The sequence below is a fragment of the Cygnus atratus genome, chromosome 3, assembly GCF_013377495.2.
Source record: "Cygnus atratus isolate AKBS03 ecotype Queensland, Australia chromosome 3, CAtr_DNAZoo_HiC_assembly, whole genome shotgun sequence".
Taxonomy (NCBI): domain Eukaryota; kingdom Metazoa; phylum Chordata; class Aves; order Anseriformes; family Anatidae; genus Cygnus; species Cygnus atratus.
The window spans coordinates 51,699,438-51,771,526 of record NC_066364.1 but is presented as its reverse complement, the minus strand read 5'-3'; positions in this window follow the sequence as shown (position 1 = coordinate 51,771,526).

Sequence of the window (72,089 nt, the reverse complement as noted above, 5' to 3'; positions counted from 1 at the left end):
TGATAATCTTATGCTTTTAATATCAAGTTTTTAATGCTATATGGCTGGCTTGTACTTCTTCATCACAGGAGCTTATTTGATTTTCTTATTTTTAAAATTCCATCTATCATGAGAAAAGTATAGCTCATTTTCTTGTTGTTGTTGCTGAAAACACATTCAAATAAAATATTTTAAGTTCTGCTGGAGAAAAAAAAAAGGAAGAAATATTTCATTTTTGGACATACTTGGACAATATTTAATAGGAAATGTAGCTCAGTGACTTGTGTTGTCTTCCCTCTTTGCGGGCCAGACTTCCCAGGCTTCATAATCACTGCTTCTTTTGGAGCAAGAGGAAAGTCAAAACCAGAAAAACTTAAGAAACAGAGTAAGATCAATATTAATCTCAGTCCCCAGAAGTATCTGAGATTTAGGTTGGAATACTGTGGTTATTGACATTACATTTTCTGTAGAATTGTGCCTATGTATTGGAAATAATTCCTTGTTTTGAAAATGTACCATTTCTGAAGCAGATGTCATGTGAGTACGTTTAAACTTTGCTGCCAGTACTTACCTGCCTCTTGTGACCTTGTAGTTCATTTTCCATAGATGTTCTTGCAAGCTGTTTAATCATTCAAATGTTTGTGAAAAACAGTATAACTGGATTATATGCCTTTTCCGATTTATTTATTTATTTTTTTAAGTATTCTATGAATTCTCATAAAATACTCAAGGATACTTTTTCCAGTAGACAGATTACAGTATTAACTTTTTAGGTTTCATATAGGTTTTAGGTTTCATATAATGTATAAATTTATGAATCTTAAAATTAAACCAATGAGTTTAAACAGTTTAAAAATAGATCTTAATTATAAGGAGGATTGTTATAGATGAACAATTATACTTCTCTGCACTGCCTCCTTACTTGTCGTTAAATTCAAGCATCTCTGACTGAGTAGACATCCTAAGCATATGTCTGAACATTTCCTAATTTACTTAGCAGCCTTCCCTTAGGATACTTTTCTAGGTCATAAGACTCAGAAAATAGCCTTTTTTTTGCCAGTCTTTGCCCATCTCTTATTTTATGTGAGTGTGTTCTGGCAGCAGATGTATTAATGGAATTCAAATACAGCCGACACATAGATTGAGCTAACAGACTCATAAAAGGCACACTTACACTGACCCAGTGTTACATAAAGGTCAGGCAAACTGGATAGCTTTTATGGAGCTCATTATTTAATCTTAATATTAAAAAGAACCTAGCATAGAAGACCCTAATCAGGATTTGTAATTAAGTGAGAACATCATTCATAACCTGATTATAATTGCAGGGTTTTATAGCCCTTTTCAAGAAATCAGCTTCTTGCACTGTCGATGTCATGCAAGGGGTTTTATACAAAGCATGTCTTAGACTGTTTGTAAATCAGTTATTAAATGCATTACATGAATTTTTCATCTACAGTGATGTTTATAAAAATAAATGTCTCACGGACAAAATGTTAAATTCTTCCCAGACCATGATTTAAAGTACCAAGAAAAAAATAAAATAAAAGTTAAAATAGTAACTGAATGAGATTATAAATGGTTCATGCTCAGATTTCGTCCTGACACATATGATTTTAACTAAAAAATTACAAAGTGTGTAGAATCCTTGCCATGCTTATATGCCTAAAGACTCCTTTAATAAGCCTCCACAATATTTCAAATTAAATTTATATGAAAGGAGTTAGAGTATCATATTAGATCAAGTATAAATCACTCTTTAGACTAGAATGGCCCTGAATCTGATTAATCTGAATGATCTTTTTAGCAAACTGGATCATAATAGCTCCCTTGGTGCCATTAATATCTAACTTTTCCAAGATCATGATATCTCAAAGATATTTTGTTCATGGATTATACGTCCATTAGACTGAAATGTTTCTATTGATGTATTGTGGTCATGCATTTATCATGATTCCACCAAGCAGAACATGGTGCTGAGTTGATACTGAGTCAGACTTATCACAAAAGAAAAAAAATTTCCTTACAAATCAGTTGAAATTAGTTAGTGATATGATGAAAGTTGTAATGCTTCCAGAGTTTTTATCAGTATTTTGCATGAACTACTTCACTATCAGTGGCATCTTCAGCCTAACTTGTTTACTTCGTATTGCAATGTACTCAGCAGTGTATGCTGTCTTTACTAAGTGTAATGCCGCTTCTTGTATTTCATTGAAGGATGTAATAATACCCAAGTGACAGAAAAATAGCTTTTAAGATTGTTCTATCTTGATAGCTTGCAATTGTTCTAAAGTAATTTAAAAACAAAGCTGGTAGGATTTTCAGTTTACTGAAAGCCAGACTTGGACTGAAATTGTCTTCCCATGGAGGGAAGCCAGAAGAGGAAAATGGTTCCCCCACATAACTCAGCTCTGGTAGCAGGGTGAGGGATTCCTCAAAAAAAAAGTGGGTGAATAATAGGTGAGATTGAAAGAACACAGTGCAAATTCCTTTTTGAAGAAGATGAGTTGATGCATTGAAGGAGAATATTAAGATATTACTCATGCAGGACACATGAAATTATTACCTTCATGAGGTAAAGAAGAAGCAGAGGGTTCTCAAGAGTGATGACTTCCCCTCACCTTTGCACAGGTGAAGGATCACCTCCCTAAACCTGCAGGCAGCACTCTTCCTCATGCAGCCCAGGATGATTTTGGACTTTGCCATGAGAGTGAATTACTAGCTTGCTATCTTGGTGTCCATCACAATCCCAAGGTCCTTCTCCGCAGAGCTGCTTTCCAGCCAGTCAGTCCAGAGTACATATTGGTGCTTGGGATTATTACCTCCCAGGTGAGGACTTCGCATTTCCCTTTGCTGGACTTCATGAGGTTCCTGTCTGCTCATTTTCCAGTCTGCTGAGGTCCCTCTGAATACTAGCACAGCCCTCTGGTTTATCAGTCACTCCTCCTATTTTTGTGTCATCTGCAAACTTCCTATGAGTGTTCTCTGTCCCATCATCCAGGTCATTAATGAAGAATTTGTATGTACTAGCTCCAGCACTTTCCCCTGAGGTACACCATCAGCCTGTGGGAGTTTTTGCCACTAAATGACAATATGCCATTAAATCAATTTTCAAGGCACTACAATATCCACTTATCTAAACATATTTCATTAGTTTGTTTATGAGGATTTTATGGGATATAGTGTTGAAACCTTAAAATTCAGGTAAACAGCATTCACCAAGCTATTGACCTCATTGTAGAAAGCTATCAAGTTGGTTAAGCATGCATTCTCTTTAGTAAAGAGCCCACGCAGGAGCAGGGGGGTTGGACCAGATGACCTCTAGAGGTCCATTCCAACCTTAACTGTTCTGTGATTCTAAGAGACAAAGATCAGGGTCCACTTCCATACTGTGGAGGTGTTTGGGCCAATGTGGGATTATTGATGAATGTTAAACCACACTAGCTGGGGACCAAGGTAAGAAGTTTGGGAGCCAAATATTCGAGCAGCCATAAGTCTGTTCCAGATACTTTGGAGATCAGAGGGTCTGTGGAAATGCTAGTAGAGAGATGAAGAGGCTGAAGCTGGCTACTGGAGAGAATGTGGAGTTTGGTGGTCAGCTACTGGTAAGGTTATGAGTCCAAGACAGCTACTTGAAACAGCCATCTGCATGTATATGTCTGTGCATGCGGCAACGGGGAGACCAGGGGACACTGGTTAGGTAGGCTGGATGTCTTACGTGTGCATGTGTGAGGGTTTCTAAGTACCACCAACCAGAGTGGAGCTATGGCCTTTGGGGCTTATATGCCAAGATGGCAGCATGCAAAAGACCAGAGGAACCAGGGGCAGATTCTGGTTGGACAGACTGCCTAAGGTCAGCTATGGCAGGGATTCATACTGCATATATGCAATATATACTTATATACTTTCCATTAATGGGATTTCATCCTTATTCACCAGATGGGATAATGGGATGAAGCTACTGGTGGTTTGTGTTCGTGTGAGTGCTAAGTGTTTTTGTTTTGTATGCTTGTTTTGCATGAGGCTGGGTTGCTCAAAGAAACAATAAAACAACTTGAAGAGAGTTTAGAAGGATATTTAAAACATAATCGTACTGTGTCTTTGAAAGGTTATGTAGAAAGATTACAAACATTTTGCAAGAACAGACAAAATTTACAGTTCTGAATATCCACAGTAACTTTGAAGCCTGTATTTAAATGACCTTAGAACTGAAGGCAATCTGCAAGCTTTGTAACATTTCTCAACTGTTATTTAATTAGAGAAAAAAAAATATTAAAAAACAAAAAACAAATCAAACAACACACATACACAAAACAAACAGCAACAACAACAAAAAAACACAAACCCCCACACAAAATAAGCAACTAACCCTACCAACCAAACAGTATAATATACAATGTATGTTTTAATTTTAAAACTTTGCTCAACAGCAGTTTTAAACGTTTTTGGCTTTAGTGTTAACAAAGAGGAATATGGCTTGCACTTCTTTCTTTTGGGGCAACAGCTGGAAGCATGTATTTGGTTTCAGTAAAAAGCAAACAAACACAGCATTTCAGCAAAAGAAGACAGAAGGAAAGATGATGGCTAAGCTAGATTTTTTTGAAGTGCTTAAAAAGTCAGTGTTGAAATGGAGTAAGTGACAGAGGAATAAAACTTTTTTTTTTTTGAAAAAAGCACAACAAAACAGAATCTACATCCTTCTACTGCTATGTGTCATAAAATATTAATAGAAACATCTGTGAAGAAAGAGGAATGAAGACTGTTGTTTTAAATTGAAGCAGAGAGTAAAAATTAAGCCTTTGTCAAATTCCTTTAACATTACAATGGAGTTCCTCTAACCTTGAAAAATGGTAGTTGGGAGTAATCCTACAAGTCTGTAGTGTCACCTAAAGATTTTATTAAAAGCCATCTCAGAGGGTGGCCCAATACAACATTAATGACTATGATAAAGGTGAGCTTTGTCTTCAGAATTTCTGACAAGTTCTGAATCTGAAATACTAGCTGTTATTAATGAAATTGTACTATACACAAAAACTGAATGCTACCATTTGCAATGAATTAAAATTTATCATTGCTGAGGAACTGAAACAAAATGACATTTGTGTGTCTCTCTAGATAAATATGCTAACCTTCCTTCATTCTGTTGTGTGACAGTTTTTAAATCTAGTATCATAATTAACAAAATGTAAATTAAAATTAAAAAAATGATGATAGTTTTATTTTACCTATGTAATACAACAATAATGTTGTTCTTAATTAATGATATGAATGGCTTCATCATTGATGACTTCAAAATGGCCTCCCTTGACAGGCCCCACTCTGAGAGCTCCTTGCTGGACTTCAGCAGCATATGCCACATGCTTGATGTTCAAACATCCAGGTTTCTAATTGCATGAAGAGCAATTGCAGAGGAAGAGGGAGTAGGAAATTCCATGAGCACACCTAAGGGAACACACCCTGTGTCTCTTGGTGTGGTTCTAAGGGTCAAATACCAAAGCTGTCATACAAGACTGTATCATGACCAGAGCTGCGTCTAACCTAAGGAAAAGAGAAGACCTGGGGCTGGTGATTCTACCAGGCTATGTTGGGCTCTCTCTTTTCCCAGAACTCACAAACTGTCCCAGGGATGAGGAGTTGATACTGTAGGGGTGTATGGAAGGTGAGAGCATCTGCCTCATTAAGGTTATCTGGTCAAGGATAACATGTTAAATGTAAAGGAGATAGTAAGTAAAGGAAGAAACCAAACTGTGTGTGTGTGTGTGGGGGGGTGTTCAGTCCAGAAAATATGTCTACTTCATATGCTTGCATAAATGTTCTTGGTCAACTTTTTAAATGCTGTCTAAAAATAAGTAAATACAATTTCATATAAAATAATATGTATGCAAAATAGAAGACAAATACTTTTTAATTTTATATAATACAAATTATATAATTTCACTAATTACCTTTGGCCAGTTTCTAGGGTCAGGATATTTAGATTAACTGTCACAGTAATATTCTTTATAGCTTGAAGGGAATCCTGCCAAGATGTAAGAGTGCCTTGGTATCTTACCCATGAGAAAGACAAAAGGTGTTCATAGTGCTTAAAACTGAATCCATAGGTTAGTTGCCAGAATGACCAAAAGTAACTAGAGATTGTACCAGGTATGCACAGAACTGAGCTCAATACAAGGCAGTGATAATGGCAAGCCTTTCCTTTGCACATCCTTCTTGTATGACATCAACTTTGTGATTTATATATGAATTCTTAAGCCTTAAGAAATTCCACCTCTACTTTTAAGTAGCTAGGAGTCCTCATTCTTTACTGCTTTATTTACTCATGGAAATCTTTCAGCATTAAAATTGTTTATTGTATTGTTTGTCAGTCCTTGGAGAGTAAAAGTGAACAAAAGCATAAAGATTTAGAAATAAATCTCTGTTATAATATTCATGTTGTTGACTATTTCTTTTTACCAGGCCAGTAGGGAAACCACAATGACTTATCGTTTTAGTGATTTGGATACAGCATTTATTAAAAGCTGTATTTAAAGGCCTCTGTGGGACAGTCACTCCTACTGTCTGACTTTATGATTAGGATTTGCAATTATAAGAATTTTACCACGTGAAAAGACTTTCACTTGATTGAACAGTTATTTGTTGCAGAGGCTTAGACTCACTTTTCAGCTGATAAAGGACCGCCAACCAACTTTCTGCACCATCTGCATTCTCAATTTTCTGTTCCTGGGTTTTTCTCAAGCGTAAATGAGCAACACTGATCTAGAAGGGCTTATGACATTTTAAAAGAAAGGTTACTGCAAGGTTTTAATTTTGGACTGTATAATTCATGAAAGCTATGTACTGCTTGCTCTATGTATTGTTTTCTCCATCCTTACAACATGTTTTTGTACCGTGTTCAGAAGTTCCTTTTTCTCCTGTGGTCTCCTTTCTTCACAGAGCTTGATTGGAGACTCCTTTCCCGTTTATACAGAATATTGCATACATTGGATTTAATTTTATTTGATACATAAAGTTTGAGTTTTGAGAACTGAGTTCTGTGCAGGGGTAAACAACTGTCTAGCCCATAGAAGTGGAACTCAGCTGCAAGTATTTACTTTCTTTCCCCATTTAATTTGCTTTCCTCATTTCCTTACCAAATACTGATGTATAAATGTGAAAATATTACAGAAATTGTACAGTAAGTTTTGTTCAAGTAGTGTCTATCATTTTAAATGTAACAGTTCATATTAACTGTATTGTGTCTCCCAGGAGTCATCTTCCAGGCTAGCTTCACCCAAAAGTAAACCAGTTTACAAACAGACAATAACTAAATTTCCCTCAAAAGTTAAGTCCCTGATCTAAACTCTAATGGCAATATAGATAAACGCTTAAGTAGTCTACTAGCGTCACAACAATATCAACTTGCTGTAAATTAAAGGCATTTATCAGAACTATACTATTGTGAAGTCTGAAACCTGTTTGGTACAAAACTGTCTAATATGTATGAGACCAGATCTTTGGTCCAGGTTTTTCCTCTCGTTGTTTCACTACAATGTCTTTAAGGTCAGCTCAGAAAATACTGTTCTTACCAATGCATGACCCCTTTTCCCCATTCCAAGGATAGTTTAAAAAAAAAAAAAAAAAAGGAACACTGAAGGATGCATGACTTGTGAGGAAGAGGATTTCTCTTAATATTAATGGATGGACTAATAAATCTGAACTATACCACAGAAAGCTATGTCTTAGTTACATTGATGAGGACCCACTAATCCAGAGGATACCTGCAAGGCTGGAGTCAGCTATCCATTTTAGTATATCCCACAACAAGATAATGTAATTGGATTCCCTTCAGAGAATCGATATGGAAAGAAAGAGCAATTAAGTAGAATCATTTAGAAAAAAAATAAATGAGTCTGTTCTTGACCTTCATTTAATAAGAAAGCGACTGTGTCACAGCAGCAATGTAGTACAGTAATTTCTTGCAGAAACTACCACAGATTATGGCAGAACATGATTCCAAAGGAGAAAACATGTAACAGGACAAAATTATTCAGTATAAGATGGCAACTGATGCACAAATTGCAGGAAGGGAGAGAGAGGCAACTTAATGAAGTGCCTTGGAATAATTTCAAAAAGTAATAGCTCAGGAAACAGTATTCTCTTAAAGGGCTGCTCCAGGGTGGACTGTTTAAGATTCAGTAGGATTTCCTTACTTTCTAAGAGGAGAGAGTCTTTTTTTTTTCTTTTCTTTTTTTTTTTTTTGTGTATGTGTGTGTGTGCGTGTGTGTGTGTGTAGACTGTAAGTTGACCAAGATTTTATATCTCTGTCTCTATTGGTTCAAAAATAAGTTATCTGTAGAGCTTGCAGGATACCCTTTTTCCTCATGGCCTCCAGGGGAAAGAGGAAAGAAGAAAAAGTTTAAATGATTCTTTTTTTTCTCCTTTTGTTCTGGGCAATAAGCAGCTGTGTTATAACTTCCAGCCCTTCAGCTGGTAGAAACAACTGCCATGAAAGTGGAGAAAGGGAATAAAACGGTGCCAGACTAACTGACTGACTGTCTTCCTTCAAAGAAGCCATCAGATCCCAGCTGGAGGATGAATATCAGTCAGTCATATACTTGCCAAGCAGTATTTAGTTCACATTATCATGCCCTTTTTTGTGCTGTTCTACAAGATTTATAACTTTTAGTCATCACACTCTAAGCTGCAGAGCTAAAATGTATAATTAAGGTTAAGATGGATGAGCACCCAGAGTATGAAGGCTGCCAGAGACATTGATTTCGGGGCAGTCCCCTGAGACACAACAGTGATATGAAATTATTTTCTTTTTCTGTCATAAACTGTCTGAAAAAGAAACATTTTTCATGTTTCTTTTCCATGTTTGGAAAAGAAGCAGTTCTCAGCTATTCAGGAATGGTTCGTTAGGTTACTTGCAGACTCTCAATTCACCTTTTTCTGTATCTGTCAGTCATTCTGGGCCATTGGCATGAAAAGAAGTTTCTTAATTCCAGCAGTTTTGTCATTTTCCCAAGGAAGATGAGATATGGTTCACTTTATGCCCACTCCCTTGATACAAAGCAGAGGTTGTGGAAACTCCGTCTTGCCCTGTGGATGAGCTGTGTAAGAGGATGTTTAGGAGGATGATTGCAGCATGCTTCTGCTCTTCAAGAGTTTGGGCTATGGCAAGGTAAATGGATGAGCTGAGGGGCAGCTGCAGGCAAAGATGAAGTTTGGCAGCCCTGCAGCATCCAGGCATGTGGCTGTGGCTGCTGGGGAACTCAGAGCCCAAGGGCTTCCAGACAATGAAGCCATTGAGCCGAGAAAGCCAGCCACTACATCCTTTTTAACTGTGCAACAAAACACTGTCTAGGGCCTCGCTCAGTTCACTCACCTGAACTCACCTGTTCATTCATCCCAGAATAATCACACATTTTTTTGGAACATTTAGCATTGCCAGTAGCCTCTAGCATTGAAATTGCATCTACTTCAGTTCTGGATAATTAGGAAAATATCTTAGCTAGGCTAGATCTTTCAGCTTGTCCAGCTGACTGTTTCAGAAAACATCCTGTAGAGTTTTTTTATTATTATTTATTTTATTTATTTTTTTATTTAAGAAACTGGTGTCTGAAAAGGACTGGTAATAAAAGAACAGTGGATACAAGAAGGCACTACAAGTCATAGATGTACAGATAATAAACTGCTATTCTGAGCAATCAGCTCCCTAAGATCTTAATAATTCCCAGTTTACATTTAGAGGGTAAAATCAATGAAATATTAAGTCCTTGATATATGAGCTTATGTTTTCTTCTTCCCTACAATATATTTGAGACAAATCTAATAGCAGGTGACATAGGTAAACATGACTATATGACTATTTCTTACAGTGGAAGATAAACCAACACTAAAAGAGAAAAAAAAAAAAAGAGAGAGAGAGAGACTAAAACAAAGCCCATAAAAAGATCTGATTGATAGGGAAATAGCCAAATGGTTATGGTGAATGAAATGTGTGGTGGAAGAGAGAAAATACTTAAAAATAAATAAATAAATACGGAAGTCACACGCTTCATCAAATCTGTCATTGTTTAAGTTTTGTCCTGTTTGTTCTATGCTCCCTGTCTTACAAACACAGCTGTGATGACTGCATTAGGCTTCCTTTGGAATCTGTCTCTGCCACCATTGCTAGTATTCTTCATGTGAAGTTACACTGGGATCCAGAACTCAGCCACGGCTCACAGGCGTAACAGTACTTCTAGTTGAAACAATTCTGGTAGAAAGTAATATTCCAAAATGTTATACTGTGTTTCCACAGTATAACCCCTAAGTATGACAAATATATTTCCGTGTTATCCATTTTAATACAGAAAATTACCAAAAGCTAGAAGGCACTGTAATTTATCTGTATAAGAGTGAGGGAAATGTACAAGAGAGTATGCAAAACTATTTTAAAAAGTATTTCAATAATTATTTCAGAAATAATGTTGAAGTTCACAGAAAGATTATTCTTGATTTTCACAGAGCTGCATGTATAAATAACTCAGTTAATCTAACAGAAATTACACCTATCATAAAAATTACCCAATGCATCCTTTATATCTTTTTGCTGTTTTTCTATTTGGCTACTGCTGTTCTTTCTATTTCTGATGAGTTACCTTTACAATTTTCACACTTGCTTGACCTTTTAGGTATTGCTGAAAGAATTGTGAAATCATATCATATTATCCCAAAAGAGGATTGAATTTCATATTCTTTTATGTGAATGGTTTACATTTAATGCACCCAGAAATGCCTTTATCATCTAAAAATGTAAGAAAAGTGAAACTGAACAATTCAGTGTCCCTGCAGTACAGGCTATTTCCCTTTAAAATGATATCTCACGTCAGCATGGCTACTACAGCAATAGCTTTACTTCCAGTGAGAAGGCAGTACAAGCAAATTGCTTAGAAGCAAAGATGCTCAGGTGATGGGTGTGATAGATTCAGATGTACATTAATTAAATAGAAATAATGTTTAACATAGTGTTTGTGGATATTTTAAGGCCAGCATACTGAATGCCATAACAATCGCCTGCCCATTTTCACTGTCTATTACTCTTGTATGAGGAAGAAATTAAAGTAATGACATTAATAATTGTAGGATGTACATTACTTTAAAGTCCAAATGTGTCTTGTCATATTCAGGGCCTTATATTCCAGAGTATTAAAATACTGAGATCCCTAATTCCCCTTGTTTTCTGCATCTGTTTCCTTACCTTGATAGTATGTTATTGACTGAAGAAACACAGATTCAGTATCTTTAGGCTACCTGATTCTTTTTGGTGTAAAGTGCCATGCTTAGTTTACTTTAACTCTGCTAAACTTGGAATGAAATCTGGGTTGAAATCCTCCTATTGACTAGTGTTAATTCAGAGAAGGACTTTTTGGAAGCACTCCCATAAAACCTCACTTTTTTATTTTTTATTATAAGCATGATTAGAAATGAGTGTGTTGTTTTACTTGTAAAATCTTTCTTACTTCTATTTCATTGAAAATCTTTAGTGCCTCCAATGTACTTGAATCTGGCAAAGGAAATTGGATGCCTTGGGCTTTTCGATGGGTTTTCTGCCGACTTGGTGAAAATTTGCTGGTATTTTAGTCTTAAACTGCTTGGGTGAGATTTCTCAGCATTGGTAAACCAAGCTCTTTAGAGACGACATCTGCATGAAGCCCACATCATCTCTCTACTGCTTTCACCTGAGATACAAACTCTATGTGCATGCGTGTGAGTGCCGTCCTCTTCTCAGTGGTGCCTCAGGACCTCTTTGTGGGGTCTGAGAGTTTGAGCTGGGAGTTTGCCTTGCCCTTGGTATCCTCACCCCTCCTGCAGATTCAGTAAGGCTAAAATCAGGCAAATTTCTGTGACTTTCTTCAGTCTGTGAAGTTAAAAACTGTTTCCATAAAGCTGGAATTAGAACAGGGCAAATGGCAGCCTTACTTCTTTGATTTATTAATTTTTTAGAACAGGGCAAATGGCAGCCTTACTTCTTTGATTTATTAATTTTCCAGGGCTTGCTTATAATCCTTTTACCTGTATTAATTTTAACACAATATATACATTATCAAAATGACCACAATGTAAGCTAGATTTCTGCTAAGACAGAATTGCTCTGGTATCAGGGAGGAAGTCTATATCCAATAGATTATTATGGGGTTTGGGTTCAGATTTTAAAAATGCAATACTGGTGCTTTGAGAGATGAGAAATATTAAAAGCAGAGCAGCATATGCATGATGAAATGAGAAGGTGTATGCTAAATGTATGTCTTTTTCTTATTTCTTTTTCTTCTTTTTCTTTTTCTTCTTTTTTTTTTTTTTGATTTTATACGCTTTTTTTTGCTTGACAACTCTTCTAGATATGAAAGCCAATAATTAGTTTGAGAGTAGATTTCTTCAGTCTCTCCCAAGTTTGTATAACATTTCATATCAAAGAGTTAATATTTTCACATACAGTATACCCCTTGATTTCAAATAATTTTGACACAATTATCTGTTTAAGGTCCAGACTGTAAATTAATGAGAATATTGAAAAAATGAAGAAGAAGCTTCATTGTTGTTCTGTAGCTCAACCTGTAACTGTTTCTCCTCTCTGCATGAGGTAGAAGAAAACAGGATCAGTTCTTCTCAACAAAAAACTTTTAAAAACATTATGACTGCTACAAAACACAACATCCACCTTGGCTGTTTACTGCTTTTTATAAATGAGCTTCACATGAGGCCACACTTTCTAGAAGAAATGTTAAATGCATGAATGGATATAGATGAAGACATAGATACAGGTAAATAAACTTTAACTCTGGGATAATTCCAATAAAAAGAAACATTGGTGCAAATTTGATTCAAGCAGAGACCTCAAAAGATTTATTTTCATTTCTTGAAAAGGACAGAATAAAAGCCAAGTTATGATGGTAAATGGAAGGAAATATTTTTACACTAGGCCCCTGTAGCTTGGTGAAGTCAGTTGTTACTTACGGTACAGAGCCTTTTACAATTTTTATTACAGTAGCAACAGCTCCATGCATAATGGTGGTTTACACTTGAATAAAGAATAATTGCAGATAATGGGTCTGCCAGCACGAGCAGATTAGGGGTCTCAGCAGTGGTTCCATCATCACAGTGAAAAATACTAATTTAAAATCCCATTTCCTTTCCTTTGACCTTATGCCTTATTACATTAATGGCATTAAGAGTTAGTTTCTGGCAGTTATTATTTATTTATTTATTTATTGTGTTACTTTGCTTGTTATATAACATTGCAGTTTTCATAGAGGAACTTCATGTTTCTCATGGCTTTTAGCATTTTATGGTTTAGTTCTAGGAAAGCTGCCTGTTTTTTACCAGTTTGAGGGCCTGCTCCAAAGGAGCAGATGATGGGAGGTTTGGGTAATCACTTGAAATGTCAGGGGAATACAAAGAATGGGGTCAAACCAGCCTCTTTGCAGGAAGGCAAAAGGCAGATATTCCTACTCTCACCTTTTCATACTTTTTCCTCTTTGGTAGGAACACATTATGAAATGAGCTTTACTAATGACAATTCTAATATGTTAATGATATTATTTATAAATATAGAATGTATATTTTCTCATACCAATTGTGTAGAATTACAGCTTTTCACTTGCAGTCTCCTATTTAAAATTATGAATTACCAAGCAGCTTTCATGGAATCACAGAATCACAGAATGGCTGAGGCTGGAAGGGACCTCTGAAGGTCATCTAGTCCAACCCCCCTGCCAAGCAGGGCCACCTAAAGCACGCTGCACAGGATCATGCCCCAGCAGGTTTTGAATATCTCCAGAGAAGAAGACTCCACAGCCTCTCTGTGCAACTGTGCCAGGGCTCTGTCACCCTCACAGTAAAGAAGCACCCTCTCATATTCAGATGGAACTTCCTGAGCTTCAGTTTGTGTATTATCACAATCTGGAAATCATTTTGCATAATTAAGGAACTGAAGTACAATTACAGGAATAGGATATTCCACGGCATACTGCAGGTCCATATAATGAGTCTCTAGAGAGAAGAGCTCAAGTTTTCCACCCTCTGCTAAAAAATACTCGTAGCATTTCTTGTGTTGCCTCACCCACTACTATCTGCTTTACATTCCCTGCAGAGTTGTGTGGCTGAGTACTGCTGGTGGTAGAGGATCTGTGTCACCAAGCAAAGGAGCTGCGTGAGGAGTTCAGCACAATGCGTAGCATCAGAGATGGCAAGAAAAAGAGCCACTGGATCTTCTCTGAGACCCTGAACCTTCAAGAGTTTGAACCCCCAGCTGTACTGAAGGAGAAGAAAATAGTCTGTGCTTACTAGGTTGGGAAATGGAGACTTCCAGGATCATGAAGGCTGGGAGATGGTGGCCCCAGGAGGATGGCTCCTGCTCTACCTGTAGATTTGCAACTGCAGAACAGGTTCAGGGAGAGTCTGGGAGCCATGTCCAGCAAAGTTTCCAAGGCAGATGAGACTGAGACAGGCAGCAGACCTTAATCCTGTTATAGGACTTAAACTGAGTTAGCTCAAACAGATTGTTTGCAAAAGCAATTTTCTGAGACTTTTCTAACATATAAAATACTCCAGAAAAAAAAATCATAGGTGTGTAAAATTACTAAAGGAATATTAGATCCAAAAAGAAAGTTTTTATTTAAAAATTTCAATTCTTATCTTTAAATATAATTAAATTAAAGTTTGATTTAGGTTTAGGTAGGTTTTACCTGAATACGACTTAAAATGTACTGAATGAAATTAAATCCAGACAGTCAAAGTGAATACAGATATCAACCTTTTAATATAAGATATTGAGCAAAAACTTGAAAAGAAAATTAAAAATCCTTAAAAAAAATAAATAAAAAGAAAAAAGCCCACCAAGCATTATACTGAATATTTTAATGGCTGATTTACTTTTAATGTTAGGAAGTAAGAAAATTGCTTTGAAATAAATTTCTCTATGGCTCTTAATACTTTCATGAGTACAGTATTTGTCTCTGGCTCTTAGAGGCCCTATCCAAACAAAGGTCTGCTTCTTCCCTGCCTAAGGCAGGGTGGTTGAAACTAGATGATCTTTAAGGTCCCTTCCAACCTGAGCCATTCTATGATTCTATGATAATCTTAATTCACTTTTCTTTTACTCTGTCAGTAGGAGAGAAGAGAGACAGAAAAACAGCAGAGTAAAGGTTGAAGAAAAGAATTGCACAAATGAAAGAAGCAAGGCCAGGAAAAAAAAAAAAAAATCTAATTTCCAGTCAATGAACTAAAATGGAAAAGAGACATAAGGAAAAGTGTATAACCACAGGGTGAAATCGTGTTGCCCCTGGTGAAGTCAACCAAAGCTCTTTCTGAGAACATGGTGAATGCTTAGGAACTGCAGGAATCAGTCCACAGATTGTAAGAACAGTTGAAACAAAGCTCATGGAGAGAAGAGAATGAAAAAACTTACAGTTATTGAAAAAGACCTGAAAGGAACTTGAGGAAAGATATATCTAGAGAGAGAATCAGCAAGAGACAAAAATAGGAAGAGGCAGGCAATATTCTCAATAGAGGCTGATAGTTCAACCCATTGTATGGCCTGTTCCTGTCAGAGTTGTATGTAGAATAATGGTAAATAAATGACAGAATGATGATAAATGGTAAAATATATTAAATTTAGCATCAGGAGCATGGTAAAATCTGTACAACTGATCTGGAGTATTATTTCATGCCATGTTTTATTAAGAGAATTACTTTTAGTTTCTGGTATAAAAAAATACCAGGTTGGTATATATATATACATACACACACACATACACAAACACACACATATATTTTTAATATTAAATAAGGTTTGCTGGAAAAGTGTCAGAAAAAAGAGTGTTTATTTATTTATTTATTACATTTATTTCTGATTTACATTTATGATACCAGTTCTTTTTACTTGGAATTTCTATTAGTGAGAAACCTACATGGATGAGCAAGAAGCTCCTGGCAAAACTCACACAGAAGAAGGAACTACACAGCATGTGGAAAAAGGGACAGGCCACTTAGGAAGAATATACGGATACTGTCAAGAATGTGCAGTGATATGACAAGGAAGGCTGAGGCATATTTGGAATTAAATCTGGCAAAGGATGTCAAGGACAACAAAATGGGCTTCTTCAAATACCTCAGTAACAAAAAGAAGACTGCAGAAAATGTAGGCCCACTGCTGAATGGGGTGGGTGCCCTGGTGCCCTGGTGATACAGAGATGGCAGAGTTACTGAATGCCTTCTTTGCCTCAGTCTTCACTGCTAAGACGAGCCCTCAGACCCTAGAGAAAAGAGAGGAAGTGTGGAGAAAGGAGGACATTCCTTTCTGTATTGGGTTCTTGTGGCAAGGTTTTGGCAGCTGCGGACTGCAGGGGTGGCCTCTATGAGCACAGCCCAGCAGCTGCCCCATGTCAGATCAGAGCAGCTCCAGCCAGCTTCAAAAGGGAATATAGCACCAACAGCCAGTGCTGAGCCAGTGAGTGACACTAGTTGGGCCTCTGGTAGAGCAGATTGAAGAAAGGGGAAACAAACAAACAAACAACAACAACAACAAAACCGCTGCACAACAGCAGCTGGGAAAGAGTGAAGAAGTGTGAGAGAAGCAGCCCTGCAGACCCCCAGGTCAGTGCAGCAGGAGGGCAGGAGGTGCTCCAGGCATGGAGCAGAAGTTCCCCTGCGGCCTGTGGAGCGGCCCCTGGTGGAGCAGGCTGTCCCCCTGCAGCCCATGGGTCCCACATGGAGCAGATCTCCACACTGCAGCCTGTGGAGGAGCCCCTGGTGGAGCAGGTGGATGTGGCCTGGAGGAGGCTCCAGGCTGCAGCCCATGGAGAGCCCCAGCAGGAGCAGGCCCCAGGCCGGAGCTGCAGCCCGTGGAGAGGAGCCCATGCAGGAGCAGGGGGTCTGGGGGGAGTTGCTGCCCATGGGGGACCCGTGCTGGAGCAGTGTGCTGCTGGGGGATGGACCCCGTGGTACAGAGCCATGTGGGAGCAATTCTTGAAGAGCTGCTGCCTGTGGGCAGCCCCCGCAGGATCAATTTGGGAAGGACGGCATGCCGTGGGAGGGACCCCACGTGGAGCAGGGGCAGAGAGTGACCGTGAAGGAGTGGCAGAGATGAAGCATTATGGACTGGCCACAGCCCCCATTCCCTGTTCCCCTGCACCTCTTGGGGGGACAACGTAGAATAAGGTGGATGGGGAGAAGGTGTTTTCAGTTTGCTTTTAGTTTCTCATTGTTGTACCTTGATAGTAATAAGTAATAAATTACATTAATCTCTCTATTCTGAGTCTGTTTTGCCCATGACAATAATTGTTGAGTAATCTCCCTGTCCTTGTCTCAACCCTTGAACCCTTTTCCATCAGATTCAACCCTTGAACCCTTTTCCACCACATCTTGGTTGAGGACGATCAGGTTAGAGATCATTTAGGCAAACCTGACATACACAAATCTATGGGCCCCAATGGGATGCACCCACAAGTGCTGAGGGAGCTGGCTGATGTTATTGCTAGGCCACTCCATCATCTTTGTAAGGTCATGAAGAACAGGAGAGGTGCCTGTGAGGACTGGAAGAAAGCCAATGTCACTCCAGTCTTCAAAAAGGGCAAGAAGGAGGACCCAGGAAACTGCAGGCCAGTCAGCCTTGCCTCCATCACTGGAAAACTGGTGGAAGGTTACCTGGAGGTCATCTCCAAGGTCGTTGAGGATAAGAAGGTGATCAGTAGTAGTCAGCATGGATTCCCCAAGGGGAAATCAAGCTTAAGCAATCTGATAGCCTACTATGATGGGACTACTGGCTGGGTAGATGAGTGGAGTGCAGTGGATGTTGTCTACCTTGACTTCAGCAAGGCTTTTGACCGTCTCCCATAACCTCCTCATAGGCAAGCTCAAGAAGTGCGGGATAGATGAGTGGACAGTGAGGTGTACTGAGAACTGGCTGGATGGCAGAGCTCAGAGAATTGTGCTCAGTGGCATAATCTAATTGGAGGCCTGTGGAGGCTAGTGGTGTCCCTCAGGGGTCAGTACTCATTCAACTTAGTCATCAATGACCTGTATGATGATGGAACAGAGTGCACCTGCTGCAGGTTTGCTGATGTCACAAAGCTGGAAGGAGTGGCTGAGACACCAGGGGGCTGTGCTGCCATTCAGAGGGACCTGGGCAGTCTGGAGAGCTGGGTGGAGAGGAACCTCATGAAGTTCAACGAAGGCAAGTGCAGGATCCTTCACCTAGGGAGGAATAACCCCAAGCAGCAGTACAGGTGGGGGCTGACCTGCTGGAGAGCAGCTTTGCAGAGAAGGACCTGGGGAGTCCTTGTGGACAGCAGATTAATCATGAGCTAGCAATGTGCCCTTGTGGCCAAGAAGGCCAATGGTATCCTCGGGTGCATTCGGAAGAGTGCTGCCACTAGACCAAAGGAGGTGATCCTCCCCCTCTGCTCAGCCCTGGTGAGGCCACACCTGGAGTATTGCGTCCGGTGTTGGGCTCCCCAGTACAAGAGGGACATAGGACTACTGGATCGAGTCCAGCAGAGGGCTATGAAGATGATTAGAGGACTGGAGCATCTGTTGTACGAGGACAGGCTGAGAGATCTTTGCCTGTTTAGCCTGGAAAAGAGAAGACTGAGGGGAGATCTCATCAATGTATACAAATATCTGAGTGGAGGGTGTTGAGATGATGGAGCTGGTCTCTTTTCAGTTGTGCTCAGCAACAGGACAAGAGGCAATGGGCACAAACTGAAGCACAGGAAGTTCCGGCTGAATATGAGGGGGCACTTCTTTATCATGAGGGTGACAGAGCCCTGGCACAGGTTGCCCTGAGAGGCTGTGGCGTCTCCTCCTCTGGAGATATTCAAAACCTGCCTGGATGTGATCCTGTGCAGCATGCTGTAGGTGAGCCTGCTTGGCAGGGGGGTCGCAGTAGATGATCTCCAGAGGTCCCTTCCAACCTCAGCCATTCTGTGATTCTGAGACAGTGACTTTTCCCACATTAGTTCTTTTGCCATGTGATCATTTACTAATGCCATATATACTAATGTTCTTTCTGTATACATCAGTGTAATTTTCATTAGTCATTTATTAGAATTAGGTACATATATATACATTACAGTTTAGTGATGTAAACCATTGTGAATCTACTACATCAATGAATCCACGTGGATCCATTTTATGGCTATCTTTCCAAAGATAGGTTTGTATTAATAGTCCATTTCTGTGTTTTCTGGAAAGCAAATGCTGTAATGAAAACATCATGTAGGTAGGTGTGAAGGAGGAAAAAATATTTTAAATTACAAAGTAACTGTTGTGAACTGAACTTGGACTATGAAAAAAAAAAAACAACAAACAGTTAAAAACTTCTAAGTAGAGGCAGGTTCAAATAGGCAGCTGGAATCTACATTTTTTATTTTTATTTTTTAATCTAAGTTAATTCTGGATATGACAACAAATTTAAGGGTGATCTGAAGTTAATATTGAAATCAATAATAAAACTGTCATCCAATCATTTAGATACCTAAGCATTTTTGCGCTGATACTAATTACTCATGGCTTTTGGAATCCCAGGGCCTCTGAAAGTCAGTTCACTTATCTAGACTGAAATAAATATAGATTACCATGTCTAACTTCAGGGACTCAGACATGACAATGATGCAACCACTTACTGTGCAAAGGTCCACTGCAACTCATCTCTACCTCCTGTTAAGCATTCTTTGCTCTTGCCAACACCTTTGAACTGAATCCAGGAACTCAAGATACTGAAAGCAAACGAAGTAATTTTTGTTTTAGAGACCCAGACTTAATTTATCAGTTAGGATAAATTATCATTAAGTAACTCATGTTCACTGAGAAATATTCAATGTTTTCAGTGTGCGTGTGTGAGTGTATGTTGGGGGGGAGGGGGTGGCTATTACTCATGGAAAGGCTGTTGCATGATAAATGTTTTCTTAGAGTAGTAGCTTGGTTGTTAGGTTGACATGCATGTGACAGTACTGAGGTTTCAATTATCTTCTTGCATCAATCAATCTTTTAGTTTTCAACACTGTTGCCTGCAGTAATGTCACAGCTTTTCTGTCAGACAGGAGAACTTTGCGGGAAATGTTATTCATTACAGCTGCAAATCTGTCACTGTGCCTGGCATGGCTTGTTAATGACAACATTTATTTCAAAGAGCCATGTTTCGCTTTGTTGCTGGAGAGTTGACTTTGTGATCATAAAATATAATGAAATGCCAAGAAAATGAAGTGAATGAAGTTTGCCAAAAATACAGCTAAAGTGATTCAGATCTCCTAAAAAAAAAAAAAAAAAGCACACACAAATACACTCTTTATATTTTGTTGAAAACATTTAATCACTTACTAGGAGCATGAACATGGGCAGAGGAAAAATGTTGGTTAGAATACAGTACATAGAGCAGCATTCACAAACAGTAAGTTAGAGTTTCATTTGGCTTTCTCATTCTATAGTACTGGAAAGAAAAAGGCTTTTCAATCAATCTCTCAAAACAAATAAAAAGAGACAACATCCAGCTCTTGTACAACTAATATTGAGATGCCATCTTTCATTTCCCCTGTCTTAAAAGACTGAAGGGTCTTTCATTTGAGGAGAGGCAGAGAGAGCTGGAACTGTTCAATCTGGTGAGGAGAAGGCTTAGGGGGAAGTATATAAGTACCTGATGGGAAGGAATGAAGAAGAGGGAGTCAGACTTCTCAGTAGTGCCCACTGACAAAACAGGAGGCACTGAGCACAAATTAAAAAACAAAAACAGGAAACACAAGACACAAAAAAAAAATCGAATGCAAGAAGACACTTCTCTATTATGAGGGTGGTCAAACATAGGTGGTTGCCCAGAGATGTGGAAACTTATCTGTGGTGATGCTCAAAACTTGACTGGACATAGAACCAGACAATGTTGTCTAGCTGATCCTGTCTGAGCAGATAGGGTTGTACTAGATGATCTCAAGTCTGTTCCAAGCACAATTATTCTGTGATCTAGTGATTCATGGTTTCATAGAGTTTTATGAGTGATATGGCAGAATGGGAGCAGGTTCTGTGAGAGGCATAAGTTCAGGTACAGTTTTTCCCTACGGAAGCAAAAATTGTTCCCATCTCACATAGCCTAAGGATGCAGCTTTCTTGTAGCAGGAAGAACACTTGGGTTATAATGGGATTTATGAGCACACCACATTCCTGCTATTGCTGTGAAATTGCTGCCAGTACCTGAGATATTAGATCGGTTATCTCTGCTTTTTGTAACAAGAGCTGTTGTGACTACTCCATAGGTATATACTTAGGCTGCAGACATCACAGGCAATCTTTCATTTGCCTTGTAAAATGCTTCTGCTTATTGGTGTGATACATATAAAACACCCATAATTATATTTAGATTCACATGACATTGGTTGTGCAAGCCTCAAGGCAAAGTCAATCAAGGCAGGAAGTACTAGATGGGGGCACAGTATCATCCTTTGCTAGGATGAGAAATATAGTCAGGCCGGATGCCAAGAGGTACTCATGTTGCTCTTTACTGATGTTGTTACACTACCTAATTGCTTGTTTTCTTCTCTAGTGAAGGATGTTTTTTCCCTTAGACCAGCAGGTCCCTGTGCTGGAACTCCAAGATAACACACCAATGCTTTGGATGCTGCTGAACAGGGCTTGCACAGCATCAAGGCTGTCATCTTACCCCTGGATCCCCAAACTGAGTAGGATGGGGGTAGTCAAGAATTTGGGAGGGGACTCAGCTGGGACAACTGACCCAAACTGACCAAAGGAATATTTCATACCATGTGTCATCACACTCAGAGATAAAAGCTCAGGGAAAGAAGTAAGGCAGGACGTTCATGATTATGGTGTTTGCCTTCCCAAGCAACTGTTATGTGTGCTGAGGCCCTGCTTCCCATGAAGTGGCTGGGCATTTGCCTGCCGATGGGAGGCAGTGAATGAATTCCTCTTTTCACTTTGCTTCCTTCAGTAAATTGTCATTATCTTGATCCAGAAGTCTTCATATCTTCCTTCTATCCTGGGGGAAAAGAGGACAAGCAAGAGGCTGGGTGGGTGTTTGGCTGTTGTCTGTGGTAAAGAGAGGAGAGGAGAGGAGAGGAGAGGAGAGGAGAGGAGAGGAGAGGAGAGGAGAGGAGAGGAGAGGAGAGGAGAGGAGAGGAGAGGAGAGGAGAGGAGAGGAGAGCTTACAAAGTTTAGCAAGCTATTAATCACTTACCAAGGATCTGTTGCGGCAAGGAATCTCTCACAAGGAATAAGGGATCTCTGCAACAGGTGTGACTTTGAGGTGTCCATACTTAAGGGGAGATCCTGTCATGTAGCCAGCTGCCATGTAGAAGAGCTCAAAGGGCTCTTGGCCTGTGCACTGTTTATGGGATAAGATGATGGACTAACACTCATCCTGTTTTTTTTTGGCACATGCACCATTGGCTCTCAGCTGCTGAGCAAGATGTCTGTCTGTCAGTTTGTTCAGCACCCAGTTTGAGTCAATACTGTGGTCACTATCAGGTATAGCTTGTACACTGGTCATTATCTGCAAGGCCTCAGGTGCAAGGGACAGTGTCTGAGCAAGGGAATGGCCAGACTGAAGGCAGGGGCTGGGGATTGGGGCATGCCATCATGGCTATTCAAATATTGTTTCAGAACTGAACTGATATATAATTTAATAAAGGGTCAGATCATGTAAGTTCTGAGGCAGTACATCAGCAGAGCATGGAGATGGAGAGACTCATCAGTTGAATGAGGAAGGTGGAATTATCAGCAAACTGATGATTATACAGGTTGTACATAGGTTGTCCTGGGGATATAACAAGGACATACCACACGATAGTCCTCACACTGCAGTTGTTATAATATCTCCATTGCAGTAGCTGGAAGGGAGTGGATTTCATTTCCCAACAGACAACTTGTTCAATTAGTCTTAATGTAATCAACACTCAGTGCATGCGGATGCTTCCTGAATTTATTATTTTTTTTAAGTTATGTCTATTCACCTATTGCGTAATCTCAAATTAGGAGAGAAGAACTTAGCACATAACAAGTGAAAAGTGAAAATGAATACCCTTGATTTTATCCCAAAAGTCAAGTACAAAATTTTAGCTATAGACATTTACAATTCCTTTTTTTTTTTTTCCCCTCAACATTGTGGTGTTTATGAAGTTCAATAAGGAGTAAATGATCCAAGTTGTACAAAATAGAAAAATCAGTAAAATCTGGATGTATGAGTAACTGCTAGAAGTTTTACTTCTGATTCTTTGTCACAACCAGTAAAAGAACCCATCTGACTTCAGAAATAAACTTTGTATTAGATTACATAAGATTGGACTCATTTTATTTCTCTGTGCAAGGCTGTTGTGTGAACAGCAATCAATAAAATATAACTGGAATTTACGCTAGGCCTTGCCCTATGCCTTTATAGAAAAGCATTAGGGCATCATAGATAATAAATTTAATAAATACAAGAAATATGGAAATACTTCCATTCTCTGTACATGGAATAGAAGTTTATGTAAAAGAATCAAATGCAACCAAAACAAGAAAAATTCTTATTAATTGCCTCATTGCTTGATTTTTTTTCCTCTCCTGGGTACCTCAAATCAATTTAATGTATAATATTGATCTATCTGTAATCTGAGAAAGTTGAATTTTGTGAGCTTTGAGCTTTCAAAGCATTCATTGTTAAATAAACAAAGAAGTATTTATAAAAATGGACAAGCTGCATAATTGTTGCTTGCTAGTTTTCCTAGGACATAAACATGAACTTCCTTTGTCTAAACTGGCTGATTATAACCCATCAAGCCATGATTAAGGAGTAATATTCTTCATTATTCAGAGAGAATATTAAAGACATCCTTGAACTGCAATTAGAATTTTTGAAATAGAAATCATAAAGGGATGTAATTTTCTATGTCTTTTCACTGAAGTAAAAGTTTTGTAGGAAGACTTAGGTGAAAAATGTTACAGTGGTTTGCATGTTGTATTCTGTCTCAGAATTCAGCAAACACATAATTTAAAATAAACCAAGGCAGTAAGCGTATTGCCTGTTCATAAAGAGCCATAGCCTACACTTAAAGGAAAAGTTAGTAGAATTTCAGTCAAGATATAAAGCAGATTTTTTTTTCCTATTTTATTTATTTATTTATTTATTTATTGAATGAGGCAGTGAAAACACACCCATCTTCCAGTACAGGAAACAGAATGTTTCTACATGTGTTATAGACTTTGAGTGCTTTTACATTTACATTGGAACATATAGCTCATTTTGTAAAGTCTATTTAGGAAGTACTCTTGCTCCTGTTTCCTAATAATATAATATATGTCAGACTACCTAGTACTTACTCTTATATGAGAAACTGCATAATTAAAATGACTAAACTTTTTTGGAGAACAGCTGGAAACTTTGGAACTGACTCTTAACTGTCACTTTGATTCCCTTGGAAAGTTAAATTTCATATGTGGTTATTTAAAGGGTTGTATATAGATGTTACACAAACCTTATATTTCAGCGGCACCATTGCTTCATAGTCCCTGAAAAACTCATTGATTACCTTTCTGAGTGGCAGTTGACTGGTGATCATAAATTAAGCCACTGTCAATCCAGAAACAAAAGTACTGTGTTTGTTTTCTCTCATGAACAAACAGAAGGGAACTTCCCACATAGCAAGTCAAATTTTAAAGTGATTAACAGATACTCTGCTGTAATTTGTGGATATTACTGAATTATGCGGTTTGTACATCAGGGAATGTAGAGAAGGAACATATGAGTAATAATTGTGGTAAACACAGTCTATCCAGTCCTCTAATTTAACTGACTATCTATAGACCAGACATCAGAGGACAAAGACCTCATCTGACAATGACCATGCCCACTATCTTGAAAAATGCCTATTCTTGACCATCTTTTGTCAACTTCAGATTTTGTTTCCTTTTACTCAGAACAGCCAAACTACTCCAAAATGCTGGCTGCCTGCTATTCCCTTGCCTCCCAGTGTTCTTGTACTACATGCAATTTCCCATAGAATGGGATCCCTCTTCACATTTTTCAACACATCTCTTAACAACTTAGTGTTTTGTGCCCTTTGGTAAATTGCCCATTCCTCTAGGAAATTTATTATAAATTGATTTCACATCTTGTGGCTGAGTTTGCCCCCTTGTTCCATGTTGAAGCTGAATCACTGCTCAAATGAGCTTTTTCACTGCTACTAGAAAATGCTAAAGGCATTAACTCCTTAGACTTGTTAGATGCTGCAGTATAAAGCGCTTTGCTAGCACTTTATGGTATCTTTGTAGAACTGTTTTTTCTTTCTTCAGAAAGAATGAATTCATTCTTGGAGGACTGCTTCTGTTTGCAGATCTATGAACCAATGTGGACTTATTTCACAGAAATTAAAAAATAATGCAGCAAATCACCTTGACTCTGTAGTGCTGCCAACCTAATTCATCTCCTATTTTGTAATGTGTTAAAATGCACATCAAAATATTAAACTTGTATTTCTCTCATTGAAGGCAAAGAGCATATTTAGCAGGCTGAGAAACGCCTTTCCCATTTCCAACACAAATACATATCAATAAATACTCTGCTGGCCTGTTCCCAATGTTTCTCAATTCCCAGTGAATTTTATGATTCTTATTTCTAAGAAATGCATCAAGATGATAAATCTGTTTGTAATTATTCTAGTGTATGCAATTTATTTATTTAACATATCAGTCCAAGAAAGGTCCTCTTCTAAGGAGACATTTTTATCACAGAATTTTTAGCTGGCATAACATAAACATGAGAGGCAATTTTTCATTGTGAGGGAATGGGTTACTTGAGGCAATTGAGAGTCTGGATAAAATGGAAATGAAAGAAAATGTCACACTGTTTACATGTCACCTTGGTCTACCTGCACTTGTTATCTCTACAAAACCTGAGCAGGCTCTATGGCTGTGTTCAAGTATGCCTCTGTTTTAGAAACTCTGCCCTTGAGCTAACATGGACATCTCCCCAAGCACCTGCAGGTGACCTGAGAGCTCACTTCCTCAGCATGTTTTTCCATGTGCTTTATTGTTCCTCAAACCCATGATTACACTCATTCCCCAAATAATGTTTTTACATCCTGACAAGTGTCCTCAAAATACCTTCTTTTTGGATGCTTCCTGTATGGCAAATACAACCTACATCATCTTTCTAGCTCAACAATACACCCCTATAGAGGAAAAAAATGTTGTAATACACCCATATTCAGAGACTTCAGCTCTTAACTCCCTACTGGGAGTTTCCGGTCCAAGAATCAGCTGCTCAATCACAGCCTCTCTGTTCAAGGTACCTTAAGCCAGGACCTTACTTCTAGCCTATATGCCTGTCCTGAGGAGCCTCCCAGCATATTGCTCTAGAGTGAATGAGCACACCATCTTCAGGTGGTGCAATTAGCGGACAGGTCCTCAAATCTGTGGCCACATGCAATGAAACTCATAGAATCATTAAGGTTGGAAAAGACCTCCAAGATCATCTGGTCCAATCATCACCCTACCACCAATGTCACCCACTAAACCAAGTCCCTAAGCACCAAGTCCAACCTTTCCTTAAACAACCCCAGGGATGGTGACTCCACCACTTCCCTGGGCAACCCATTCCAATGCCTGACTACTCTTTCTGAGAAGAAATGTCTCCTAACTTCCAACCTAAACCTTCCCTGGCACAACTTGAGGCCATTCCCTCTAGTCCTATCACTAGTTACCTGTGAGAAGAGGCCGACCCCCAGCTCCCCACACCTTCCTTTCAGGTAGTTGTAGAGAGCAATAAGGTCTTCCCTGAGCCTCCTCTTCTCCAGACTAAACCACCCCAGTTCCCTCAGCTGCTTCTCATAAGATATGTGTTCCAGGCCCTTCACCAGCTTTGTAGCCCTTCTCTGGACACACTCCAGGGCCTCAATGTCTTTCTTACTGTGAGGGGCCCAAAACTGAACACAATACTCGAGGTAAGGCCTCACCAGAGCAGAGTACAGGGGAACGATCACCTCCCTGGTCCTGCTGGCCGCACTATTCCTGATACAAGCCAGGATATTGTTGGCCTTCTTGGCCACCTGGGCACACTGCTGGCTCATGTTCAGGTGAGCATTGACCAGCACCCCCAGTTCCTTTTCCTCTGCACAACTTTTCAGCCACTCTGCCCCAAGCCTGTAGTGCTGCATGGGGTTGTTGTGGGAAAGTGCAGGACCCAGCACTGAGCCATGTTGAACCTCATCCCATTGGTCTTCGACCATTGACACATCCTGTCCAGATCCCTCTGCAGGACCTTCCTATCCTCCGGCAGACTGACACTTCCCCCCAGCTTGGTGTCATCTGCAAACTTATTGAGGGTGCATTTAATTCCCTCTTCAAAATCATCAGTAAATACATCAAAGATGATGGGCCCCAACACTGACCCCTCGGGAACACCACTGGTGACCGGTTGCCAGCTGGATTTCACTCTGTTCACCACTACTCCCTGGGCCCAGCCGTCCAGCCAGTTTTTAACCCAGCAAAGTGTGTACCTAGCCAAGCCATAGGCTGCCAGCTTCTCCAGGAGAATTCTGTGGGAAACCATGTCAAAGGCTTTGCTGAAGTCTAGATAGACTACGTCAACAGTGTTTCCCTCATCCACCAGGTGGGTCACCTAGTTGTAGAAGGAGATGAGGTTGGTCAGGCAGGACTTACCTTTCATGAACCCATGCTGACTGGGCCTGATTCCGCAGTTGTCCTGCATATGCTGCATGATTGCATTCAAGATGACCTGTTCCATCACCTTTCCTGGCACTGAGGTCAGGCTGACAGGCCTGTAGTTCCCTGAGTCCTCCTTATGACCCTTCTTATAGATGGGCATCACATTAGCAAGTCTCTCTCTCACATTAGCAAGACTGCTGATAGATGATGGAAAACAGCCCAGCAATCACATCTGCCAACTCCCTCAGCACCCTTGGGTGGATCCCATCTGGCCCCATGAACTTGTGTCAGTCCAGGTGGAGCAGCAGGTCTCTAACTCTTTCCACCTGAACCGTCAGGGGTTTCTTCTGCTCCCCATCCAAGACTTCCAGATCGGGAGGCTGAGTACCCCAAGGATAAGTGGCCTGGCTAGTAAAGACAGATGTAAAGAAGGCATTAAGAACCTCAGCCTTTTCCTTATCCTCAGTAGTCAAACTACTTTTATGCTGACTGTCCAGCCATCTGGACGATGTTCCCAGGGCCGCAGACAACTGTGTCATGTTTTTGTTTATAGATTATGTTATGCATGATTGTGTTATGTTACATGTTGTGTTATGCATTGGTTGTGTTATGGATCATGGATTTAGCTAGTTATTAGCCATCTTTATCTAGACTAGCAAACTTTATTGATATGACAATATAATAGTTATGATCTCATTTTCTGTGTATTGTAGCTTTTCGTTTCTGGGAGTTTGTTGTCTTCTGTGTTTTGTGGAACATATTAAATACAGGAGAAAGTCTCAGAAACAAGAAAATATGTAACTAAGTTAGAATCATTTGAATTGAAAGATATAGCTACTGCTTGCACATGGAGAGTTTATTAAGAATTCTCATTACAAAAACGAGATCTAAAGAGCCCTAGAATTAGCCATGAAAACAAACGAAGATATTTCCATTCTCCAGATGGTTAGATCATATCATCCTTCTCTAAGAAAAAAAAAAAGAAAAAGACTTTTGGTAGAAAATATTGTTGACTATAAGGAACAGTCTTAGGTCTAGCGAGATTTAGTGATATCCAGAACTGCTTATGCATAAGAAGACCACTTAAATCACATGAGAAGTACTAAAAGTGCCAGGCAATGAAAGATCAATATGAATGAAGCCACCTTCCTGAGATTTTTATAGAGTAATAATGGTGAACCATTAAGTTGCCTGACCATGATTTCCTTAATATCAGTTAGATGACTGAAGTTCCTTGAAATAATCCCTCTGAAATGCTTCACATATTTTATTAAAAAATCTGAATGTTAAAATTGTCATTCATGAAAATACTTATTTTCTCACCTCATTCCTTCCAACACTTATAAATTGTTTACTTTTTTAGAAGAAATAATAATAATAATAATAATAATAATAATAATAAAGTCTTTTGTTTCCTGCATAGATTTGTCTTGTTTGAATTTGTGGACATGAATGTTTGTATAGCAGATATGTTAAGTGGGTGAGGAAATAGACAGTGACTTTTTTTTCCCTTATCTGTATTTGGAAAGTCAGTTACACAACCCAAGACACAAAGTCAGAAATGGAAGTTGTATAACTTCAATACTCTGATTTATAATTCTATTTATGTGTTCAAGTGTTGCATTAATGTTTCAGATTATACTCTGGGAGTGTTGTCTTTTTTTTTTTTTTTTTCTTTTTTGTCAGTTGATGAGAAACACTGAAATTTTCCAGACATACCTTTTCAAAAATTTGCAAGTACAGTGAGCAATCTTAGTCTTAAGTGTATGATCCTGCATTTGGTTATATTGATACATAACTTAAAAAGAAATTTATCAAGAAATTTATGTTGTTCAATATCACTGGTTGGGTTTTATTATTTACCATCATAAATATTAATATTAATTCTCAACTCAAACACAAAAGGTTGTATAGTTACTCAATGATGATTAGCAAAAAAAAAAAAAAAAGTATGACTAAAAATTTATCTTTCCTTAAAAGTTATAAACTTTCTTTCCTTTACATTTATTTTTAGAGATGAGATGGTCTGCTTTAATTCATTTGCCATTTAATCCATGCTCCATTAATTTTATATTATATTAATTTTGTGTAGCAAGTAAAATTACACAGTTTCTGTGGCATATTAAATCAAAACTATTGCTTTTATCAGCCAATTCCAAATCTAAAAAAATATAAAAAATCCTTACTATGTTATTTTGACAATATCAGATTGATATCAATTAAATTATAATCCTACTTTAGTGTTTTAATTAAATGAGCTTCATAATAATTTTTCCATCCTTCTGCCTATAACTGATGCTATGATGACAGGATCATAATTACTTGAGTCACTATGTAGCCTTTTAAAATACTGGAACAAAATTAGCATCCTTCCTCTCTGGAATTTCCCCAGCATTCCAAGATTTATTGAGAATTAACATTAGCTTTCAAATATTTCCTTTTTCAGCTCTTTAAAACTCTTAGTTGGAAATGTTTAAATTCATTACTTACTGTGTGGGGGTGGGGAAACACAGCTGCTCTGGAGAGTCCTTAAACTTTCCAGGAGTTCATGTACTTCAAAAATTCTGTGCATTAGTTATATATTTTTCCATTGGGGCTTTATTTTTAGAACTATTTCCATAATACTGGAGGTTAGCAAATGGTTTCCTAATAAATTAGCCTTGCCTTTTAATTTCCGATTTTCTCCTTAATTTAGAATTTCTCCTTAATTTAGTGCAGCTCTTACCCATAAATCAGGGTGGTGGTGCATAATTTAGCTCTAATGTACCACATTGTTCACAAGGCCTTGACTGCTATAAAAAGTGCCCCTACTGAGTGAATAGCAATAAGCTTACACATAAGGATGAGAGTTTTGTGGGGTCTGCTTCTCAAACTTCACTGAATAGCTTGGTGGTTTGATATAGTTCTTTCATTTTCTTAATTTTCCACATAGCTGAAAAATAACTTGTACTACAGCTGTCTTGATATGTCCATACAAAACATATTTTCCACAAGAAAGAATGCATGTTTGTTGCCATTTTATTCTCTTCTCTTCTAAGTCCTTTTCTCTGTAGTGGGAATGCATGGCAAAGAAGTACCCCAAAACAAGATCCATGACATGCCAGACTAAATATTCTATGAGGTGACTACATTGGCTGTACATTAGGAAAGGTATGTTAGATGTTCAAGGTGATCTACACTGACAGTAAATTTTTTGGTTGAACATCACTGGTAATCATGGCATTGGTGAAAAGAAACATAGAAGATCATTTTAAGAATATGTAAAAAGAAAGAAAGAAAGAAAACACAACTTTTATTGCAAATAGAAGAGAACCATAACAAATGTGCTCAATAAAATTATAGTGGGGAATAAAACAATATAAAAAGAATTAGCGGTACTTTTTGGTTAGGATGTAGCTGCTAAGATTTCAATTTTCATTCTATACATCTGTTACTATTTGCTTGTTAAAAATTGAATTTATGTTTTTCCTCTTTCATTTAGACAACACATAATGTTTCCAACAAATTTATAACTTTAAACAAATTTTGTCAGCACAAGGAGTATTTCCTCCATTTAATGCAGAATGACTTTGATTGGTGAGATTAACTACCATAAGCATGACTATAATAAATAATACTATGTCCTCAATAATCAGGTGTTAAATTTATCTATATTATCAGTTTAAGAAAGCTTTCCTTTCCACAGATGGCATTTTCAGATCTATTTCTGATGGAAAATAAAAAGATGGAAAAATCCTAATTGATATACATATCTTTCACTTTTTCTTTATCTTAGTTATATATGTACAAATCCTGAAATTTCTAGCGTTCATATGTTTTTACTGATTACATTTTGAGTAGTAATCTTTTATCTTTTGGGGTTGGTATATAACAGTGAGCTCATCAATCCGAAAGAGAGATTATCTAACAAAGCTCTATTTGTATCTGTTATGGCTCAGATGATGCTTTCTCTGTAGCATGACCAATTGCCCCTGTATTTGATGATCTTTCTGTCTTGTGGAGCACCTGGTACTGTCACTACAAGGTACGTACTCTCCCTCATAGATCACATCAAATAGGCAGAGTTGGAAAAAACAGTGCTGCAAAACTTGGTGCTGAACTGCACTCCTAGCAACGAAGTGTGTCTCCTAGAGCAAGTAGCCTCTAATGCTACTCTGCCTACCTCTGTCTTTGGTACAGTGGAATGGATTTTTAGATAAATTAACCCCCCCACACACCCAGATGTTATGCTCATTTAAAAACATAGGTGTAAATTTAGAGATCACCAGTCCCTATAGAGAATCTTGCTTTATCTGTCTCTGTCTGTCTGTCTATCTATCTATCTATCTGTTTATTCCTAACTGCTTAAAACTGTATTCAGTGTCCTTAATTGTGTTTTTATCCATTGGATATGAAACATTTATGATTGTCTTGGGACAGAAAATGACTATATGACAAGTATAGGTACAGGTCATATAGCCTCTCAGTTATTTTGAATGTCTGAACTGAAGTTTCTTGGTGAAACATTAAGAAGACTTTTTTTTATGACTATCTGATATTTAATACTTTAGTTGTGGGTAACGAAAAATTATCCTGTGTGATACATTCAGAGGTGAAGGATGCACAGACAAGAAAGTATAAAGATATATCCAATTAACACATCTCTTCTTGTTTTGAAAACACTTTTTTTTTTTTTTTCCCCGCCTCAGAATGGGAGCATAGTGGGCTTTTTACTTGGATGTAGACAAATGAAACTTATCACTAGGCAGAGAAGAGGGGGCTTCCAAGGGATATTAAATGCCCTATGGATTTGTGCATTGTCCCTGAAAAAGACATAATAATTGTCACCCTCAGCACGAAGTCAGAAAACAACGCCCACTCCCTAGAAGTGATCTCTAGAGGACAAATCTGCTGTACATTCATTGGGCTGCCTAGTAGTACTCTGCCTTTGGCTGGCAGTAAACAAAAATCCTGGGGCCCGATCCAAACAAAACACACCAAGCTTGATGGAAAGGTCCCCCACAGGCTGTAGATCAAGCCTTACATCTCCAGAATGACATGTAGGCTCCATTCAGCAGCACTAAATTCAATTTCAGAAAGAAAATACATGTTTTTTTCTGTCAGGTAAGGAACATGTTCCAGTAGTATCTTGACCTTGACAACATCAATGGTGCCAAACGGGGCTGTACTGATGCATCAGATCCCCCTTGGCTTGAATTAGACATATGTGAGCGAGGCAAGTAAGGTGTTATTTGTAGTATTGCCAGAAAAAGAAATCTTTTCCTGTGAAGCATTGACTTTCTTTTTTTTTTTTTTCCCCCCTAAAACAGAAAAGTAACTCAGCTGGTATCTTGAGCTGATAATTTAATATATAAAAAGGAAAGACAGGAATTTTCCTTGGTCTATTCCAATTATATGTGTAGAACTAAAGAAACACCATTAAAACTGAAACAGTTGGAATCCTGTTATTTCTTTGAACGTGTGAGAGACAATTTTCTTCCAAGACTTTAAATTAAATATTATAATTTATCAAATTGTCAGAAGAAAAAAAAAACAGGATATCATTCATTGTGAAGTTGTCAATATGTTTTTCTTTCTTTTTTTTAATTTATTTTTTTTTAAATTTTTTTCCTTGTTATAGCAATTGCATTCACAATGTACAATATTCTCTTTCTTGACATGCCGAGGGAACTGTTTGACTGCCTAACAGGTTTTGAGAAAACCTAAACACTTTCAGGATTTTTTTTCCCTTTACTTGAGCTTTTATACTTTCATTACAGTCTCCTAGGTACAGTTGTTTAACATAATGACAAACCTTTCTAAGGATTATTTTTCTAAGGAGAGCTGATCTACTTAAAGTAGTATGCTGCTGTCACTTTGATTCTGGTTATTTGTTCAATAATAGTTGCAGTTTTTATTGTACTTTTTGTGCATAAATATAGAACCTGTTTTGAAGGAAAATGAACTCATGGTTATTCCGGCAGAAAAATGCTGTATGTAGATGTAATAATATGCTTTACTGGTCAAGAAACAATCAGGTACAAACAGGTACAGAGTAATGACAATATTTCAATGCGTTGCAGTTAGTTCTAGCTGAAAGAAAAGATTGGCCCAAAGAACAGATACTGAAGATGAGCAACGTACACAGAGTCTTGTGCTTCAATAACTTGTACAGCTGTACAAGGTGGCATAACATAAGAGGAAAAGCAAAATTTCATCCACACAGAAGGAAAACTGTCCATTCTATAGGCATCTAACTGCTTGTGGGTTGGCCCTGTTTAACTCCCAGTGAAGGATTACCAGAGAAATAATGGACTGCTCTTTGTGTGCATTGCGTACATGTTGGGGGAGAAGGCGGAATACAAATAAATATATTCCTTCTCCTTGTCATCTGCTGTCAGCAAAAAAGTTTTGGCAAAAGGGATGTTGACTGTGATTTAGCAGCATGAAGCAGAAGGGATTGACCTGATTACAGTAAGAACTCTTAGTTCTCAGCATTTTTGTTAATCGTATAAATCTCAGCACTTTTGGTAATCACTAAAATTTAAGCTTCAGTATGTGACAGCTCTGACTGGAGAGTTTCCTAGCTGCAGTGCTGGGAGTGAGCATGAGAGCTGGGTAGGGACACACCAGTCCTACTATTTAGAGTGAAGGCAGAGTCAAAACCGGCCTGAGCAAATGATCTGAGCTGGGGCAGGTACAGTGCAGGCCTGGAACTGGCTCTGGATCAGTCTTCTTGCAGGGGTTTGGGCTGTTCCTGCCCAAGTCATTTCCTCACCAAAACAGCAGTGCGGCCATGTAGGCTCACATGCAAGTTTGCTGCTCAAATGAAGGAACTTCTAATAACAGGGTATCTGTTTTATTCATTTGTCTTTTTTTTTCCAATTATGCTGGCCTGAACTTGAATAATCATACATTTTCTTCCGGCTGATGTTCAGGTGTGCACTAGTTTATGGCTGTAATTGCTCAAATGTTCCTTAAATGTTTGGTAATTATCTCAGGTAGGTGTTACTAGGGGATGTAAATAGGAGGAAATGTGCTGAGAAAAAGATTGTTTAAACATAGGTCTGCCTTTGCTAAGGCAGAACTGAGCTAATTACTGCTCAACACTATTTTGTGCAGTGCTTGTACAATGAAGCACAAGCTTATCTTGGACCTTAAGATGTGACTATGACGTTAGTAATGTACAATTACATTACTGTAATGGCATCATTTTTATAATGGCTTTTAACCTATGATTTCATTTAAGAATTTCCAAGACGCTTATTCCATACCTTAGCTTGTTGAGATATTTGTGCTTACAACCTACACATTAAATTTTATGGGCTGACAACAAGGTGTTTTCAGAGAGAGGCTTTGGCTTGGATTAATTTTCTCCCTGTTCAGACAGAGAGAGAAATTTGTTTACCACCTGAGCATTTAATCATTCATTAATGTGGTATCTAATGATCTTGGAATATTTGTTACCTGCTTGAATGATATCTAATTTATTTTTTCTACTAAAAGGAGTTTCCAGTTAGCTACTTTTACTTGATCTACGTACCAATCTACCCAGGCTTCTTGCTTAAGTCCTTTTGACCTCAGAAGGACTATTGTGCAAGTAATTACTGTCCCTATGATGTGTATTGCCACTTTTAAGCATTTATTAGCTATCACAGAGATGCCAGTAAACCAGTGCATGAGCTAAGAAGTGTATGGTTCTGAATATGACAGCTCTGTGCTCTCATACTAGTTCGTGAGGTGTATGTGATATTTATCTGGTGTCAGAGGCAAGGGATGTTATTACATCATTCTGCAATGCTTAGGTTCACACCATTATTTACATAAATTAAAACAGCATGTTCTAATGTGCAGGGATAATCTTTCATTTGTTATCTGTAAGAAAAAACACAACCCAATTATTGAATTTTAATGTTATATTTTGATTATATATTGAAAGTCTTGCAAAAAAAAAAAAATCTGGAAAAATCATTAGTATGTCTAATTTTAAAAGAAGTATAATTACTGGCTAATATTGTTTCTATCCATTATTATCTGTGTATTGCAACTGTGCACAATTTTAAAGGCACAGAATGATTAATTTTTCCACATGGGCGAATTACATAGTTACTTGTAAATAACCTGGCACCTTGCCAAAGTCACGCAGTGACTGCAGCTCTGACATTTTGCTGTATCTGCTTTTAGCATTCTGCTTATGGAAAACTATAAACTTGCACAAAAGAAACGGGAAGCTGACAAAATGCCCTCAGTTATAGCTCTAAAGAAAAAGAATTACTTTGGGAAAGCCATTTTGGAAAACCATTTCAAAGAAACAGAAAAGGTACAAAAAATGATACCTTTCTGCTCTTTGCCTTGCAGTTAAACTGCCTACTATTTCATTCTGTCCAATTTGGTTTGTTTGTTTGTGTATTTCTTAGACAGTCTATTTTTTCCAATATGAAACAGCAACCAAGGAAAAATGACAAAAGAATGAGTATAAACAACAGAATACTCCACCTTCAAAGAGCTACCTTCTTCATGGGAAATTAATTGTAGTCATTTATGGAGAATGCTAAAGGACACAACTCCATATGGGAGCTAAAATAAGAGCTAAAGTGCACCATTACTACTGAAAATTTTAGCTTCCATAAAGAACTCTCTCCACACTATTCAAATTATATACTAGAATTTTATCCCTTTTAATAGTGAATTTTGTCATAAGATATGCTTATTGTTTTATTTTTCTTTTCCTAAAGGCAACTGGTTATTTCTCTCTCTCTCTCTCTGTATATGCTTGCACATGTGCCTGCGTATTTATTACATTCATTATGTCTGCAATAATAGTGTACAAGAAGCCTGCTCAAACACATGAACATACAGTGCCATGAACTGTACAATCAGAATGAAATGCATTTCTGTACCTTCAAACTTTATAAAATAAGTGAATAACCTGTAGGTCAATGTGCTTTTTTGCTGAAACCAGCTGAGTTTCATGGGACACTTTGGACAATCCTCTTAAACAGGAATAAAATACCAGGTTGATATTAGGACATCTTCCATTTGTAAGGATGAGATGGCTACTGGCAGCTATTGCAACTAGGGAAGCATAGTCTAGCTTTGGTGGAAGAATAAAATTTGTGTAAGCCAGGCCAGGGACAGATGAATTCTGGGAAGCCTCTGTTACATTTCATAAAGCAACAGTATGCACAGCACTGACTGGTGGTAATGAAGGACTAAGGACTACGTAGTCTCCCTTGAAAACCAGTCCTTGCCAGCAATAAGATTAAAACCATCTGCTGCTTAGGAATTTAACTGTAATTTTAAGGTTACTTCATGAAAAACATATAGGATATTGTCTGGTTATGGAGAGCATAAATTTCATATTAAGATGAAAAAGCAGGTGGGTGAGGGTAGAATACTTCCAGTTCCTTGTAATTTAGCTTCTGGCATATTTATTTAGGATTAGAAGGGGTGTCATCAGATAATAAACAAATTATTCATTGACTGCACTTAGAAAAATGTATTTTTGCGTAAGAATCTAATTTATACCCGACATAACTTGTTTTTAAGATACAGATAAAGCAAAAGTAGAAGTGAATGTACAAGAAAAAAAAAGAAAAAAAAAAGAAAAAAAAAAACACAAAAACCCACAAGAATTTTATGTGACTTTTACGAAAAGGTACCCAATGTATTTGCCTAATGCCGTACCCCAAACTGCTGTTATCATTATAATTTTCGAGAATATCATAAGTATTGAATTAAACACTTCTTTTCTGTAGTTGCATACTTAGAAATGCACAGCTGTCTGACACACTGCCTAAGACTTTTTGTTTCGACAACACGTTCTTTGTCTTCCTCTGATCTGAAGACATCACGCAGGATTAAAGGACAAGAACTCATTGGAGGTAGCCTGTGCCTTTGGATGTTTGACTTGCTTCCTGTCCTTCCCAGCAGTCAACAGGCTTGGTCCCACCATGTTCAGAGCTCAAGGACTGTGGGAGAGGGTGACACAGACAACGGACTGATCGATCCAGGAGCTGGGCATGGTGCTTACCATGTTATCATGGTCTTAATACAAGTTCACAGCAGTCTTGTTTCTGGTTAAGGTACTTGAATAGATATTGTATTTAAAATAATTAATTAGATAAAGGATATCTTGTTATTCAGATCTGGTCTCCTTATTTTCTATTTTCTTCACGTTCCCTAAAGTGAATACATCAATACAAGCAACTCCCTCCACTTATTGAATGTAGATAGGTCTGAATGTTTTGCATGTACCCGTTGAAAACAAATATGTCATATCAATATATTTACTTGTGACTAAGGTAGCCTTGATAATAGTTAAATCATCTTTGGTTATTCCCCACCCTATGCCATAACCCAATAATTTTAGTTATCAGACTTTTTAGATGAACAGAATGTATACTCTGGAGTCCACTGACTTCAAATAATACCTTGTAAATTGAGGCTGAGACATAATGATCTCTTCAGAAAGAATATAAATAGTAGGTTAGTCACTCCTCAGTGAATACCGTGAATAATTTAACTTGTGCCTTTACTATTCACCACAGTCAATTTGACCCATATATTATCTCTCAGGTACCAATCAGAAGGAAAAATGTTGCTTTCATTAAATTTCATTATCACCACTGTTATTCTATTTCTTACTTCACTTTAGAGAAGTAATCCAAAGCAGACCAATAGATTTTAACAGTCACCACTGATTTGTCAACATTGCATTTCCACTTTTTTATTGGCTGCAAGCAGAACAGTCAGGAAAAATAGGGCATACTGAAAAAAAATTCCAAGTGACATCCTAAAAACACACACATTATAGTTATCACGTTTTTTCCTTCTTAAAAATATGACTTCTATAACTCTAGGAAAATGCCACCTATTTCACTTTTTTTTTTTTTTTTTCCTCTTGTAGAACATTTCTCTTAGTGAAATCTCAATTGAAAAGTCAATCCTAATTTTTGGTATTGCCCTTTTAATTTTGGTCATTATAAAGATACATTTATAAGATTTTAATGGTCTGGAAACGAATACAGCATTCTGGAATGCAGAGTTGTTCACAGAAAATGGAAACAATAAATAATTTGATATATTTTTATTAAAATTGTAGCAACAGTGTTGGAAAATACATCTGAAGTAGATTTGAAAATTAATGTAGATTTGCAGTGAAAATGAACATGGCATATTAACCAGTATGTGGTACTTTAATCTCAGGAAATATACCACAGCAGACACACTGATGTGAAAACTAGGAAGATGTTATTACTTGTTTGGAAGATTCAAAACCTTATTCTGTACTGTTATTGTGAATTAATACTATAATACTGACAATATTATAGTGAAGTCTATTTGTAATATCAGAGGATTTTCCCAGATTTAAATAATAATTATCAAAATGATCCTAGATGATTCCAGAAGCCAGACTCTTTCTAGGATTTTTTTTTTTCAAGGATGTTTTAACAGTACCTTCACATACGTAGTTTATTATTTATATGCTGGGTTCTTGTTTACAGAGTATTCCTCTTTATTTAGATCATTTTCATAAATCAGATCACAGGACCTTGTCTGCTCTTTTTGAGAAAAATAGTATAATAATATTTTGCAGAATTAAAACTTCTAAAAAATTTCTGAAAAAAAAAAATCAAGTAGATAAATCACCCAATGAGTCCTAAAAGGCATTTTTGGAAAGAGTGAGGAAACAAAAAATATTAAAACTACTCATTATGTTTTGTACTTGTCAGGATACTTTTTCTTGCTCTTTTGTTCTCCTGGCAAGCTCCAATTCTGAGAACTGTCTCTTTTTATGAAAAAAGAAAATATTACAGCTCAGTAAATCCAGAAATGATTGCTAATAATATTAGTATATTTCTAAAGTTGCTAACTTAACTCATCACAGAGTTGTTTTTGTTTTTTTAATGCTTGTTTGGTTTTGTTTTGGGGGTTTGGTTTTACTTATTTTTTATCCACAGAAATTGAAAATACTTCAAGTTGAACACACAGGTCCATGGACACAGCACCAGCGGGTACATTGATAGGATGAAAAGCAATGGGCACAAGTTACAACATGAACATTCTGTGAGATATAAGGAAAATATTTTAAATGTAGGGGTGGTCAGATACTAGAAAAGATTGTCCAGAGATGCTGTGGAATCTGCAGTCTCCTTCCCTGGCAGTTCTTGAAACTTCACTAGACTAAATCCCTCTTTGAGAAGAGCATTGGACTTCCTAAATTAGTCCCAAATTAGTTTGTGTCTCCGTAAATCTATGATTAGCACTTAATTTAACTGACTGGCTGGATTTGTGGACATTGCAGAAAAGTAGGTGTCCTGGTTTCAACTGAGATAGAGTTAATTTTCTTCATAGTAGCGGATATAGTGCTGTGTTTTGGGTTTAGGAAAAAAATAAAGTTGGTAACACATGGTGTTTTAGCTGTTGCTGAGCAGTGCTTACACTGAGTCAAGAGCTTTCCTGCTCCTGGTGCTGCCCAGCCAGCGAGGAGACTTGGGGTGCACCAGGAGCTGGGAGGGGACACAGCCAGGACAGCTGGCCCAGACTGAGCAAAGACATATCCCCTACCATGTGGCATCATGCTGAACAAGAAAAGCTGAGGGAATTTGGACAGGGGGGCTGCCATTGCTTGGGAACTGGTTGAGAATCAGTTGGCTGGTGGTGAGCAATTGCGTTCTGTGTCACTTGTTTTGTGTTTTCTTTCCTTTGTTGTTGGTGGTGTTTCTTATTTTTTTTTCTTTTTTTTTTTTTCCTCTCCCTTTTCTTTCCCATTAAACTGTCTGTATCTCAACCGAGATAAACTTTATCTCAAAAGTTTTACTTTTTTTCCTCCCAATTCTCTCCCCCATCCAACTGTGGGGGGGAGGGCAATGAGCAAATGGCTGTGTGGTTCTTAGCTGCCTGCTGGGTTAAACCACAGCAGCAGGTAATAGATTGACAGATACAATGAAGAGACTACAGCAGAATTCAAATAGTTTTATTGATATTATGAAAGTTTTAATACTGCAGTCACGTTTGCTGTCACAATGGTGTGTTCATTTGACAGCAAGCATTTCTAAGGTGGAATCTTAATTCCAGCAAATTTAATTTTTCCAACAGAATTAGCTCCAAACAAGTCTTAAATTAATTTTGTAATTCCTGACTAGGAACTTTTAATAACATGTCAACACTACATTTCTCTTGGATGATTCCCTGTGCATGTCAGTATTTTTTATGGTTATTTTTATTGATTATTTAGGAACTTTGGGGAATAATCCTAGCTATCAGTCTTACAAGAAACAGCTCAAAACATGAAGCTATAATACTGTATAAAATTTCCTGAGGCAGATTCTGACAAAGATGAGAATGAAAAAGGAAGAGTAGCTGTTGTGGTTTAACCCGGCTGGCAGCCAAACACCACACAGCTGTTCGCTCACCCTCCCCCCTCCCTCTCCGGGATGCGGGAGAGAAACGGGAAAGTGAAGCCTGTGAGTTGAGATAAAGACAGTTTATTAAGACGGGAAAAATAATAACAATAATAATAATAATAATAATAATAGTATTAATAGTAATAATGTGTACGAAATAAGTGATGCACAATGCAATTGCTCACCACCCGTTGACCGATGCCCAGCCTATCCCCGAGCAGCCGGCCCCCCACCCCGGCTAGCCACCCCTATATATTGTTCAGCATGACGTCAGATGGTATGGAATACCCCTTTGGCCAGTTTGGGTCAGCTGTCCTGGGTCTGTCCCCTCCCAGCTCCTGCTGCATCCCTAGCCTGCTCGCTAGCAGGACAGAGAGAGGCTGAAAAGTCCTTGGCTTGGTGTAAGCACTGCTCTACAACAATTAAAACATCAGCATGTTATCAGCGCTCTTCTCATTCTAATCCAAAACATAGCACCCTGCCAGCTACTAGGAGGAAAATTAACTCTGTCCTAACTGAAACCAGGACAGTAGCGTATTTCAACTTTTCTCCTACTGATAAGGAAAATACTTAGCAGAATACCAGGAAGTATGGAAAAAACAAACCCCTCTTAAGTACAGAGTAAGCAAAACACGTTCATGTGCATATGTCCAGCGAATTTTGAGCTATCTGCCTGACAGGAACAGATGCACCTTTCTTAAAGCAGAGGAGGGAGCAATACAAAAATATCTTCACCATTGCTTCTCAGTAGGGTCTGAATCATAAAATCATAACATGATCACCTATGCCAAAGGGTGAATTTTCACTACACTGGCTTTTATCATCTCTGTAGAACAGACCTGAGGAAAGCTTTTCAGTGGAAAGAAACGCCATTCTCTTTCTCTAACTCCTGAAATGGCAAACTTGTTAGATGAGAAATCTCCTTCCAAAGAGGAAGGCAAAGGCACTGAGAGAGCAGTCTAGAGTGGTTGTTACAATTCACATTTCACATTCTACATTCAGCTGTTCAATTTCGCATTCGGCTGTTCTAGTTTTGTGATCTGTAGCTGGCCAGGGCAGATGATCTTGCTCAAGGCTTTTGTATGTATTTTGTTACATATTAACCACACAAATCAGGAAAAAGGAACCCTCTCATGTCAGGTAAGAAGAAACACTAACTTCATATTCCCCTTCCTTTTATCTCTTTCTTCTTTTAGCTCTAATACACACAAGTTGCGTCTCTTTTCACCCTTACTATTACATGAAGAACCAGCACAAAAGCAGAGCCAGAAACATCTTGGAATCCAACAGTAAAACAGCTAAATTTGTACTACAATGAAAAGCAAGCCTGCAATTTATGCTGAGTCATAACAATTTTTACCTCATACCAAAAGAGTAATCAGCCTGACTACAAAGACTTCTTGGGACCACAGATGATTACGCTGACCAGTTCAAATAGGGTCCAGGTCAGACCAGAGAAGAGATGTTTGGAAGTATTCACCTGAAAGAATCAAGTATTATTTCAGTGTCAGTAAACACTAGTATTTCCTAACAACTCACATTGTTTTTCTGAAGGCTATGGAATTAAACTCAGTAGCTAAAGAGAAAAAGGTTAATCTGTCACAAACATATATAAAGTCTGTGACCTGAAATTAAACTCAATACACTTTACTAAACTTATCACAGCAGGAGAAAGAATTTCAAAAGTGAAGCTGAAATGAGGTGGCAGTAAAGTTCCTTGAAACGTACTGCTGCTACTAGGCATTTCAAATAGTGGTTTAATTCACTGTTACAGAAATGATAGAATGGGTTAAAACTTTATCTAGAAATGTTCTTGTATCTTTTCATAATAAGAAACATATTTGACAATGACAGAAAGAGAGAAAACCAAAATTAGGAAGCTCAAGATCAACCTGGGGTACCTTAGAAGCCTGGTTAAAGACTTTCTAGGGGGTTTATAAATATGTTATCAATATCCTACAGGGCCATTACATTTCAATAGAAGATATAAAAGGTGTGCTAGGTCCCTGAAGATTGGTAATATACTATTTACCATTCATTCCGAGCTTGTCAAATCGAATCCAACCCACACTAGAAGGAGGTTTTTCTGATGCTGATATCAAACTGTATGAGTCGACTACAGTTCTGTTCTAACTCCTGGAACTTCAGTGATTTATACTTTGGTCTCATGCCACAAGCAGTTCCTTCACAGAATTATGTGATTGTCTTGAACCAAGTCACAAGACTGTGCATTCACTGTGGTTGCATCTCTTGGCATTGTGCTTCTCCAGAGAGAAGTGCAACACCGAGCAGCCATCCTTGCTAATAATAGCTAAGAATGCTTCAGTAACACTTCTGAAGTGGTTCCATTTTAAATCCTAGTGGTAAAAATGGAGGACAGATAAACTCAGCTACCACTCTCTGTGTTGTTAGTCATCAATGAACTAAACATTCAAGAGCTATTATCCACAAACCATTACTGTGCCAATCACTCACATAAATGTAATACACAACAATAAAAATAAATATAAAAGGTATTTTTGAGCTTATAATGATAAGTACCCAAGACTTAAATAACATCAAGATTAAAAATGTCTGCACCTAATTTGCATCCAAACTCTTCTTTGTGCAAATGTGTTATCATACTGTTTTTAATTACACGGTGATACACTGCTTCTTCGGCAAGACTTTCATTAAGTGGAATTGTGATAAGCTGAGGAATCTTGCTTGTGTAGCTAACTTTTTTTTTTTTTTTTTTTTTTTTTAGCAGAAAACCTCCACAAATGCAAACACACAAAGTTTAAAAGGTTTATATCATAAGAGTAGCTTAATTCCATGGCAGTTCTAAGCCAATGGAGATTTCAGGTGATTTATCCATTTCTTTTGGAGAATGAAAATTGAAATTGAAATTCATTTCAATTGAGAGATTTCTCCATTTCTTTTTCCTCTAGAAAGCTACTTCTTCATAATTTTTACTACTATTTAAATAGATGCTTCAGGTTTGCTCTTGGTGCTCTTGAAGAGAATCTCTGTTTCATATTTTAAGTTACACTATTTGCACTCTGAAAAAAATGAAGGCCCAAGTCAGGAGTCTCCCACTCACATCACAATGCTTTTTGAAAGTTTATAAAAAATTACATCTTAGGCTTACACTATATTCATAAGGACCTTTCTCTTTCACACTATGAGCAGGACAAATTCTGTATGTTATATTAAAGTTTGCGTACATCTGTAATCTTTTGGTATAAGTTCCCATTGGGGTATGATCAGTGTGAGTGAGAAATTGTCTGGTTATTCTATATCTAAATTCACAATACTATAGTTACCAGCTATTTGGTAGTTTATTTACTGCTTTTGAAAGAAATATTAAACTGCATTCCTTCAGCATCTACAGAAAGCTAGCAGAAGAAATAATAGTCAGTTACGTGGACATACAGGATCCAGGAATTGCCTGTCATCTTTAAGTGCACACACACATATCCATATACACACATGTACATATACCTACACATATATTACAGACAAAGGCACTTCTACTACAAACTTAAGAACATACATACTACCAGGTATGAGCCACATGCACTTAAACCATCTTCCTTATGATTCAGTCTGGAATATATTTTTTCTGAGACATGAAAATTTGACACTGTAGAAAAATACTATATCTTATTTACAGCAGATGCAAAGCTTTTCTAGGTTATTTCTCTAAAAATAAGTACCATATCTATCATCTTCTTTCAGGTGTCTCCAAATACAAAGATAAATTTTAAGTAAGAATAGTACGCCAGTGAATATACTGTGCACATATTCTGGTGTTGTAGTTTCTCATCTTCAACTGATGTGACACCAGTAGTCAGCTGTCAACATTCAGATACTACATCAACACATCTAGCACTAGAAAATGTGATGTTATTCTGAGAGTTTCCACATCATAATTATTCAGACCACTCCATTGATCAAGGAATTTTCTCTCCCCTTGGTTGATAAAACCAAAGACATGGTAGTGAAAGAGCAAGCTTTAAGTGTTCTACAGTAGTTCTTTTTAATTTCATAAATTGTTTCCAGAAAAGTTCTCACTTGTATAGCTACTGCTATTTGGGATTCCTCTATGACAGAACAGGCTGGCAGCACTACAAAAAAGCAACTTTTCTCCATGTTTTATCAGTAACATCAGGGCAAGAAATCTCAAAGTTACCTGCCTTTAAGGAAAGAGAATCACTTCAGTTTAGTGAATTCACATGCTAGAAACTCAGGCAGAGTTGAGACTGTGATTTCTGGGGGCCCTGTCTATTATTCTCTGTATGAGTCTGTCAGCAATCAGTAACTGAAAAGAAAGTGAATTGAACAAACTTTGGAAGTTTTGACCCCACAGAGATGTCCTTTTTTTTTTTTTTTTTTTTTTTTTTTTGGTTGTATTTTTAGATTTGATTGAGAAAAGGGATGTGCTTCATCATCTCCACTAGTTTTGTATTGTAAGGCCAGCTGCACTCACCCGAGGTTGTTAAATTCACCTTGCAAACCCTTTAAAGATGTTATGGTTGTGTAACCAACTCTAAGGGAAATTAGCAACCAGAATTGCAATTGCCCATGGAATTTGCATTTGGCTGCATCCTCAATGCTGGTGGTGTTGCACTAGGTCTGCACAACTGACAGGCTAACAAATTTCAGGTACTCTTTGGTACCTGGGGAGGTGAGAGGGGAAAGAGAAAAGAAAAAGGGATTTTTTTGTTTGCCTTATTATTTTTTTTTCTTTTTACCCGGTAAACTAATTCTGAATATCAAAAGAGAGTATTATTAGCTGATCATAGCTTGAACTTTAAAACGTCTTGACAATCAGAGAATGTGAGCCTAGTGCCTAGGTATGCAGCTGGACTGATTTCCTGTTTTCCAGATGCAAAGCTCTCAAAACTCATTGAATAACTACAGTAAACATTATGTTATTGGTCATTGCACTGAAAGTATTTGAGAGAGCCCAAAATACAAAACTGGACTGTAACGGGTGTCATGGATGGATCAGCATCCTCTGTCTCAGAGGTGTATAGTTTCTGGAAACTTTCTTCCTACCTTAACACCAAAGGTGGGGAATCCAAATGATAAGTGGAAATGATGTATTGATGTATAGTCTGGAAAGAATCTTTGACATAAGTTTATTTGCAGCCTATAGAGATAGTATTTTTATTTGCCTGCTTGCTGGTTTATTTAGGTCATCTTTCCTTAACACAATGGACATTTCCACCCACTTTGCATGGTTTCTTCTTCTCACTCGCCACTGATACATTTCCACTTACTCTTTCAGCACAGTCTGATAAATTTCTTCTTTTTTTTCACTCTTACTCTGTCTGCTGAATAAAACACCAATAGCTCCGGTCATCTTTATGCAGGATGCTTTGATTGACATCTAAAGAAGTCATTATTGTGTATCTCTGTCTAGATATAAATATTTGTGATGTTTGTTAAGGCTGCACTATTAAATCCTCAAAAGTTAGAATGTGATAAATTTACTCTTGCCTCCTGAAATAGTAATTTGTTGTCTTGTGCATACCTGTTACAATACTTTCGTATTGATGCTACTTTTTTAATAAGACTGAATCACTTAACAAGTGAAATCAATAAGTTTTAATTTATTTATGTAGCATAAAGTTATTCATGTTGATTAAAATCTGTTAAGTATAGAATATTACATTCTCCCTGAATGGATTAATTGTGCTTTTAACAAAACACAGAATATCTTAGTCTTTCTTAGACAGTAAGGGATGTATTTACATTACAGACTAAAAAAGATCCATCAGTATTGATTCTACGGAGGAGAATTCCTATGCAGAAATGGAACAGTTCAAGACACCCGCTAATTTCGTATGCCCTTCTTGAAACATCTGGGTAGTGACTTTCTTGCTGAGCAAATTATATGACCTATATGACCGTCAGGGGCGTTGGAATTAGATGATCTTTAAGGTCCCTTTCAAACGAAACCATTCTATCATTCTCTGATTCTCCGATTATCTCCTGAAGACCACCATAAAATGAGAAGGATGGCATTTCACAGAATCACAGAATGGCTGAGGTTGGAAGGTACCTCTGGAGATCCTCGAGTTCACCCTGCCTGCAGGGCCACCTAGAGCACGTTGCACAGGTTTGCACCCAGGCGTGTTTTCAATGTCTCCAGAGAAGGGGAGTCCACAGTCTCTTGGGGCAACCTGTTCTATCACCCTATTCTACTAAGCATGTGCAATCTGAAATATTTTGAAAGGAAATAATTTATCTTAAATTACTAGAGTTTTTTTTTTTTCCTCCTTTCTTTCTTTAAATTGCTAGTGGGAGGAGTTGGTACCTTTCTTTTCTTTAATCTAATTCTTTAAATGGCCAAACCATACAAATTATAAATAAAAACCCAAACCAACTTATATCTTTCAGTAACAACATCACAACAAAATGCAACAAAATACTTCTGTACTATGAGCAGTTTGAGGAGAAGATAAAGAACTTTTAATAGCTTCTAAGGATTAATTACAGTTCCCAGCCTGGAAAATCACTATTGTGTGACATTCATTCTTCGTGCACTGTATACTGGAGAAGAGAGACCACATATGATACATAAAATGTTGTCATTTCAACTTAAATTCCACCGTGCACCTACTTGACATCTACAAGACTTTCTTCATTATGCTTTGGGTAATTGTGTGCTTTGCAGATGGTGAATTCATTGTTCTCGCCTTTTTTTTTTTTTTTTTTGGCAGATATAACAGCAAGTATCAGAGATGTTTCTGATTTCTAACTGATTTATGTTCCTTTGGTTTGTGGTGTTCTGTTACATCACAGCTGACTTGCTGGTGTCCAATGGGTCAACAATAATTTGTAGATTCATTCATTGGCAGTTGAAGAGTTAAAACTGGTAAGCCTGTTAACCCACAGAACTTTGCCCATCGGTTTGAAACTCACACAAATTTCTTGTTCTTACTCTAGCTTCAGTGTAATTCTTCCATCTCCATTTTTTTTGTTTGTTTCTACAGCACAAAGATTTTGTAAAAGGCTTTTTACACGCTTGCTTCTCGAGGAGAGACTGCTTCATTGACAGTGTTAATGAATTAGATTTAATGAGGACTCTAACAGCAATGATAAAGTGTCAAGGCTTATACGGACACTGTAGCTATGGTATATTAACTATTTTTCATTCTCTTTCAGTTTTAAAATATCAGGTCTGGAAAAATGTGGAAAAACTCCTTCACAGTAAAGGACACTGTTGTTGAACCAGGACTAATACAAAATCATCTGAAAGTCTTTACAGTGTAAAGATGGGAGAACTGCAGAAATGCTTTCTTTAACAAGGAGGCCCATGATACTTTTAAAGATTTTTTTTTCCCCTGTTGTGTTTCAGGTGGGGAGCAATCCATCTGAGCTTTGCTTGTTTGCTTTTAATTCTCATCACATTTCATAAGCTCAGGAAAATGAAAACATTCCAGCTGGTGAGGAAAGGAAAGGAGAGAAAGTAATGTGGATTGTTACTTGCTAAAGAGGTTGGCAAGATAACTCGAGCACTACATTTTAAAGTTTACATTTAGAATTACTCTGAACACTTTTTTTTTTTTTTCTTTTCTTTTCTGCGTGTACTTGCTTTTCTGGAGAATGATGAAAAACAGAGTTGGTAGAGTAGTAAACTTACTGTGTCATACCCATGGAATGTGAAATACAAACATATCAATGTTCGTGGTCATTTCACTATCACATCTGGTTCCTTATCCTGTTGTCTTTAGTTAAGGTATTTTAGGGTGTTCATGCTATATCCAGATACAAATTTCTTCCTTTAGTGTTTGACTGCAAGGAGAGCCTAGATCTGTATTTGCCAGGATCCAAATGTACAGAAAACAGAACAGGTCAAGAAGCCACAGAGTAATAAATCCTTTGGCATGCACAAACCTCCAAGGTATATTTGACACCTCTATATTTGTAGCAAATTGGTTTGGATCTCATTATGAGAGTCAGATTTTAACCTCACCCTCCATTTAACAGCATAGTTTCTAGGCAAACCTGATGCTTGATGTAGGCTTTCTGGACTAGCAAAAGAAACAGTGCTGGGGAGTGTTCGCAGTCACTAAAATGATCTTCTATACAGTTAAGTTGTTAGAGTGATCTATGGTACATTTTTGGCTTCAGCAGCTAGCACTTTCACAAAAAAAAAAAATAAAAAAAATCCTGCACAGCATAATGGAATTAGCATAGTTCAGAGACCATTATCAATAAACTCTCTGTGGCCACCACCCATTGCAGGGTTAAAAAGCCTGATACTGTGAATGTAAACCATTCTGTACCTCCTGCTGAAGGCAGGAATATTGAGAATTTTAATAGAATTAATAAAAACAGTTGTTGAGATACTGTTCAGTCTGGAGATAAAGGCTTCAGGGTGACTTACCCTTTTATCTAACTTTCTGGAGTCCCAAGAAACTGCCTTTAGATTTCACCTTGCAACCTGACTTTCTCTGAAATTATGTCTCTGAATTTAAGAGTGAGGAAAAAACATCATGAATATGCATTTCCTTACCTGTTCCTATATCAGAATTTCAGCATGTCCTTCTAAGCAAAAGGTCTTAAATTGTCAGTTAGAAGCTGCAAGACTGACTTTGTGAAGAACTTCTGGCATGCAGCAATCACAGTACATAACTGTACTGTGGTTCATTAATAAGTGTTATTTTACTAGAATTACTCAAATTTATCAAGGATGCTACTATTGACTCCGCTACAGCAGTCAGACCCATTGTTTATATGGGATTCACCCTCTGTATTTGAACTCCTAAGAAAGATCTCATCTAGCTCTGAGAATACTGTTTTAATATTTGTTTTAATGTGAAAGATATGCTTGTCTTTCATGTGTTTAACAACACAACAGACCTTATCAACCTTCTCTAATGACAAATGGGATTTTCCTTTCTCACTAGAGTAATAAATATGACAGAAAGTCTTTGCTATTGCAAAGTAAATGTTTCTTCATATAAAATGCTCTACAGGCTCTGAGATGAGAACAGTTCCAATGAGTTACCAGGGTAATTCTACTCCCAGAGCATCCCTCAGTTTGTCTCGTTAAGAGCTTTCCTGCCCATGTACACACAGAAGCCTACATACAGAGAAGATCAGAAAAAATGTGTTATTCATTTTGAATAATAAATGAGCTATTTTTGTTTCTGAGCATGACTCTTTTCTTTACAGGACCAGATGTTAATCTCCATGGTCTTTGTGAGAGACACATCATCTAAAAAAGTTCTGGAGAAGATTCAACCCTTCTTACTCTTTCATGTTATCAGAAGCACATTTGTGTTACATTTAGCTATATAAAAAACAGCTAAAATACAAAATAAGAAGGAAGACTTCATCAATCTATTCCATGTCTTAAACTGCTAGGCTTTTACTGCAGCTTAACAAAATGTTTGGAAATTTTAACAGGAGATGTGTGATGGAAAAGATCGTCTTTCTCCATTGAGCAGAGATAGATACTAGGCTATAACCACCTACTCAGCTAGAATACCTTGCTCATCGTAGGTTTTAAGCATAGCTACAGATATGTATATAGTTCCCATTTCCATTCACATTAATTGAATTTCATTTTGCAGAATTATAAAAAAAGTATGGTTTTCATAGAAGCCTGAGTTAAACAGAAGATCAAGCAGACGAGGCTCAATAATGCTGATAAATACGAGGCATTGTTAGATGTTGCTTTAGTAAGTTTAAGAGACTAAAGAATGATCAATATGTGCAGTGTAATAATAGTTGATTGATTGGCCTCCCAAATGGGACATGGGAAAGATATGACATAGACCCCTTTATCAGTTAGATGATTCAGACTCCATGTCTAAAAATTAAACTTGGTCTCATTAAACTGCAGTTTAGCTTGGAAAAGTGACAGTAAGAACTGCACCATGGGGATCCATGTTCAAAGACTCTCAGTTATCTCACAGGAGATCTGTTCCCTTTTTCCTAATTGCTAGTTCTACTGAACATCCCACTGAGATATAAAATTCAAACTCTTTCTATCTACTCTCACCAGAAATATAGAATTTGTGCACCCAGAAAATAGTTAAGCTGGCATGCATGAGAGATGAGGCTTTATATTTTACTCATGTGGATTCTTACTTCTGAAACATGGTAGCTGTGCTTACTTATTTTGCAATAAAGAAATGCAGTAGTAGATATCTTAATATTTAAATATGTTTGGAAATTGTCTTTGCTAAAACTCTGTCAACTGCAAAATTACCACAGATAAAGTGCCTAGCCTCCAGTGTCGTTAGGATTTCATTCAGTGATTACTCACAAAGTCCATTTAGTAAGCTCTGCAGAACTCCTTGAGGTAGTGGTGGTGGAGCTCAGTACAGAGACATCTACAGCACACAGTGAAGCATAGGAAAGATGTCCTCGTGCTACCATAAACTAACTAACCTAATAAATCCATACAGTGTATTACACTACTCTGTAGATGTTCCTGCCACTTTAGTATAGTCTGTCATCCTCTTCCCCCTCCCTGTGTTTGCTCTTTCCTCTTCCCTAACTTTCTAAGACTGTTACGACTGAAAGAGCAGCCAGAAGATTACAAACCTACCTCTTCTGGACTTTGGAAAAGTAGGACCATTGCATCTTTGTTGCCCCAACAGACAGTTGCTCTAGGCAATTTCTTATTTTGCCCATGGCTTTGTGTACAGGTTAATAAACTCTGCTGAGAAGGCACCACAGAAGCTTTTACAGAACACACTTTGGACCCTTTCATTGTCCTCCCTGGCATTTTTCAATGGTTAGGCAAAAATCTGAGTGGGATATGCTTGTGCTGTGATAAAAAGAATTCAGAATAATTTATGCTTCCATGTTATCTTGAGAAATTAATAGAAAACAGCTGTGGAAAAAGTACAGTTGTGGGGTTTGGTTCCTCAAAATACCATACTTTTGCCAGTGCCCTAGAAAAACTGCTATTCTCTGCTTCCCAGGAAGAAAGAAATGTTGCTTAAAATCAAAAGTTTTTAAACACCCAGACTTCAGAAGTATCCTGGTTCTAACTCAGTCTGTAGGAAATTGGTGGTGTGAGTGGGACTCACTGCCTACTTTGCCAAGCTAGGGATTTTCTTTGGTGACACAACAGATTTTGTCATGCCCACCGATGGTAATTTTGCTCTGAAATCTCTGAAATGTAACTTTAGCCTCACATTTCTCTCCTTATGTACAGTATATCCCTGCTCCCATTTGAAGTATTGGATAGACTGCCTTAGTGATGGCTGGATTTCTTTGACCCATGACATACTCTGACATAGTATGACATAGTCAGAGACAAAAAACAGCTTCTAGGATTTTTAATAAAATAACCTTTTATTCTCCATTCACTTTTTTTTCCTGTTTGTTTTGCCCATAATTTCCATTATGACATATGAACTTCCTGCTAGCTACTTGAGTATTAAAGTAGCTCACAGTTTGTGATGTTTTTAAATGCATGAATTTTATAGAAGAATAGGTAACTAGAGGCTGATCCATATTCTATGTTATTTGAAAGCCATTTCTTTCCTGTTTAATAGAAAGCAGATGGTTAATTTCCCTTTTACTATTTTGTTTTCTTGTGTGGGCTTAAGTTCTACTATAGATTATAAGGCAATAGCTGGATGGTTACTCTCTCTACATAACAGAAAGTGTAGAAATCTGTGCATGGTATCTCACTATACTCTAATATTATCCTAATATTATCTGACTTTTTTTTTTTTTCTAATTTTATCCCATTAGATTATTCTTAAATAGTGGGGCGTAACAACCCCAAGCAGCACTACAGGCTGGGAGATGAGTGGTTAGAAAGCTGCCTGGCAGAGAAGGACCTGGGAGTATTGGTTGATAGTTGGCTGAATATGAGCCAGCAGTGTGCTCAGGTGGCCAAGAAGGCCAACAGCATCCTGGCTTGCATAAGAAACAGTGTGGCCAGCAGGTCTAGGGAAGTGATTGTACCCCTGTACTTGGCTCTGGTGAGGCCGCACCTCGAGTACTGTGTTCAGTTTTGGGCCCCTCGCTACAAGAAGGACATGGAGGTGCTCGAGTGAGTCCAGAGGAGGGCAACGAAGCTGGTGAGTCTGGAGAACAAGTCTTATGAGGAGCGGCTGAGGGAGCTGGGATTGTTCAGCCTGGAGAAGAGGAGGCTCAGGGGCAACCTTATCGCTCTCTATAGGTACCTTAAAGGAGGCTGTAGCAAGGTGGGGGTTGGTCTATTCTCCCGCGTGCCTGGTGACAGGACGAGGGGGAATGGGCTACATTTGTGCCAAGGGAGGTTTAGGTTGGATATTAGGAAGACCTTCTTTACTGAAAGGGCTGTTAGGCATTGGAATGGGCTGCCCAGGGAAGTAGTTGAGTCACCACCCCTGGAGGTCTTTAAAAGACGTTTAGATGTAGAGCTTAGTGATATGGTTTAGTGGAGGACTTGTTAGTGTTAGGTCAGAGGTTGGACTAGATGATCTTGGAGGTCTCTTCCAACCTAGATGATTCTGCGATTCTGTGATTCTGTGATACCACTATGTTTTACTATCCTGTGAACAAAGAACTAAGTCTTATGCCACTGGATCTACTGGTAAAAAGATTCTTAACCTTAATACAAGATCAAGTCACTCTTACTGTACCTTATTAGAATACGTAATACACAGCAAAATTAAGCAAAGATACCCTCCATACAGATTTTCTCACTTACAGTTTCTTACCAGGATTTTTGTCATTTTAGGCAGCAAAACAAGCTAGCTGATTTTTGAAAATTGGTATTCCTATGCCGATTTTGATGACTGCAATATCTACCTTACTGAAGACATCACAAAAGGCCAGATCTTTGGTGTCCACAGGAAAGCCATTTGGAAAATGTGACTGCTTTTTAAAAACATATATTTTCCTAACTGAGCTCATAGTTGGCCTAATTTTCTGTAGTCAGTGTTATTGTTCTTCAATAATGTTCTGGAAAACAGCATGTCAGTTATGGCTAGATATGTCACCTCTCAGCATTCTATCCCTTCATATTCACTTTATTATCCTGTCTTACAATTTTCTTAAGGTTGCACACAGAAAGTTTCACTATCTGTTTTCTTATGTAAGAATATGTGATTCCTTATCTGCAAGTTCTGTGATAATTTATGACTCTAATTACTAATGAAGAGGTGCATTAAAAGTAAGAGAATACTCAGAAGAGTGGATTGATACAAATACCACCACACATCTGACAGTCCCATTACTGATGCTCTTTTGGTGTTCAAACTTAGCATGCTGATAATCATTCTGACTACACAATTTTCTTTCATTGTCCTCACAAGACCATGGAATCTCTTTCCCCTTATTGCAAATTGATGCTGGCATTACCTTCTGAATGCTCACTGTTTGTGCCTACTATCTGTTTTATAGTGTCTGAAATGAGCTGTCTTTTTCACTTTCCTAACCTCTTGCTATTTCTTGGGTTCACCAAGAACCCAAGATAGAGATCTTAAGATCTCCATATTAAGATCTACTTAGAACATTAACATTTCCATAACTGTGATTGCTATATCACTGCAAGACAGCTGGAAGACAGTACAGAATACCTGTATCTTTCATATACCAAAATCTTTCATATATTCATTTGTTCTATGCCTCTTCTTGACCCTAGCATTGCCTAGTCAGGTGATGGTGGAAATTCCTGAAGGGAACATTGTCTAAGGGTTGCTGGATTGCTGTCAGTCGTTAACACAAATAAACAATGCCTTTTCTGATTACCATGGTTTTGTCTGGGAAGCATTCATTCTGTTTATGTACAGTAAAAATAAAATATGAAAAGAAAAATACGAAAATAATGTTTTATAATGTTACATGCCTACATGGAAACAGTGTGATTGCTGGATTCATGCTCAGCACAAATAATGCCAGGGAGTGATAATTTGTTGGAGAATATATTTAAATTGAGCAAATATTTTGTTATACTGAAGACTGATTAAAACTAATAATGTATTTCTTCTACTCCTTTGCAGGAGTTTGAAAGGGATGACCCCTCAAGCAACATTAATTGTAATTACATGCATAAATTCTCTCAGTACTGAATTAGTCTTTCACAAGAGTAAAGCAGTTTTAGTTTAATTTTGTTTAAGAATGAATCTACGACTGGAGTTTGAGAAAATTCTTTGCTGAATGGTATCACACAAAAATTATGAGTCATGTGAAGGTACTGATAAGCAAAACCGTTAACTTTCATGTTCCAAATCCATGACATTAAATTTTACATTATCAGAAAGAATATTTATACAAAAATTCAAACAATTATGGATGGCAATGTCTCTTTTGTTTTGATTTTTAAAAAGTATCTCTTTCAATGTCTCAATACATTTTTTAAACCAGCATTTGACAAATAAGTGTTTTTATAACATCAGATTTCTGTAGGGATATGATAGCTCTACATTAACTGAGAGATTTTTCATGACAAGAGAAAAAAGAATGACATTTTAATAACAAACAATAACAATGGGAATTATAGGGGTGTAATAAGAAAAAAGTAAAAAAGGGACATAGTTTACTGGTAGACTTGGCAGTGCTAGATTAATGGTTGGACTTGATGATCTTAGAGGCCTTTCCCAACCTAAATGATTCTATGATTCTATATGATCTTGTAATTATTTAAACAATTATTTAAACAATTAGCATGCTTACCAAACAGTTATTCAACAGTTATTTCTTACATAGAAAATTGCAGCAGACAGCCGAAAAACTGGCAAATGTTGAATCTTACAAGCATTTATATGTAGATTATTCTCTATACTTTTTATCAGTTCTTAATGCTATGAAGCAGATTCCACAGACCTCTTATGTGGAAGAGGAAATAATTAGGTAATAATGGTCAGGTGAAGGGCCCAGAAGGTTCTGTATCATCCAGCATATGAGCTATTGGGCAGCTGGAAAACATTCAAAACAAGCAAAATGTAAGGTTCCCATTATTCTAAATAGAAATTATTATTCTAAATTCCTTCTCATGCTGTAGCTCATAATGATGCTAGTCATTTGTCTTCATGTTGACTTTGCAAGGTGGAGTTTTTAAGGAAGACCCACAAGTTCATATATTTCCCAAGAGAAAATGTCTACAAATGGGATAAGTCTGCACAGCACGCTGTAAGCAGTCTCAAGCAGTATGTGATTGTGCTCTCAGATGACTGTGTTCCTAGTATGGCCTGATCAATGCAGAATTCACTAGTGGAGGACCAGGGCCTTAGAAGCACCAGGTCCTTCACTAGAAATTGGGTCACACTCACCCAAGTCAAAACATGGGCACTCAGACTTGCCCACTGTAATTCTCTATTTGTTTTACTGGGAATTACAGTGCCTGTGGCAAGATGAATTTTGCCAAAGGAATGTATATTTTCTTATTGAAAATTATTAGTATAATTATTATTATTTTCCTGGAAGTGAGTTGCATTAATAGAAGTAGTTGTAAAGCCAGAAATGACTAGTAAGACAGCTAATACATAGTAAATGATAAAATCTTGGTGCTGAGACAATTTCAAATTACATATTACTATAACGCCTGGTATAGCACAAACCAGGTTGAGTCCAACCTGTGAGAAACACCACATTATTAATGAAACCAAATTTAGTAATATTAATGTTCACTGCATTTAAGACTAATAGCCATTTCCCATGTAGAAAAATGTGACTTTTTCTTCTGCTGTGCAAAAGGATGGTAATGCATTTCCTGCAGAAACCAGAATAATAGTTTGTGTGTATCTGTATGCACACATACACTGAAACCTACTTCCAAATTGTATAGATTTAATAGAAATGCTTGACAGTTAATAACTGACCAGTTTGGTTGCACAGGTATAAAATGATAATCAAGACCTTTCTCCAGTGCAGGATGATGAGTGTTGGTAACATGACATTGAAGGACTACTTGTTTATGAAAGAAAGGTCAGTTGACTTTCTAGGTCACAAGAATGAGACAGACATATATTACTCTAAGCTTTCAGATAATCTTTTTTCTTTCCTGAAAACACTGTCAAGAGTGCAACAGTCAAGTGAGGATAATAATCCAGGTAAATGTGCAGCAGGCTCCAGAGATAGCATGTTTTTAAGATGCCATGTCAGTTGATTTTATAAGAAAATCTTCTGGGACACAAACACTTCTTTGCAAGAAATTGGCCTGAAAAAGAACACCTTTGCTATTTCTCTATTCATCTGTAAAATGCTAACTGTGAATCCTGCTACTTGAGACTATTTTTCCATATTTATGGAAATTTCAAATTAAATTCTGAAACTTAATGTTCAAATGCTTAAAAACCCACAGCTGGACAGAAGTGCAGCTACCATGGTTGTGCGTGCTGCTCTCAAGCACTAATGTATGAAAAAGAAAGGCATGTAAATACTCATATTCAGAAATTATCATGGATATTTTTTTAAACATAAAATGGATGACATTTTTCTCTGAATCAAGTAGATATCTAAGATATTGAAGGACAGGACTACTTGTTTATGAAAGAAAGGTCAGTTGACATATATATATGTATACGTCTGCATTTTTAGACGTTTTTATGAAATTTCATACATAATATATCAAAATATGACACAGTAACTTGTGATTAGCCAGCTCAAGTTCTTCCTCTTTTCTTTCCTGCCCCTTCTCCCTCTTATTTTTAATTTATCATTTTCCTGTCCAGAGCACTAAGACAAAATTTGAACTTCTATCCAAATTTGCTATTTCTGGGAAAAAAGTAGTTATTTACATACTGCAACTGAAGACACCTAACTATTGGAGAACTAACTGAGAACATCTATCCCTATCTAATTCCATAAGTGACACTAACAACTGACTTTTTTGGGGTAAGGGGTTTTGTCCAGTAAAGTTTTTTCCACTTAGGAAATTTCCACATAGATTAGATATTATTTGTTTCAAAAAGGAGTTTGGAACTTTGCACATCAAAGATAGGCAATGACAACTATCTCTTCTGAGATGTAGATGGTTATTTTTCTCAAATGGGAGCTGGAAACACTGAAAATTGTCTGATATAACTAAATTCTGTCCCAGAGAAATGACATAGAAGGGAGGCCATACCTTCTGTCCTGCCCCTTCCTTGGATCAGGTATTCTCTCCTTTTTTATCGTTATTCTGGAACTTAAAAATACCCATTTTATGTTCAGAATTGTCTCTTGCATTGAGAGGGTATTAATTTTCATGAACAATTTTAGTGACTTTCTCATTATGATGGAGTGCTCCAGATCTCTATTCCACTGGCCACAACCATCCTGTGATCACTGACGACAAGGATCAGTGATAATCTAGGCTGTTGATGTTACCAGATGGGCTGTCTGAAGTTGTTAGCTGAATGCTTTGTGTTGGGTTTACGTGGCAAGGGCTTTGTAGTGGGGGGCTTCCAGGGTGACCTCTGTGAGAAGAATCCAGAGGCTGCCCCATGTTAGACAGGAGACAGTTTCAGCCGGCACTAAAGGGACCTGCTGCTGCCCAGAGCCCAGCCAATAAGCAATGTTGTTTGCACCTCTGGGAGAGCAGATTTAAGGAAGGGAAAAAAACCTGCTGTGCCACAGCAGCTAGGAGAGCAAGGAGTGAGAAGCAGCCTTGCAGACCCCCAGGTCAGTGCAGCAGGAGGGCAGAAAGTGCTCTAGGCACACAGCACAAGTTGCCCTGTGGCCTGTGGAGAGGCCCCTGGTGGAGCAGGCTGTCCCCCTGCAGCCCATGGGTCCCACATGGAGCAGATCTCCACGCTGCAGCCTGTGGAGGAGCCCCTGGTGGAGCAGGTGGATGTGGCCTGGAGGAGGCTGTGGCCCATGGAGAGCCCCCACAGGAGCAGGCCCCAGGCTGAAGCTGCAGCCCGTGGAGAGGAGCCCACGCAGGAGCAGGGGGTCTGGGGGGAGCTCCCGCCCGTGGGGGACCCATGCAGGAGCAGTTTGCTCCTGGGGGATGGACCCCGTGGTACGGCGCCGTGTGGGAGCAGTTCCTGAAGAGCTGCTGCCTGTGGGCAGCCCCCGCAGGGTCAGTTTGGGAAGGAGGGCATCGCGTGGGAGGGACCCCACGTGGAGCAGGGGCAGAGAGTGACCGTGAAGGAGTGGTGGAGACAAAGTGTTAGGGACTGACTGCAGCCCCTATTCCCCGTTCCCCTGCGCCACTCCGGGGTTGGAGTTAGGAGAGGGTGGATGGGGGGAGGTGTTGTTAGTTTGTTTTTATTTTTTCACTGCTCTAGCTTGTTAGTAATAGGTTACTATTTAACTAATTAATTACATTAATCTCCCTATGCTGAGTGTATTTCGCTCGTGACGATAATTGTTGAGTGATCTCCCTGTCCTTGTCTCAACCCTTGAGCCCTTTTGTATCAGATTTTCTCCCCCTCTTACTTTGAGGAGGGGGAGTGAGAGAGTGGTAGTGTGGGGGCTCAGCTGCCCAAAGAGAGAGAAAAGTTAGGATTCTTATTTGTGCCTCAAAGTAAGTCTTTCAGTGAATGGTTCAGTCAAGCATCTGTTTAGTATTCAGTGCAAAACATTACCGAGAATTTTCTGAAATAACTTGAGGCCTTTGAAAAAGTAATTTCAGTGTGGTTTGCTGCATAACAAAAAAAGAGCAAAATCTCTAGATGTGAGAGGTAATACTTTAACTTAATAAAAGTTATATTAAAAATATTTAAGGTTTTCTAGTCCACTATCTTTACCATCTGTGGATTCAGATATACCAGATGTTTGCATTTAATATATCATGTTATGCACAGGATTTGGTGCAGAAGAGAACAGATTCATTGTTTTTTTGTAAGAAAATTGTTGGTAACAAAGTTGTAGACTTTAAACTATTTTTTGAATCAACTTCCTCAGTAAAGTACAATCTCTCCATGGTCCGCAATTTAAATTACCGTGATAGCAGTGTTTGATTATGTCTTTACATTGTATTCTTGGCTGGCAAAGTCCTGTTATCAGGTTGGTGACTCTTCTGCTTAATTTCTATACTGCATTAATAATACCTGCTTTGTTAGGGAAGCCTTTTAGATCTTTCTGAAAGGGGCCTGCTGATATTCTGTGCAAGTACTGTATGGAATATGAATGTGAACATATGGATGATGCCTGTTAAATTTCACTGCAAGTCATCTGGAAGAGAAGACAACGTATGTTTGAGTAAACACAGAATTTGGTTGGCAGCTTACTGTCATTCCAAATCCTAGTCCGTCTGGTGTCTGGGAAGCAGAGAAAGAGGCACATCCCCTGCGCTCAGGAGAACACCTTCACCAAACAGTGTAGAATTATGCTTTGTGTGTTCCTCCAGATTGGTGAAAGACAGCTTGTTTGACATTCTGAGGGATAAAATAGCACCAGGAAGAGTTTACTTGAGCTGCTTTCATCTTTGCCAGCTTGCAATGTCATCGTGTATTTCTGGCGAACAAAGTTTGCACCAGTTCAGTTGACAGGTCCTCATGAATTTTAATATCTAAGCTCCATATTCATGTAAGTAGCATTAATGTTCCCTTAAGCCTTTTTATTCACAGGAAGAATATGAATATTTCAGAAATTACTTTCCTTATGCATGTTCATGTATCTTTGCTTATGTATGTGCTTATGCACAGGTATAGTGTTGCTTATAGACAAAATTTTTCCCAAAATTTTTAATTATTTTTGTTCTGACAAAAGCAAAAGCAAAGCAGAGGTACCAGTTTTGGGTCTCCTATATTCTAAGTGGATGATATTCCTTTTTTTTTTTTTTTTTTTTTTTTTTTAGGGCTTGGATTTATCCCAGTGTAGAAAAGACCAAAAATGTTTGTGGTTACACATACCAGGTCATATTCAATTCAGGTTACAAATTTGAGTGGTGATCCTCAGCTGAGATAAAATGGCAAAGCTCCAGTTCAGCAAAGAGAATGATCTGGGCCTTGCACATACTGAGAATGTATTATTTTCAAGAGGGAATGGTTTATACAGAGAAAGCAAAATATAGAAACTCATGAAACTGAAAGGTTTTGTCAATGAACTTTGACTACAGAAGCACAGTGGAAGATTGGATAAAACATCCATGGAGTAGAAGAGACATTAAAAAGCACTTAGTCTTTTCCCATATTATTTTGCATTTAAGAAAGCTGGCATATATTAACAGAATAATTAAAACTATACTCAGTTATTCAGGTAGCTTGATCATAGAATCATAGGGTCATGAGGCTGCCAAAGCCTTCTTTTCAAAGTGCTTCTTAGGTACCTTCTAAATAGATTAAAAAATCCACACCAAAACACTGACTTTGGGAAGTGTCTATTCAGCTGATTTTTACTGAATAAGAATCAGATAAGAACAAGTAATAAAAATCAGTGGTATGTATAAAGGGTCATTATCAGCTACTTAAAATACTATCAAGAATGACATACAGTATCATAAATCTACTGAATGAAAATTATGTAGACAAAAAAAGATTTCTAGGGTCAACACGCAGTAACTGTGTAGAGCACAATAGCGTGCTTGAGAATATTTTTAGAAAGAAGTTTCTTAGCCAGAATTGCAGCTTCGATAATTGTAAAATTGTTCATGAACTCAATAATTCCTTCATTGTGTAATTTTGTGTGGGGAAGATTCAGAAATGGAAGTTTCATAAAGCTCTCTGAAGGAGATGTTGGCCATCTCCTCCTTTTACTCAACAGCAGACTGAAGGAACTCCTATGTTTTCTCCACCTCCTGCTAGTGCAATAGGCTATGTTCTGATTGCAGGGAGGAGGTTATCGATCTCGACCAGTTTTCCAGTCAGCTTAACACAGGCTCTTTAAATATTCAATAAAATGGAGAGACAGACAATGAGAAATGCATTTGTAGCTTGAATGTTAGGCCACTCACACCATCTGTGAGACATCCATGTTCCATATGCATGGTAATTAACTTTGTCTTTATATGATGATAGCTCCTCCTCCTGTTCACTCCCATAGGGTTTGAAATCTGGTCAAAACTAAGCATGGCTTTTGGACGTCCTGGTTATGCCTACATTCAGATGCTGTGCAGCAGATTGACTAGTATTATTATTACTGTTATTATTGTTAGTCCTCCTCTTAATCTAGCTATTCATTCTTTCGAAACTACTTCAAGGACCTAAAACCAAATAGTTCCAAGTGAAATGATATGAAATGGTTTATTTCAACCAATCATCAGTGTCATTTTCAGATTCTCATCTTGATTAAAACACTAAAAAATGCCATTTAGAAAGCTGACTTGGAATCTCCTTTTTTTTTTTTTTTTTAAATATCAGTTTCATTAAAGACTTCTATATGTTAAATGTGGACATGGTTATAACAGTGGATTAAAGAAAAATATCAAAGACAAAGCAGTGAAGGAACTCTTCCATAAGTTAGTTTGCAGACATAGAAATGCTGAAATCAAGGCCTAGGATTCTATCACACAACCAAGAAAATATCTTAAACGGAAGATAAAAATCAGTTATAAAAACTGAAGTTAGATTTTATTTTTATGTGCCGGCTCTGAAGGACTGAGTCTGTTTTCTCATTAAAACCATACGTAAAGATTAAAAATGACCTGCTTCTACTGTATATTTATATACACCTCCTTCAGCCTCCACCCGTCCTGCAGCCATATTTTCTCTTCTAGCCATAGAGATATTATTGCAGGGAGTCTCTTAGGAAATGAAAGGTGATGAGACCACAGCTTTGAATGCATCCTAATAGGACCCATATCTTTAGAACTGGCCTACATGATTAAAACTTCTGGAAAGATAAGCCAATTGGAAAGGAATTTTCATAATTAACAGCTTGTTTTAGGGCAGAATGCTGTTGACCCTGCCATGCAATCGAAGTGAACCAGGTTCAGCTATTGTTTTGTAGTATTCCCGTAAAAGAAATAAAGATCTCAAAACTGGGTTCTTTACAAACACATTTGGATATTCAAATAAAGTGCTTAACTAAAATAAATTCCTGAGCAATTTGTGATTATGTCATATTTTCAATGAAATCTGTGATATAATTCTGAGCTCTGAATATGCAATCAAGGAAAAAAATCCATAGATACCCCTTTATGTTACTAACCTGGTTTTAAAATCTGAAGTATGAACAAAAGAATTATTGAAAAAGGTAGCTGAGGAAATAAAAAGTTCACAAATAGCTTTCTACACAAATAACATAAATGAACTTGAAGTTCAAACATAACCCAAGCTGTGTGCCAAGCTATAGGCTTGGTCTGAATGTGAATTTTTCCTGTTCTATTTTGTATCTTCCCAGCTGTCCCATTTATCTAAGCCTTCTTAGAGCTGACACATAGTGCACAGCTACTCAAATCTTTAATATAAAACCACTTAAAGCAAATGTTTCAGTGATATGATATCTCTCTCAATGTTGTTGTGTTTATAGATGTCTCCTATTTTATAATCAAAAGCTTAAAAAGAAGCTGGCATTTACTACAATAATATTCCAGAGAGTGTTGTAGATAGAGCTCACTCAAAGACAGGTTTTGTTCTCCAAATTCTGTACTTTGCAATAAGTCAGTATTTTTAAACATGTAAAGTTTTCCCATAACAGTAATTTTGGGAAAGAGAAGATTCTTCTTCGGTGTAATACGATATAGCTGTGGAGTTCCATGTTTTGTTTTGGTAAGGTCTTTTTTTTTTCTTTTTTTTTTCTTCCCTCTTTAAGATTCATCCATATTTTATCAAGCTGTCAGTAAAAGGAATCAAATGGAAATGGGATTAATGTAATAGATCTAAGTAAATCTTCCCAAATCAAACTGCACACAGGTTTTCAGGAGAGGTTGGGGCTAATCTTTATGGTTTTCAGCTTCCTTTGCAGTGTTGTGTGAGTGCTGGTCATTACATGTAGCAGTGGAATTCATGGTTAGATGCAAAAATGAAAAACAAGCACAAATGTCATGCAACAATAAATTCATCTCAATCTTTTGATTAAAGTTTGTCTAGTTCTGCAGAATATACAGGGGAGGCACTAAAAACAAAGTATAATGTGAAGATCCCATGTCTAACTTCACAGCCTTCTGCTGCTATTTACCCATTCTTCCTCATCCAGAGCAATGCATACGTACTCAGCAATTTTCAGTCATTTATGTTACTTTTCAGTCAAAATGATGTTTTTTCTCACTGGTGAACAAAGTAAGAAGGTAAGAAAAGAAGGAAACAGGCCTTAGGCTGTTTGGGTGCCATGCCTTTAAGAGACACAAGTATATGGCATTGACTGAGACGTTCTAATACATTGATAGCTATGGGCAGTTAGTATCCAATGTTGACAGAGAATGTAAAGTTCACCTTGGTGTTTTAAATTAGGTGTCTAGTCTGGTCACTTGGACTTTCTCAACAGTTACTTAGAGAATGACTGACACTTTTAGAAGGTGATTTATCCTTTCTGCCTTAGCTGGCTTTGTCACAATGTGCTCAACCATGCCCTGGAAGGATCTACCTGTCTTTGCTGACTAGATGAATAGGTTAGACTGGGTGTCTGTGTATGGAGAGATGCATGATATAGTATTGGAACTATTTTCAAAGCACTCAATATTGTAACATTTTCCTTAAATCAAGTAGGCAAGGATATTAATGAAACTGTGACACAGTCTCAATCATTCCGTTGTAAACACATACAGAATGGTCATATGTAAAAGAAGGCAAGAACAAAGAGTTTTGTTGGGGAAAAGAAAAAAAAAATCTCTGAAGGAGAATGAAGGTACAAGCAGAGCATGAACAGGATATTGAATATGAAGTGTTATGGACAGTTAGGCACTTTTTATTTTTTTTTTTGTACTGTCAACTTAGAAGTTCAGTATATGCTTTTAGTTTGAAGCTGCACAGATGAAAAATTCACTGATACTAGAAATAAAAGTACTGTTAGTGAAAGAAAAGTCATGAATGGTAGAAGATCAATAGTAGAACATTTATAGAAGTACATCTTTCTTCATTAGGGGACTTTGGTTAAGTAATAAATTGGGATAAATATTAAGCTGGAAAAATATAATTTGTAGTTCTACAAAGAGTTGGGAAAATTAAAAAAGTGACTTGTGTTAAAGAAGTGCAGAGGTCCTGTTTTCATCAAGAAAGTATGTCTTTTGAAAGGTGCATTTGAGGAAGAACTTGAGGATCGCTAGAATTTGGGAAGTAGTGAACAAACGTTAGGTCTTATGCCCCCTGAAAATTCTTTCATTCCACAGTGGACATTAAAAATGGGCCTATGAGCTCTACTTGTTCTACTACGAAGTGTGAAAGAAAATCACTCAACTGTGTGACCTTCGTTCCTAAGATTAGGGATAACAGTTTTAATTTCCTTCAAATTACCTCATGAAAATAGCCATTAAATATTGTGATCTGACTTTATGTATGCATTTGATAGGAAAGTTATTATCTGGAATATCATTCATCATTCTTGAAAAGAGTCCACCTTCATTACCTATCATTCTTTAAAGGAGTCCATCAGGTTTTTTAAAAAAAGCAACCCTAGCCTCTCAAGCACTGTTCTACTATGATGTTAAGGGAATCTAGAGGACTTCAAGAAACAGGGATTTCTTCTCCCTTTTATGTTCACTGCACTACCAGCTTGTAGGGCCATGCAGCATTAGGGCTGAATGTGAACACCAAAAATTCAGTTCCACCTGGATTCCTCCCTTTACCTGTTTATGATCAATCCCCTAAATATCTGATACTACATTTTTGACATTCCATATGACTCCTTAAAATGCCTTATATTAAGTTTTCCATAATCCTAAAAATCCCCTTCAGATATCACAACATAAGTTTGCTCTTTCCCATGAAGCCTTGTTTGTCCCTTCTTATCAGGCAAGGCTGAACCTCCACAGGACTTCGAGTGATCCCTTCTTGACCCATCAATCAGTGTCTTTTATCTGTTCTCTTTTGTTTTGTGAGAATATATCCATGTGGCTGTTGAATTTGTTATTCCCACTTTACCCCCTACCCTGCCCCTGCTTCTTTAATGTTGAATAGCCATTTACTAGACATCTTCACAAAACAAATGTCCTTACATTCCAGGTATCTTGTAAGTCATCTGTGCATTCCTGTAACTTCTACATCTACTTACCTTTCACATATCCTTTACTTTCTTATATCCTTTGCATTCATTTCACTTATGCTCTAAATAAGTAACAGACAGAAAATAGACCATTTGAAGAGCCTTCCTTCTGTTCCTGTTCCTCCTTTCCTGTCCCCCATTAGAGCATCAAGAATCAAAGACAAGATTATATCAGGTAGGACACAGAGTTTTGAAACACAGAACGGCTGAATCTTTTGCTCATGGAGATCTGTAAACATAAAATACTCATTTTAGTCCATTAAGCACATAAAATTTCACAGACATCAATTCTCATATTCTGACTGCTCAAAACCCTGCTGATATTTATGCAATAATATGAAGTACCTATGGTTACCAGGGCCATGAAAGGAAATAAATTACAATGTAGAGCCATGGTGCTCTAATAAGAGCCTTCTTGTTTGAGAAGGTTTTAATAATGAAAAGAGTGAAAAGAATAATTCATAACAGATCTAATAAAAAACAAAATCTTTTATATTTTTTTTTCCCCTTAAAATCTTAGAAAATGCGAGAAGACATTAGGGTGTTATTTTCTATCCAATGTACTGAGATTATCTTTGTTTATCTTGCATTTTTTTTCCTATTTTATTTTATTTATTTTATTTTATTTTATTATTTTATTTTATTTTAATTTTCTTCCCCATTTGTTATCTAAGAATCATCTGGAAACATGCTATTCTGTGCTTACTATTTGACAGAATTGCTCCTGTTTTTCATCGTTGTACACTTACAAAGAACTTCAGTTATTAATTCATTTATCAATCAATTTGTTTTCTTCTTGAGCTGAATGATAAAACTAAGCGTGTATTGTTTATACCCACTGTATATATATAAGCTCACTGTGAATAGACAATTAAGCTACTTTTGTGTAAACTAAGACTTAATGTCTTCAAAATATTTATCACCTTTACAGTTATTAAAAACTTACTTATGAAGATATTGCTGAAAACTTTGAAATTGGTTATAGTAATCTGCTTTCTCAGAAGATAGTTTTAATATGGGGCTTGGATTCCAAGAGACAAACAGTAAAGGACTAAAACTTTCCTGTTCTTCTATTTTAATTGTTCTGAGAACAAGGACAGAATGAAATCCAATAAAAAAATAAATAAATAAAATGGTTATTTCCCTCTCTTTTCCTCAGTCTTACTGTCTTTTCATATTTGTTCTTGGGAGTTACTTCTGTTATTTATTTATTTATTTATTTATTTTTACTTTGTGTCTTTTTAACCAATGGTCATTTCCTTTTTTTTTTTCTGAACTCAGTTCATATCACATATATCCCTTTCTTGGACACAATTTTTGAAAAAATATGAGTTCAAGATTTATGGATGTGGTAAAGGGTGGTTGCCTATGACAATAAAAATATCATTTTAATAACTGTATTTTCTCTCAAAATTCAAGGATTTTCCTGTGAAGACAGACTGTGTATGCAACACTTTTCTTTTACAATTTATCCTTGAAAATTTGGAAAATTATTACTCAATTCAACATTTTCCTCTTTTTTTCTCATGGACCTGTTTTCAATGGACCTGTTTGCATTTCCATTCTTCATACACATTAACCACTGTGAGAACTGTCTGACTCAAACTCAGTTAAAATTAAGTTGCTAACCAAATTTATGCTGTTTCCAACTTTGGGGGACTCCCTACAGACAGTAGAACTGTAGTTTATTTACAGGCAGAAAATCTGAATGCCCATTGTCATTGAAGGAGGATTTCTACTCAAATGTTTCTGAGTAAACAGGGACTTGAGTACTTCATCATTTCTTAATGGGAGAGGCCAATAGTACTAAGAAACAGAGTACTTAAATACTTTGGCAAATAAATTATAAATTCTGTAATATCCATGTACTGTAAACATGTGTGTTACAAGCCTGAAGTTTATGAATAATAACTTCATTCTGAAGTAATTAGAATTTTATGCCATTAACAGCAGGAAGTCTGTATAATTATATTTTAGAATGAAATATCTGGGAAAAGACATTTCTGTTCTTATGACAATTATGTTTATGATTAATGGTAGTAAAGACAACATGCAGTATAAATACAAAACAGCAAAAATTAACTTTATCCATCATGATAAACATTTCATAACATTTCATAATAACTTTCATAACTTTCAGAACAGTATGAAAGCTACAGCAAATCAATAGTCATAGGTAAAGAGCTTGATAATCCTGTTTTGTTTTATATTGGTATGTCCTCATATCTTTCCCTTACTTTTTGAGATATAAGGCTTCCAGTTTTTTCCTAAGAGACTCTCAACATGAAATATTAAGGGTATAAAATAAAGTTATATTGTGCAGACCAGTCAAGCACTTTGTTTTGTGGGAGTGCTAGAGCATTGTCTTGATGAGTTCAGTGAAGTCATTTAAACACATCTGTAGAACAACACAACTATTTGTGTTTTATTAAGGCAACAGTAATTAAAATCGATTCTCTTTTCTCTGGGCTAATAAGTACTGTTATGTCTTAATACAGAATCCTTATAAAGCAGATGAAACAGTTTTTGGAGTTGATCTGAATTTGCTTCTGGTTGCCTCCACACTCCCACTTCCAGGAAGAATTACTTGCTCATGTATGCCTTCATGCAAACTATATCCATGCCTGAGCAGCACCATGATGCTGTATCTGAGCTAAAACAACCTGTACTAACTGGCGATTTGGGGTGTTACAGTGAAAAGTCTCCTAAGTGGAGCCTGTCAGCAGGGCTAGTAGGACTGGACACTATCTAATTAGTTGCATTGTACCTGGGTGTGACTGAAGAATTCAGTCTCTGACAAAAGCCATCTCACAGCAGGCTGTAGGCCACATTGCAGTAATTGAACAGCAGTACCTTTCTGGAAAACAGCTCTGCTCTCTTCTCCTCTTGCCACCTGTATAGATAATTAAGGTGGAGGCAGACATCATGCTCTTCCCTCGTGTTTATACCTACATTGGCACTGTGGAGTATTTGTAAAGAGGAGTGGGTGCTGAGGTGAGTAGGAATGGATCTGCACAGCTAACTTAATCAGTGTAATTAAAGATAAACTGACTAATGTACTTAGGGGACTGTAAAGTAGAGGAAACTGACATTCCCATCAGTCAGAATATATTTGAAGTTTTAAAATGTCTGAAGAACTTTTATTTTTTATTTTTATTTTTATTTATATTTATTTATTTATTTTATACCACAGAAGACCTTTTTAAAATAGAAATTCTTGACAGGATGTCTTTATTGAATTGTTTTTCATCGTAAACCTTCACAGTGGTATTCATCATCTTAACATATTGCATTGATTTTACTTTTCTTCATTTATCTGGTTGATGCCCTTTATTGGTAATTTTACAGGCAGACTGGAATGTTCAGAGTGCCTGGGCAGGTTCTGGGTACTCGGTGTCATGAAAGAAATGGAACTCTGACATATCTGGTTCCTCTTCCAGCAACAGCTTTTGCTTATTTGCTTGATGAAGACTTTCCTGAAAGATATTGTCTCTCTCTCCTTCTCTTTTGCTGTAGCTCTTAATCTCTTCACAAACCTAACTATGAACACTTAGGCATTGCTCTGCTAGATCTGTGTATCTTTGTTAGCTAGTTTATCAGTCTGACATCTAAAAGAGACAGCAAATATACATGACCTCAGTCAATGAGTGAAAATTCTTTGGAAAGATGAAAATTCTCCCATAGGTTTTCCATGATAACTTCCAAATAAATGCATATATTTGGAAGCATTTGCAGTTATTTCATTGCACAGTGCCAAAGAGTGGAGAATGAAATTCAAATTTTCAAGTTTTTCACTCTCTTCTCTCTTGTGGAATTTATTATCAACATTTTTCTTGAGATTTATGGAGAAAATGTTTTGCAAACAGCTTCAGTAAAAAAGCCTAGATTGTACAGACCAGTCTTCTCAGGTCCCTCAGGTGTGCTCATCATGATAGGTCTGGTCCTTTACTTTACTCGTTACAGCTCTCTCTTTCTCTAACATTCTTTGTATTTTATTTATTTTATTTTAATTTTATTTTATTTTAATTTTATTTTATTTTATTTTATTTTATTTTATTTTTATTTTATTTATTTTATTTTATTTTATTTTAATTTTATTTTATTTTATTTTTCCAGCCAGCATATTCTTTGATTCATCGTCCCCTTGCAGAAATCTCAATTTCTCCTTATGTCCTCCCACTGCCACCTGAACAAGAGGCAACATGCACTGAGACAATACATGTGCTGATTAGTTGGCAGGGCACTCAAACAACAAAGGTGACTGCTATGTCTATACTGTAATTTTGAAATCATACTGCAGACTAATGGAGGACTTGTTCATTTTGTACCCTTCAGGACTCCCAGCTGCAGATTTTTATGAAAACTGTGAAAACTTAATACATTTGAAGCCTCAGTCTCTTTGTGAAACGTGATCATGATCAGTCAACTTGTGAAATGGGGAACTGATAAACAGCAGAAAGGAAAATAAACTGTGAAAAAAATAGAAGTATTATGCACATGAGATGAAGTCCTCTTCTACATTTATAATTGCTGATGATGTTTAGAGTAGCTCCAGTTCCAACTGAGCCTTTTGTTTTTTGAAACAAAGAGCTAAGGAGATTGATTGCAGGAAAGAAAAGGGTAAGCCCTCATAGGCAATCAGAAAAATCCTGCTGTTCAGTGAAGGTTTCTGCATTTTGAAGATGTTCAATAAATGGTGAATAGCCTTAAGTGTCTACACAGCAACTAGGCACTGTAAAAGGAAATAACTACTAATGAATATTTTGTAATTATTTTCTCAGTAATAGTGCTGGTTCGTTCTGTTTGTCAGTCATAACACCTTTTTGTAACACCTGCCACTCTAAGGTCTCTGTACTCAGCCAGCCAAGGAATGTATTCTTTGCCTGTGGGGGTTTTCCTTCGCTCACTCGCTGAAAAATGGCTGCACTTTCCCATGAATACTCACTTTCTGTTGTGTAGGAATGAATACGTGTTTCTAATATTTGCCTTTAAATAATTCCCCTTTGTTCATGCCACAGAGATGTAGAAGCAATGGTGTCTTTACTTTGCACACAGCACTGCCCCACTGTTTTTCAATTAAGCTTATCAGCAATAAAATAAGAAAAGAAACAGTGTGGTGCCTAATGAGACCATATATAAGAACCCAAATAGCTTCTTTAATAAAAACCTTTAGAGTTAAATAGAACTCCTTGCTTAAAAAAAAAAAAAAAAAAAAAGGCAATTTGAATGCAAATCCAGGTATTCTGACTTACATAAATGTTGATGATAGGGAGGTCAAGCCTCAAATCAGATGTGAGAGATGGTCAAAAGATCATCTCAAAGCCAATTTATGTATTTTTGCTGTCAGTGAAAAAGTAAGTTTAGATGGCCATGGACATTACCTACTGGAAACCCATGCAAGTCCTTAATGAATTCTGCATGTGCTGCCTTGACTAGAAAGATTTTCTTTTAACAGTAGCTTCTTCTATTTCACACACAGTGAATGATGTAACTGGTTTGTGTAATATTGAAGTGAATGCAATTTAGTATTTATTTTGCTATTTTAATGTCTTAGTGAATTATAAGTTTTTAAAATATACAATACTCTACAATAATGTTCTTATGCTTATTTTGTTTATTTAAGTAGCACCTTCAAAAGAGATGGTAACTTTTGGACTGATGGTAGTTTTAGATGTAGATAGAGCCTTATCTACATATGTGGTTAAGTGAATAGGATTGTACATAGGAATAACAAAGGTATCACCACCACCATGTAGAAAGTATAAATAAGAAGCTTGTAATCCTGTGCTTATATTATTATCACTCAGTCCCTGCTTATTCTTAGTAATTGTTTTCAGTGGGCTTTAGTATTAATGTCAGAAATAATACTGGACCACCAGTTTTATTCATCAGTCTCACATGGCAAGATATAATTACTTCCAGATCAATATTATGAAAGTTTTCTAGCTTTTCAGGTTTCTAGCACAGTCACTGTGTTTAAATTTTTATCTGTTTTCTGGTGATGACCTGCATGTGACTGACAGTTGACCTGAATAAGTCTCCCTGAACAGAAAGAAAGAAAATGATATAAAAAAACACATGAAAAGACAAAGGTAA